General features: G+C 35.0%; 1 protein-coding gene across 1 annotated transcript; it reads right to left on the bottom strand.

Moving 5' to 3' along the window:
- Positions 1-9073: 9073 nt before the first annotated feature.
- Positions 9074-48347, bottom strand: LOC142355523 (uncharacterized; the record flags this gene model as incomplete). The annotated part of the gene is made up of 5 exons (XM_075407654.1): positions 48166-48347; positions 44792-44962; positions 29479-29677; positions 15905-15956; positions 9074-9246 (listed from the first exon to the last, which is right to left on the bottom strand). Coding segments are annotated over exons 1-5 (777 nt in total), but the record flags the coding sequence as incomplete, so codon positions are not given.
- Positions 48348-57296: the final 8949 nt, after the last annotated feature.

Here is a 57296-nt window from a genome sequence, read left to right as displayed (position 1 = left end):
AATATCGACTTTTTCGCTTATTCTATTTTCAAAAATATAGAAATTTCGTCGGGTCAAGGAGTTGTCCAAATTGAACCAAACTTGGTATGGAGTATCCCATGGGTACCTAGAGTGTAAAACAGAAAGAATTTTTGGTATAGCTTGCCTAGAAAAAAAGTTCGTATTTCAATCGGAAATGTCGACTTTTTCGCTTATTATTCGCTTATTCTATTTTGAAAAATATAGAAATTTCGTCGGGTCAAGGAGTTGTCCAAAGTGAACCAAACTCGGTATGGAGTATTCCATGGGTGCCTAAAGTCTAAAACAGAAAGAATTTTTGGTATAGCTTGCCTAGAAAAAAAGTTCGTATTTCAATCGGAAATATCGACTTTTTCGCTTATTCTATTTTGAAAAATATAGAAATTTCGTCGGGTCAAGGAGTTGTCCAAAGTGAACCAAACTCGGTATGGAGTATCCCATGGGTGCCTAAAGTCTAAAACAGAAAGAATTTTTGGTATAGCTTGCCTAGAAAAAAAGTTCGTATTTCAATCGGAAATGTCGACTTTTTCGCTTATTATTCGCTTATTCTATTTTGAAAAATATAGAAATTTCGTCGGGTCAAGGAGTTGTCCAAATTGAAGCAAACTTGGTATGGAGTATCCCATGGGTACCTAGAGTGTAAAACAGAAAGAAATTTTGGTATAGCTTGCCTAGAAAAAAAGTTCGTATTTCAATCGGAAATGTCGACTTTCTCGCTTATTATTCGCTTATTCTATTTTGAAAAATATAGAAATTTCGTCGGGTCAAGGAGTTGTCCAAAGTGAACCAAACTCGGTATGGAGTATCCCATGGGTGCCTAAAGTCTAAAACAGAAAGAATTTTTGGTATAGCTTGCCTAGAAAAAAAGTTCGTATTTCAATCGGAAATGTCGACTTTTTCGCTTATTCTATTTTGAAAAATATAGAAATTTCGTCGGGTCAAGGAGTTGTTCAAAGTGAACCAAACTTGGTATGGAGTATCCCATGGGTGCCTAAAGTCTAAAACAGAAAGAATTTTTGGTATAGTTTGCCTAGGAAAAAAGTTAGTTTTTCATACGGAAATTTGCTATTATTTCAAATAAGTAATTTTCAAAATAGGTCTTTTTTATCGGGTCAAGAAGTTATTCAAATCGAACCAGACTCGGTATGGAGTATCCCATGGGTACCTAGAGTGTAAAACAAAAAGAATTTTTGGTATAGCTTGCCTAGAAAAAAAGTTCGTATTTCAATCGGAAATTTCGACTTATTCGCCTATTATTCGCTTATCTATTTTCAAAAATATAGAAATTTCGTCGGGTCAAGGAGTTGTCCAAATTAAACCAAATTTGGTATGGAGTATTCCATGTATAGTTAGAGAGTAGGAGAAAAAGAATTTTTGGTATAGCTTGCCTAGCAAAAAGTTAGTTTTTCATACGGAAATTTGCTATTATTTCAAATAAGTAATTTTCAAAATAGGTCTTTTTTATCGGGTCAAGAAGTTATTCAAATCGAACCAGACTCGGTATGGAGTATCCCATGGGTATCTAGAGTGTAAAACAAAAAGAATTTTTGGTATAGCTTGCCTAGAAAAAAAGTTCGTTTTTCAATCGGAAATTTCGAATTATTCGCCTATTATTCGCTTATCTATTTTCAAAAATATAGAAATTTCGTCGGGTCAAGGAGTTGTCCAAATTAAACCAAATTTGGTATGGAGTATTCCATGTATAGTTAGAGAGTAGGAGAAAAAGAATTTTTGGTATAGCTTGCCTAGGAAAAAAGTTAGTTGTTCATACGGAAATTTGCTATTATTTCAAATAAGTAATTTTCAAAATAGGTCTTTTTTATCGGGTCAAGAAGTTATTCAAATCAAACCAGACTCGGTATGGAGTATCCCATGGGTACCTAGAGTGTAAAACAAAAAGAATTTTTGGTATAGCTTGCCTAGAAAAAAAGTTCGTACTTCAATCGGAAATGTCGACTTATTCGCCTATTATTCGCTTATTCTATTTTCAAAAATATAGAAATTTCGTCGGGTCAAGGAGCTGTCCAAATTAAACCACATTTGGTATGGAGTATTCCATGTATAGTTAGAGAGTAGGAGAAAAAGACTTTTTGGTATAGCTTGCCTAGGAAAAAAGTTAGTTTTTCAAACGGAAATTTGCTAATTTCGTTTTTAGCAAATTTTAACTATAGTTGTTTTTGATTGGGTCAAGATGTTGTCCAAATTGAACGAAACTTGGTATGAAGTATCCCATGTATAATTAGAGAGTAGAAGAAAAAGAATTTTTGCTATAGCTTGCCTAGGAAAAAAGTTAGTTTTTCATACGGAAATTTGCGAATTTCGTTTTTAGCGAATTTTAACTATAGTTGTTTTTGATTGGGTTAAGATGTTGTCCAAATTGAACCAAACTTGGTATTAAGTATACCATGGGTACCTAAACTATAAAACAAAAAGAATTTTTGGTATAGCTTGCCTAGAAAAAAAGTTCGTATTTCAATCGGAAATATCGACTTTTTCGCTTATTATTCGCTTATTTTATTTTCAAAAATATAGAAGTTTCGTCGGGTCAAGGAGTTGTCCAAATTAAACCAAATTTGGTATGGAGTATTCCATGTATAGTTAGAGAGTAGGAGAAAACGAATTTTTGCTATAGCTTGCCTAGGAAAAAAGTTGGTATTTCATACGGAAATTTGCGAGTATTTCAAATAAATAATTTTAAAAATTGGTCTTTTTCATCGGGTCAAGGAGTTGTCCAAAGTGAACTAAACTGGGTATGGAGTATACCATGGGTGCCTAGAGTGTAAAACAAAAAGAATTTTTGGTATAGTTTGCCTAGGAAAAAAGTTAGTTTTTCATACGGAAATTTGCTATTATTTCAAATAAGTGATTTCAAAAATAGGTCTTTTTCATCGGGTCAAGGAGTTGTCCAAATCAAACCAAACTTGGTATCGAGTATCCCATGGGTAACTAGATTGTAAAACAAAAAGAATTTTTGGTATAGCTTGCCTAGGAAAAAAGTTAGTTTTTCATACGGAAATTTGCGAATTTCGTTTTTAGCGAATTTTAACTATAGTTGTTTTTGATTGGGTTAAGATGTTGTCCAAAGTAAACTAAACTGGGTATGGAGTATTCCATGGATGCCTAGAGTCTAAAACAGAAAGAATTTTTGGTATAGCTTGCCTAGAAAAAAAGTTCGTATTTCAATCGGAAATATCGACTTTTTCGCTTATTATTCGCTTATTTTATTTTCAAAAATATAGAAGTTTCGTCGGGTCAAGGAGTTGTCCAAATTAAACCAAATTTGGTATGGAGTATTCCATGTATAGTTAGAGAGTAGGAGAAAACGAATTTTTGGTATAGCTTGCCTAGGAAAAAAGTTAGTTTTTCATACGGAAATTTGCGAATTTCGTTTTTAGCAAATTTTAACTATAGTTGTTTTTGATTGGGTCAAGATGTTGTCCAAATTGAACAAAACTTGGTATGAAGTATCCCATGTATAGTTAGAGAGTAGAAGAAAAAGAATTTTTGCTATAGCTTGCCTAGGAAAAAAAGTTAGTTTTTCATACGGAAATTTGCGAATTTCGTTTTTAGCAAATTTTAACTATAGTTGTTTTTGATTGGGTCAAGATGTTGTCCAAATTGAACAAAACTTGGTATGAAGTATTCCATGTATAGTTAGAGAGTAGAAGAAAAAGAATTTTTGCTATAGCTTGCCTAGGAAAAAATTGAGTTTTTCATACGGAAATTTGTGAATTTCGTTTTTAGCGAATTTTAACTATAGTTGTTTTTGATTGGGTCAAAAAGTTGTTCAATTCGAACGAAACTTTGCATGGAGTATTGCCTGTGTAGGTAGAGTGTTCAAATTGAGTGCCACTATTAGATTGTTGGATTTTACCTTGTGTGCTTGTATTTTGGATTTTATCTTGTATAAAATAGCAGTCATTTTGGTTTTTATTTCATATTTTCAGGTTTTTGTTTATGGAAGTGACCTCGCCTGAAAGGACCAAATTATTGGCCATGATAAGAGAAAAAGATGATTTCAAGAAAAGGTTGAACGCAACGAAGCTGAAATGTCAACAATCTAAGTGCAAAGTTCAAAAGAAAAAGTCGACATTTCGTCACAGATTTGCGTTGCGATTCAAAAGTCTTCTTGCTCGGGATATGAAAACGGCCAAGTCGCACATCTGGAAAGTGTTCAAGGGAGTTGTGGCAGTGACATTTCTAACAGCCCGCAAAAACCAAAACCATTTCAACGGTTGGATCTTCTTTGATTGGAAAATCAACTTGATGTTGGCACAGTCAAAAATACAACGCAAAAAGTCGAGAAAATTGTGCTATATGGAATTTATTAAAATTGAAATCAATGGGTTTGAACGGCAGCCACTATTCGAGATGAAGAAGGTTTATGTAAAAAAGCAATGGAACAGAAGCCAAGTCCGTCTTGTAATGGAGAAGTTCAAAAAAGAAGAAAAAAGCGCAAAAAATTACAAACACTGGACACTGAACTGCAGAAATTCCAAGGTTGTTTGAAACATTCTAATTCTTTTCCGCGTTATATTTTCGCATTTTCATTTGTTGTTTGCCTTTTAGCTGTACATTGTCTCTTTTTGATTTTCTCATTTTGAAGTTTGTTTTACGAACGAATTGTACTTATTTATATTGCCGACTTTGAATTTTGTTCGAATTGATAATTGATTGATTGATTGATTCTTTCGGTTTTTGAAAAGAAGAAAACAGCGCTAGCGTTGTTGCGTAGAGGCTCAAATGGGAAATTAATCAAAACTAGCGGTTTTGTTTGAAACTCTTGAATAATTTTAAAAAAATGAGTAAAAGTTGCTGAACAGTAAAAAATTGTTGCTGATGGAGATTGTCTGCAGTGAGCTGTCTGATGATGCCTGGTTTGACAAAAAATCAGCTGAAGCGCTGATTCAGGTAAGAAAAGTGAACAGGGTGAATTCATAGAAGACACGGTGAATTTTCGTAAGAAATGCGGTGAAATGTGGTGAAAAAAAATAATTTTCACCGCGTATTTCGTACATCTTTTTGCGGTGAATGCGGTGAATCGCGGTGAATTATTATTTTTCACCGCGTTCTCGGTGGCGGTTAATTTTTTTTTCACCGCTTAATGCGATGAATTATTTTTTTTCACCGCTAGATAGCGGTGAAAAAAAATAATTCATCGCATTAAGCGGTGAAAAAAAAATTAACCGCCACCGAGAACGCGGTGAAAAAAAATAATTCACCGCGATTCACCGCATTCACCGCAAAAAGATGTACGAAATACGCGGTGAAAATTATTTTTTTTCACCACATTTCACCGCATTTCTTACGAAAATTCACCACCAAACCTCGACCCGGGTTGGCGTGCACTGGGGGGATTGATGGGGGCAACGGCTAGGGAGAAGCCATCTCTGTTTATTAAAAGAATATGTTTTCAGTAAACATTCAACTGAGGAACTGCCAATTGTTTTCAATATGACGCTAATTCAATTTATTGACTCAATAGATGAATTAAGAGAGCTGCGCATAAAAAATTTCTTGATCTCAAGTTATTCAAAATCCTGCCGTGGACCGGAAATTGCTATCAGCTGGACCGCTTTGTTCTAATCAGCGCCAACAGATTATGGATAAGTCTCTGATCATAACGCTGCTGTTTTTTTTTGCCTCATTGACAGAGACAACATCTGTCATTAAAAAAATTAAAGGAAAACGAGAGCTTCAATTTTTTTCTGATCAGACCCTGTTAGGCTCGAAATCTTTTCTGATCAGACTAGTGTGTACTTAAATCCGCCCCTAGACGAGCATGGATGGTTATCTTACAAGATCTTGCAAGTTTCTTGCAAATAACGTTTATCTTGCAAGATCTTGCAAGATTCTTGCAAATAACGCTAATCTTGCAAGATGCAAGATCCGGACGCTTACCTTGCAAGAATCTTACAACAATCTTGCAAGATGGACGTCCCAAAATTTTAAAGATAAAAGAAGAATTCTAAACCCCAATTAACTCAAAGGCCATGTTCTCTTATAATTTCAGTCCATTGAAGGGAGCTCTCGGTTCAACGGAAAGTTTTATATCAATGGTCATATTTCTCTTCCTCCGAATCCGTTGTAAACTCTTCCTATAACCAAACAACACTCCCACTGAAGTTTCCACACAGTTTAAAGACAAAAAATTCGGTCCCAATTTTTTTGCCTGAAAATAATTTTTTTCTGGGGCCTCAACGGAAAGCTTCATATCAACTTTGCTGTCGATAACGTATTTGAAATCCTCGTTTCCACAAAAAAATTTCAATGATCAATTTAATGGTTTGTTCTGTTCACACCAAGCGTGAATGATGTTTTAAGCACTAAAAATGGTCATAAAAGCATCCAGAACGTCTCAGCTTATGATAAATAATGATTTAATCGACTTTTTTTATCTGTAAACGATAATTTTCTGTGAGTGCATTCGCTTTGGATCATTATTACGTTGGAATTACCACCAAAAACAATTGTCAGTGTTGAGTGGATACTGATAAAAGAAATATTTCTTGTTAAAAAGTCAATCAAACGTTTTGACTGGGGATAATATAACATTTTTCACTGGTTCAATGTTTCCCTGGCGAAAATCGTAAATGGTCGCATTTCTCATCCTTCTAATCCTTCCTAAGTTCTTCCTATAGCCAAAAGGCACTCCCACTGAGGTTTGCACACAGTCTAAAGACAAAAAATTTTTTTGCCCTAAATTAATTTTCTCTCGGGCCTCAACGGAAAGTTTCATGTAAACTTTGCCGACGATAACGTATTTGACATCCTCGTTTCCACAAAAATAATTCAATGATAAATTTAAGGGTATGTTCTGTTCACAACAAGTACGTTTCAGCTTATGATATATAATGATTTATTCGACTTTTTTTTCTGTAAACGATAATTTTCTTTGAGTGCATTCGCTTTCGATCTTTATTTTGTTGAAAACACCACCAAAAACAATCGTCAGTGTTAATTTGAGACTGATAGAAAACATATTTCCTGTTGAAAAGTCCAGCAAACGTTTTGACTGCGGATAACATAGCATTTTTCACTTGTTCAAGGTGTACATAACGAAAATCGTAAATGGTCACATTTCTCATCCTTCTAATCCTTTCTGAGTTCTTCTTATAGCAAACGGCACTCCCACTGAAGTTTGCACACAGTTTAAAGACTAAAAATGGGGTGCAAAGTTTTTTTTGGCCTTAAATTAATTTTTCTCTCGGGCCTCAACGGAAAGTTTCAAATAAACTTTGCCGTCGATAACGTATTTGACATACTCGTTTCCACAAAAATAATTCAATGATCACTTTAATGGTTTTTTCTCTTCACACCAAGCGTGAATGATGTCGTAAACACTAAAAATGGTCATAAAAAAGCATATCCAGTACGTTTCAGCTTATGATATATATATAATGATTTATTCGAGTTTTTTTTTTTTGTAAACGATAATTTTTCTTTGAGTGAATTCGCTTTCGATCTTTATTATGTTGAAAACACTACCAAAAACAATCGTCAGTGTTAATTTGAGACTGATAGAAAACATATTTCCTGTTGAAAAGTCATTCAAACGTTTTGACTGCGGATAACATAGCATTTTTCACTTGTTCAAGGTGTACATAACGAAAATCGTAAATGGTCACATTTCTCATCCTTCTAATCTTTTCTAAGTTCTTCCTATAGACGAACGACACTCCCACTGAGATTTGCCCACAAATTAAAGACAAAAAATGGGTTGCAAAATTTTTGCCTTAAATTAATTTTTCTCTCGGGCCTCAACGGAAAGTTTCATATAAACTTTGCCGTCGATAACGTATTTGACATACTCGTTTCCACAAAAATAATTAAATGATCATTTCAATGTTTTTTTCTGTTCACACCAAGCGTGAATGATGTCGTAAACACTCCTGTCATCTCTCTAGTTTCATTCAGTTTGTCTAGGTATGCCCTCCGGGCAATTTTTTTCAGCTTTTCTGTTTTTTTGTTGTTTTCGTGCCTGTTCTTTGTCGCCGACGCTCCTGCTCGTCCGTTCTCTCGGTCGTTTGCACTCGCTCTTTCTCCCTCCTGCGCTTGCTCCGTCTCCCTCGTGCGCTCGCTCGTTCTCGCTTGTGCTCTCGCTCGTGCGCTCGCTCGTTTTTTCGCTTTGTTTCTTTTTCCCCTTTGCTTTTTTTCTTCCCATCCCCTTTTGCCTACGGCGATCTGCTTTTCTTTGTGCCTTTGTGTTCAGTGCATTTTAACCCCACCCTTCTCTCTCGCTCCTTTTCTTTTGCGCTTCAACCCCAACCCTTTTCTGGGCCCCCACTCATGTGCTTGTGTTTTGCTGATGTTCTTATTTATATTTGTTTGCTTTCTTTTGCAGCACACAATACCCTACCCTTTCTGTGACCCCTGCTGCAGCGCATAAACCCCCTGCCCTTTCTGTGACCCCTTCTGCGCATTTTGATGATGTTTCTATTTATATTTGTTAGCCTTAGCCATTTTAGGGTCTCTCTCTTTGGACGTTAGGGAATAGGTCGAATCCTATTCTCTAATCTTCAAAGAAGCTAAAGAGGCCCATGCAGCAGCTAAAGGCATGTTTCCGGTGGTTCATGCAAGACGGTTATCTTGCAAGAGTCTTGTAAGATGGTCGGTTATCTTACAAGACTCTTGCATTTCGGACGATTATCTTGCAAGATCTTGCAAGATAACCGTCCTCAATCGACTAGGGGCCATGAACCAAGGCGACCTCTGATCAGACAAGTTCCAGACCATTGTCCAGACTAAAATGCGCTCGATGCCTTTTCCAGACCATGTAATTCGACCGCACCGTGAGCATGTGTGCGCTCGAGGGTGGTCTAATCAAATGTCACTTTGGTCTATACACCTCCAACTGGGAAAATAATCTCTAGCCAAGACAATTTGCACGATTACTCTATTTAAAATTAACATCAGGTTTAAGTCTGATAAAATTTTGGGATCGAGGTTCGAGTTAATGGCACCTTAAAAGATACAAACTACACTAATTTTCTCAAAGGGAAACGGTTTAAGAAAGGCTATACGGGCCAAAATGACACGAAAAAGAAAAAGATACAATCTTTATGAATCGGTAAACCTGTAGTGTGTTTCGACACTCATATGTTAAATAGCCAGTTGTCATGAGTTTCTTGAGGGATTCCATGTTCTTCCGTTTGTCAATGAAGTGCTTCAGAAGACACTGTGGGATTATGGAGTCACTCCTCACAAACATCAGGTACTCGCGAATCGCTGAAGAACAACACAAGTAGTGTAAAATTTCTTGAGAAACTGAATATTTCAAATATTTATCCCTCAATAATAACTACGTATTTTCCAAAAAAAATAATGCAAAAAACTGTCATCTGAGGCTCAAATTTCAGATAACTGTAGAATAAGCAATTTCCGAAACCTCTCGCAATTTGTGATCTCTAAATTTTAGGTTGGCAAAAATTTTTTGTAAGAAGCGCTATGACCGCAACTTATCGATAAATACGATATCACTGAAAAGTAATATTTTCCGATATTTGACTGATTTTTTGAGACACACTATTTGCGCTTGCTTTGGCCCTTTTCTTAATTTCTCTAAAAATTGTTAATTTACAATTTTCCCTATATAAAAAATCTAGGATTGCAAATTTTCATAGACGACATAATAGGATGTTGTCATTTTATAAACTTTTCAATTATGAGGTCAATCCGGGAGTTGCTTAACATATACTACGGTGTATCAAAAAGCTACGGACATGATGAAAATTATCATAAACATGAATAAAAATTTTTGGGTCAAATAAGCTTTCAAAATTTCTAGTAGGTTTTCATAATTTTCATACAAGTACCTAATGACATCTGCATGCATTTCGTTCAATATTTCGAGACCTTTTTAATCTAAAATTTTAGAAAAAATCTGTTTTCACAGTGGCTGCTTCAAAATTGCCAGCAACTTTTCATGTGGATTGAGATCTGGACTATATGCTGGCCATTCCAGTACTTTCCACCTCTTTTCACGGAAAAAAATAAAAGAGAAATATCAAAAATACTCTTCCAAAATTTTCAATGACTTCATACAGTTCAGTTTGCTTCGACATCTAACTAGCAAATACCGTTGATCTGGTTGTATCGCACCCCAAAACGAATTTAATCGCTTGTTCAAACTCAATTTTGTATACTTTCAAAAAATCTCAAATCTCTTCATTTTTTTAAAAGCCGAGCCATTCCGTCGCTGGTGATACGAACTCTAGTTTCTTTTACAACAAAAAACGATCGGCGTCGGAATAATTCCTCGCAAATGACTAGTGGGAGCCGTAATCTATGGCAGTTTTTTCAGTCGGGTGGAAGTAGCCTGGAGGGGGAAGAAGAAGGGGAATAAGTAGCTCACTAAGAGGCTTCAAAAGAAGTCATTATAGGTTATTAAACTTGGCGCATTTTAATATGCTGTTCGGTGATAATTACTTGAAACTGCCGCCTGTTTTAAATAAAGATGTTTAAACTGCCGCCAGTTGCCTAACTTGGAAATGAAACAGGAAATTAGATCACACAAAACAGAAAAAATCAAGGGCGTAGACGTCAATCCAAAAATCAAAACGACCTAGGATAAAGGAGATCTCATGATAAGGAATTTTGTATTAACAGAAAGCATCTTGCGTTTTACAAACACGTTTTTCTTGCACGCCTCTAAAAGCAACTTTATTAGAGAATTTTGAAATGTTTTCTGAGCAGCATTGAAATTTGGTACAGTTGTGTGGGTAAAACTTGAATAAAGAAGACCTGGGTTGATTTTTAGATCTATTTTAAGTCTGTACCGCATGTATCTGTTATTGAAATTGTAGGTAAAATGTCAAATAGAAAAAAATTTTCATACATAGGCCGTTTGGTCGTTATAGTTTCTTTCAATCGCAAATACTTAAACATTCCCGGAAGATTGCCGGAAAATAGCCGCCGTTGATTCCAATAAGCATGATTGGGATTGAAAGCATAGAAGATATTGAAAAAAAAAAAGATTTTTGTACAAAAACAATTTTTAAGTCCGATTTATTTTGATGGCATTTCGTAGTTGAAGATAACGTACTTCTGTTTCTTAGAGAGAGGCTACAGGGGCTACTATCAATACCAATAAGCATTAGAAATGGTAACTAAGACTTATAGTAACGAGGTTCAAATAGCGGGCATCTAAAATTGGGCTTTATGGGTTTATCCCGTTTCTATTTGTGACTTCATTTTTTAATACTGACTCTGTTCATTTTGAATTGCTTTGTTGAGCAAATGATGTTCAAAATCACTTTTAGCAGAATGAGAGAAGAGAGAAACTAGCCTAGAGAAGTCAAAAAGATATCACGCAAAATGTTGAAAAAGCGGCATAATGAGGTAAAGCGAAACATTTTTTATTCGACGAAGTAAAAAACATAGCAGGACTAGTCCTGAAATACAATCCAAGTAATTGAATGAAAGGCAGACCTAATAAACCTGACCAGCGGATCAACTGAACAATCCCAGCCAACAAGACAGACAAAATCTCAAGAGTTGAGAAACTAAAAGAATCAAACAAACTAACAAAAAAAACGATAACGGCTAAATACCCTTGAAGCCTTAAACTTGAAGGCCAAATATGACTCATTTCTAAATACTCATTATCTCACGCAAAAACCTTGAAAGAGATGAATCTGCCACAAAAAGTAGATAAACTGGACAAATATGACAAATGCATCAAGAAACTGAGAAGAGAAAATTTAAAGAAATTTTCCAAAAAAAGGGCTATTAAAAAGGTCAAAACTTTTTTTTGACTCTGGAGTTCTGTTTTGTAAACCCTCTACAACCTTTAAAACGTTTCGTTGGCCAGTAAAGATAGTTAAACTCACAGAATGACGAAAAAGACGAAAAATTTGAAAACAATCGAAAATTTTAAATTGCAAGCTTTATTTAAAAAATTCCCTACAATTGCAAAATTAAAAAAATGGGAACTTTATTATTGCCTCTTGAAACTATGTAGTAACATACTAGCAAACCCTATAGGAGGTTCCCTGGCCACTGAATGAAAATTTCAAAAATTTAAAGAAAAAAATTGCAATTTTTTCAAAAATTTGGTAAAACATATTAAAATGTTGAATACCATTCCATGGCCAAAAAATATTTTTAGTAAACTACTAGCAAAATCTAGATGAGGTTTCTTGCCCCCTGAAAACTTCATTAATGACAACAAATGTCAGAAAATTAGAAAAAAAAAACCAAGTCTGATTTAAAAAAAATTGGTAAAATTCAAGAAGTTAAAATGTTTAAAACCACTTCATTACCACTAGAAACTATGCAATAACCTATTATTAAACCCTAGAGGAGTTTTCTTGACATCATAAGTCTGAAGCAACTCAAAAAATGACAAAAATTTTCAAACAATTTGAAAAAATTAGTATAAATTACCGTGTTTATTTTTGGACTAGCAATGGATATAGCGCTTTAAGTGGCCGTAAAAAGAAATTACGTCTTGCAAAGGACCTTTATCAACTTTAATAAACCTCTTTCAGAAATAAACTTATTTCAGACTGGCCTAACAAAAAATCCAAAAAATGACAAAGAAGTGCTAAAAATTTCGTTATTTTTGGCTCAGAAACTCCCAAAAATGACCTTTTAACCTTGAATTACGGCCTTCCCAGTAGCTTCGCCACTCTGAGTACTTGAGGGACTACTAAATGCGGGCCTCTAATGAAACTCGGTTCCCGCTGAGCTCTACCTGTTTATCCCGTTTTGAAAGCTCAAAGTCAATAAAACAGATGTGAAAACATCTTACAAAAAAAAGACAGAGCACCAATACAATCCAATTCTTGGATTGTAAGAAAAATAGGAGCGCTATAATAGCTGGCTGAGAAGATGAGGGCGGCTATTAATAACTTTTCTAAAGTCTAATTTGATTTTGGTTTGTCCTAGTAATAATTACAATCTGTCAAACTTATTTCAAACCGCAGATATTTTTTTGCGCAGAAATGCAAAAATAGTATGATTCAGAAGCTCTTTAAAATTGAATCGATTAAGAAGAACTCTTTCGTTTATTTCTTCTGTCGAAAAAAAAGAGGTTTTACAATTTTAAAAAATTTTTATATTCTGGACTTTTTCACGCTCCCATTCTGAAACAGATCATGCGTTTATGATTTTCCAATACTTGAAAAAGAAAAACATAGCTGGCGGATTGCCATAAAACAGCCGCAATAGCTTCGTAGATCTGCAGTCTCAAAAAACAGTGAGAAAGACAGACCAAAGGTTCGTCTTTCCATTCAACGCTGGTATGTTATATTTTGATTAAACATCTGTATAAGTTTTTGCTGCCTCTATTAGCTGCTCTCAAACAGCCTTCATTTAGAGTGACACACTCCCATTTGACCGACCTTATCTCTTTGAATTAAAGTAAATAAAAGTCAATTTCCAGGTAAGCAAGTCATTTTTGGGCGTGAGGTAAGTCAACTGTGACCAAAATTTTAATCACGCGAATGAACAAAAAAGCTCGCTCAACTAAGAGCGAGAAATGACAACACGCACGCAATTCAGTTGAAATTGCCTGAACAAATGAACAAAAAGCAGATGTGAAGTGTTTGCGATGTCATATGTTTGTAACCAAAATCTTGACGACGAAATAAAAAAACATAGCAGGACAAGTCCTGACGTACAATTCAAGGAATTTTCATTGACTTAACAGAAAACTAGACGAAAAATGGCCTATGAATGGATTGGGAAAACCAATTAGATAAAAATCTAAATCAAAACATCGAAAAACAGTAAAAATCAAAGTGAAATTGTCGCATGTGAACAAAAAACCACTAGCGAGAAAGCGAATTTTTGTTCAAACACCGTTTTCTCACTCTACTTTAAATTTAGAGCGAAAAAAAATTTTACTCCGCAAAAACCACTCGCTTTTTCACTCCACTTCTTCTTTCGGCGTGACTAAAGTCACTACTCCAATTTGACTTCAAAAATCATGAAAATGTGTGAACAGATCTTAAAAAAATAGACAGCGCCCCAATACAATTCAAATTCTTTGAATTGTAAAAACGCAGGATGTTCAGCTATTTAAAAAATGACATTAATTTGCTATCTACAGATTTCCTTAAACGGAATTTCAGTGGGTACTTAACATGTTTTTCGTTGAAGAGAAAAATTGAATGCAGAAAAAACATTTTCATACTATCGTATCTATTAATGTCCTTAAAAAAAACAAAAAAGTTAATACATTTTTCACCTTTTTGTCTTCTGGATCGCAAATGAACAAAAAAATTGCTTCAATAAGATTGAAAAATGACGTCATGCACGCAATGCAGCTGAAATTGCATGAACGAATGAAAAAAAAGCAGATTTGCTCATAAAAAGATCAGTCTGAAATGTGGGGAATAATAGAGTAGCTCAGAACAGGCTACTGTAGGCCTAATGCTGTTCCGCTGCGATTACGCAGGAACCATAATAATAATAATAATTTCAGGTGGTTGTGACGCTATATGGTCGTAAAAAAACTTAACAACGAAATAAAAAACATAGCAGAACAAGTCCTGACGAACAATTCAAAGAGTTGTCATTGACTAAACAAAAGACTAGACCTAGAACGGACTATGAGTGAATTGAAAAACATACCCGGCAGATTGCCGGAAAATAGCCACCGTTGATTCCAATAAGCGTGATTGGGATTGAAAGAATAGATTTTGAAAAAAAAAGATTTTTGTACAAAAACATTTTTTAATCCCGATTTATTTTGAGGGCATTTCGTAGTTGAGTTTACTTCTGTTTCTTAGAGAGAGGCTACAGGGGCTACTATCAATACCAATAAGCATTAATAGACCAATAAGCATTAAGCATCAATACCAATAGGCTACTATCAATACCTCTCATTAATAGTCATTAATGAGAGGTAACTAATTCTTATAGGAACGACGTTCAAATAGCGGGCATCTGAAATTGGACTTTATGGGTTTATCCCGTTTCTATTTCTGACTTCAATTTTTATACTGACTCTGTTCATTTTGAATTGCTTTGCTGAGCAACTGATGTTCAAGCAGAATGAGAGAAGAGAGAAACTATCCTAGAGAAGTCAAAAAGATTTCAAGCAAATTGTTGAAAAAGCGACAAAATGAGGTAAAGCGAAACATTTTTTTGTTCAACGAAGTAAAAAAAAGGAGCGCTATAATAGCCGGCTGAGAAGATGAGGGCGGCTATTGAAAAAAACGAGTTTAAAAAAGTCAAATCAAAACAAACCGACTGTTGTCGGAAGTATTGCTCTCGAACGACAGGCGGTTGGTAAAACATTTGAACCGATCGGGATTCGAACCACTGACCTCCCGATCGATAACCAGAATCACTGCCCAATCTCCTACCAAGCCCTTGTCTTTGATTTGCTACAACCTATTTTATATTAGAAACAGCTTTAATTCGGAGTGAGAGCAGAGATCACTCAAAAATGAAAAACGAAAGCTTGAAGAGGTCACTTGAGGAAAATGTTTTACAAGAAGAGCGCAAAATGTTCAAGCAAAAAATTTGCCTTAAAAAATACCAACACGTTTACATTAATTGCTATGAACTTCATTCAAGAGCAATTAAAAAATTTTTAAAAACTGAAAATTAATGTCAAAATGCACGAAGAAATGAAAAAACATAGCAGGACAAGTCCTGACGTACAATTCAAGCAATTTTCATTGACCTAAAATGGACCATGAATGGATTGGGAAAACTAATTAGAAAAAAAATCTAAATCAAAACATCGAAAAAACAGTAAAAATCAAAGTGAAATTGTCGCATGTGAACAAAAAACAACTAGCGAAAAGGCGGATTTTTGTTCAAACACCGTTTTCTCACTCTTGTTTTGGGACCCACCTCTAAGATAGCCGACTGAGAAGCTGAGCGGCTATTAAAAAGAGAAGCAGTTAGACAGAAACAAAGCTCTTACCATGCATCACATCAGATGTCTCCAAGTCAGGAATGTCATCCAAAGAGCGGATCTGTAACAGGTCTTTGAGGGGTCAATAAATTGACATTAAATCGTATTGGAGAATAGCTCGACCTTTTACAAAACATGACTTTTACGCGTCAAAGCCATTTTTGCATAATCTATTTTAGATAGCAGCCCTTTTTGCTTAATTCTTCAAGTTTCTAAAATTTACAAGTTCTTTGTTTGAGTCCAGTTAATCTTTGCGGTAGCTTTGGTTATCGTTTAGTTTGATTGGTATCAGTATAGATTGTTTTTGTCAATTGAAACTCATTAAACAAAGTCAAATTGTCGCTTGCTCTGTCTAAGTTTGATAGTTCCTTACTATTTCACATGTCTTTTGAATGGTTGTTATGGAAAAACTTTAATCAATTGCCTACTTGAAAGTGAACTTTTAGTGCTAGGAGGTTGTGATACATGTGTTATGCATCTGCCTTATAAAATATTTAGTACACTAAAATTTAATACGATGTCTTAATTATTTCATTTTAAGTTGCCCTACATTTCTTGATAATCCCAATTTTACTTATTTCACGTTTCCTGTTCAAAGTTATCTTTTGTTCAGTCATCTTATGTTTCCCGCCTCGTGATCAGACATGTCTGATCACTTGATAACGTTTCGTTTATAAAAACTTAAGATATACTTTTGAATTTCCATTTCAAATCCAGTTGCTTCGCTTTTTTCTTGATCTCGCGTCGCAAGTTCATTAATAAATTGAAGTTGCAAATTCGCTCCGCGAAATCCAATCCGCAAGTAATACGCTCTTGCACAGCAAACGCGTATACAAAACAAGTAATGTACGACATGGCAAAGTCAGCAAACAAACGTACACCACTCGGAATTATTCTGGGACAAACCAACACCCGACCCACCTCTAAGAAGGGAGAAGTGGAGAGTCCAGTACAAACTAGCATTACTTGCAAAGGAAAACATCACACTCGATACTCTTCTTGGCCGGAAAACCGAGATGGTCCACCTCCTTTGGGAACCAATCTACGAGGAGACAACTGTCGGTCTTCTGCACAAACTGAGAGAGAACGAAACGCTCGTAATGCACAAGAAAAACTGAACTAGCAGAATAAATGCTGCAGAATATGCTAAAGGTTGATCGTAGTCGGAGTCATGTGTGAGGACAAACCTTGACCACTCACGGACCAAAAAACAGTTTCTCTACTCTAATTGAGCATTGGTGTGGAAGGACGAAGAATTCTGAGTAGCAAAATTCCACACATAATGATTGACGCGCTTTCCACAGCTGAATTCTGGAAAATAGTAGAAGGTGTGTTTATAGGACCACAAAATATTACTTTCGATTGTCACGTCTCTTCTATTACGAAGCAACTTTGAGACGAAACTGTTGAACAATTCTACGAGAAACTCAAATTTGGTGATTTTGAGAACAAGGAAGAAACCCTGATACGTGACGTGTTCACAACAAACTTAATTGATCCAGAAATTCCAGAGGAACTTCTTAAACAGACAGTGGAGCCGAGACAAGCATTGGATTTGGCAAAAAACATGAAACGTGAAATGCGAAATCAACATTTGATTCAAGAACACAATATGACTCTCATCCAGGCTAGCGTAAACGAGATTCGGCAAACCCCTAGCTATCGATCATCAAATAGGTGGCTCTCCAACATTTTCCACAAATAGGCCCACCTCTCTTTTGTTCAAACGTCGGCGGAAACTGACTTCCAAATCATCGAGGTAAATGCACAGCAAAAGGCAAAACAAGCGACAACTCCATTGAAAAAGTTTGCCATTGAAAAAGAATCAAAAGCTGCAAAACCCAAAGAATAGATCAGTGAACACAATGGATGGAGGTCCACAACCTGAAGATTCGGTAAACTTCCTACAGTCATCAAAACTATGAATCTGACTATATTAGAGGAGAGGATAATATGGTAGCAATAAATCAAAATGATCTTGCAAAAACAGAACCCTTTAACAATCCGATCAAAATCGGTAGCATTTCGACTACACTTTTCGTCGACTCCGGGAGTGCATGCAGCATTCTTAATCGATCACTCGCATCGCGGGTATTCAATCGTAGTTCACATGCGATCTGGGTCCGCAAAAATGCAAAACCGCAACTCAAAACTTTCTTCAAAGAGCCAGTTAGAATCGAAGGCAAAATACAAATTCCCGTATTGAGCAACGGTTGGAATACGGGATCCGCTACATTTACGGTTAGTACTGAATTCTGTAATACGGTAATCTGAAATCATTAATCGGTAATGATCTGCTCGACCAGTTAAGACTAGGAGTAACTCAGTCATCCGCGTATACAGGTAATCAAGTCAATTCAATTTTACCAAACTCTGAATTCAAAGAACAAGCAGCGTCAAAATTTCCTAATCTAATATCCCGCATTAGACGTTCAGAAAATTATGTTGCAAAATCTAAATTTCACAAAATTTTCCAACCTAGAAATAAAAAAGAGAGACGCATACTCATTAATTGACAAGATAAAGTTAATGACAAACTCAAAAAATTGCTGGAAGAGAAACCCATAAAAAAACTCACAAAATGGCCTGATAAATTTTTTATCTCCCCAGTGGTAGTCACTGATAGAAACGATCAGTCAATGAAACTTGCACTTGATTCAAAAATATTAAATAAAGCAATCCACAAAATCAAAAATCAGATGCGCAAAATTGATACGCTCATCAAATTCATATCTCATTAAATTAGTGATCTCGCGTCGCAAAACACTACTCTATTTTTAATTTGGAATACGCATACAATCAATTAAATTTAGACCTAAAAACCGTTAATCATTGTATTTTTAATTTTCTAGTTGGCGGCATGACATGCACATACAGATATCAAACTGGACTGTACGGTTTAACAGATATGCCAGCGGAATTTCAGAAAGCTATGGACTACACTTTAATCGGTTTGAAAAACACTTACTGTGTCTCTGATGACCTTTTAGTTGTTATCAAAGGATAAGAGCAAGGTCAAAAACAAAAATAATAAGCTGTATACTGTCTTCAACTATTGGATGAGGAAAACTTCAGGATTAACCTTCTAAAATGCCCCTCTTAAAAGTTACAAATTGATCGGCTTGACTATCATAATTCACAATCAGATATTTCAACCATTGAAAGCCATTGAAACTATTTCGACCCTATAAGCAACAAAGAAATTAAAGAAGCTTCGATCTTTCCTTGGTTCGATACATTACATCAGTATGTTTATTCCAATTTTGCACAAATTAGTTATCCATTACTACTTTTGTTGAAAAAACATTTAAATTCATCTGAACCGAAGTAAATGAAAACTGTTTTTATGAAATAAAGAACCGCATCTTGAATACCATAGATAAGTGTCTCTAAAACCCGCAACTTGAAACACAAGTCAAGTGTGACGCATCTAGTTCCGGTCCTGGGGCAGCTCTAGAACAATTAACGGTAAATGGGCGGATACCGATTGCTTTTACAAGTAGATTTTTAAATTCTTGGGAAAAAAAGATTAATTGTTAATGAATTTGAACTTAAGGGTGTAGTTTCTTCCATTGAATATTTCAAAAACTACTTATACGGAAAACTTCTCACTGTCATTCACAATCATAGAGCACCACTCCTTTTAATATGGAAAGAGAATTGTTTTAGCAAATCATATAATAGTCGTTTAACTCGTTGGGTAGAAAGAATTTTGCCTTCTCAATTCAATATTGAGCATATGCCAGGGGCGAAAATAGGATTACTGGACTACATCTCACGCCAACCTAATTAAAATGTCTCCGCTTATAATGTGGAATTTTAATTGCTATACTTCAGCTTATTTCCGCATCTGCTAATTCCCCAAAATTAAATTACCAGTCAATCTGCACTTCAATTACCTATTTTATTAAAATTACATGATCCCCTACCGCAAATCACACCTAAGAGTGAACCTGCCCTTAAGTCAATAAATACAATTCGCACATTTGCCACTCGCTCTATACACGTGAATTTTATCTATCTGCCGTACCGCAAAATCAGTTCACAAATACAATTTATAACCTAAAGAATTCTAAATATGCATACCCCGCGTCGCAAAAACCAATTAACGCTACACTTAGAACTACTCTAGAATTCAGCCGCAAACAATTAAGTCTCAATTTCACTCTAAATCACCCGAAATATCTGATATTAACTCCATAAAAAAAGAAAACCACAAGGCCTTCTAAGAAGCAAATCACCCGAGTCCAATTTAATGACTCCTTCCGCCCAGCGAATCCACCCTCGACCCCCCACTTCTTCTCGCACAGGAAACCCCCCTAAAGAACCAACTGTCCCAATTTCCCCTGCAACACCATCGGGTGTTAGCACTCCTCTGACCCCTAGCCCTCAAGTACCAAAATTTGACAACATCGTGGAAAAATGTTCAGTAAATCTCTCATAGCCTCCTTAACTAGCAGAGAGGCGGTCCTTTAAGAGGTACGCGATTGCATTTCAAACCATAATGAAAAGCAACTCAAAACAATAAATCCATATATCCATTCATACTGGTTGGATTTGCACGTCCGTTGTGGCTGCGTCTGTATAGACGAAAAATAGGAATCCCTAATGTCCTCCGCGAGGAACCCATTAAAGACATTAACGCGAGCCATCCCAGTTCGTGTGAACGATATTAATGGCCACGCACTGTTGATGATCATACGAGTACCACGCGCTCGTAGTAAAATCCACAGAATGTAAACCTTGCACAGCAATGGGTAAGTACCTTAAATCTGGAATTCTTGCTAAGCAAATTCAGCCTCATTTACCTTGTTTTGAACCGAATCAGGACATACAAATTGATTTTGGAGGATCAATTTTTGATGAAAAAGGGAATGAAATATATTTCGTAGCTGCAATAGATCGATTCTCCAGATTTCCTGCCGCATGTATTTATGAAACAGCCAATGGTCCTATAGTATTAAAAAATTTGGTCATGTGTATTGAAAATCACGGAATATCTCGCTCTATCCGTTTGGATCAAAGAAAATGCTCTGTAGGACATCAAGTAAAGACCCTTTTCAATAGAAATAACATTGAAATTATTGAAGATCCTGTTAATGATCATCGAGAATTTGGGTTGGTAGAAACACGAATTCGATTAGGAATAGATTTAATTGTATCAAACCGGCAAATAATTCGTTCAACATAAATCATGCAAAAAAGATAGTTGTTCATCAATTGCAAATATGTAAACGGAAAACAACAAAGATTTCGCGCTTTGAAGCACATTTTGCTAGAAAGATTATTTTATCGCTCAGCCTAATCTCTACAAAATCTAAACTATCTAATCTTTCCTACGAGAGCATTATAAACTGTTTTTAAGACACAGTTTTCCCTGAAGACGTTCTCCCAGACAACAAATGGATCAACGGGTACAGAAGTGACATTGAATTGGAAAAAGGGATGACTCGGGCAACGAAAGATTCCAATGAAAGAGAGGCAACGAACAGATGGGGAGTCAAGTTTTCTTTGATCTGGACCGCGCAGGCTAATCCCACTAACCGACAGAGCGGTCCAAGTGAAATTGGCTGGCCAGATCTACGGAAAACGGCGATCCAAGAAAAACCTTGAGGGATCAAAGCCGATCAAAGCCGTTGTGACGGTCAGAAATAGCGATATTGCCAAGTTTGAAACCCTACAGGACTGGCAAACCCGTCAAATGTATATGCTGATCAAGGCGGGACTTGAAATAGTGAAAAACTCATACAGTAACCCATTCAGAGCTACATTGAAAAAATCACAAGGAAGATCACAAGGGCGACAAAAAGATGAAACATCGAACAGGAGCGCCCGAGCCCGGTAGCGGAGTTTCATCTTCTCTTTTCAAATATTGCACGCGCGATTAGAGAACGGAACCCAAAATTACCCCATTTTTATTGCACTGCGAAATCAACTAAACAACAAAAAAGCCGACTCGTAGAGCGAATTGATTATACCACAATCCTCGGCATCAACATCCGCCTTACAGCACTACAACACTACAACACCTGCGGCCAACACTAAAACACCGAATATCCTCCGATAGGAATAGTCATAGTCCTTTGTTCTAGGGCTTTGAAAATTCTTCATTTGACTCTGCAATAACAGCACCCCCTAAGAGACCGCGCGGGGCAGTTGATATTGGAAGTTATCGGCCCACAGACATCTCTGCGTTCCAAATGGTACAGACCGCTGCCGATCAGCTTCCAGAGAAAGATAAAACTTCTCCAGTAATTAGAGATATGTCGCCAACGGAGCCGCGAATTCGCCCTATTGTAGATCAAAGAACCCGACACTCAAGGAGTATGTCAGATATATGACTAAATTCGAAGTTGAGAATCAGTGATTGAATTTAGACTTAACTTCGAGAGCTATGATTGATCTTAGATTTAACAATTGCATTGGAACTCATGAACTCATAGTTTCTCATATCGTATTTTATTATTAGTTATGATAGCCAGTACATATATTGTTATTATCTCTTTAACCGGGGACCAAGTATTAATTTGTAAAATTGGTTAAAACTATTATACACAAAAAACTATCTTATTCGTACACCTTTTTCACATCAAGGGGTATGTCATGCCTGTGTTATGTATGTACCTTTAAATTCATTTAGTGCAGTAAAATTTATAACGATGTCTTTTTTAGTTCATTTTATTTTGCCCTTTGTTTCTTGCTAATCCCAGTTTTGCTTTGTTCACGTTTCTTGTTTCAAGTTATCTTCTATTCATTCATCCTATGTCTCAAGCCTCGTGATCAAACATGTCTGATAAGTTGATAACGTTTTGTTTATAAAAACTTAAGTTATACTTTTGATTTTCCATTTCATGCGATTTCGCTCCGCTAAGTCCAATCAGCAAGCAAAACGCTCTCGCATAGCAAAAGCATATACATAAAAATTAGAGTACGACAGATGTAACGAGCGAATGACCGATAGTTCTGAAAAAATGACTAATCTTTGTGGTTTTGGAACAAAATTTCGTTTATTTAGCTCTATTGTTATTTGCTGTCAGTTAGTATGCGGTATGTAGTATGGGAAAGTCACTGAACAATCGGGCATGGAATTTTATGGGCTTCGAGGAACCATTGTTTGAACTTCGCAAAATTTTTAGATAATGAGAACTTTTTATTTTCTTTTCTTTTTCAATTTTTTCTGCGATTCATTCTCACTTTTCGTTTAACATCGCAAGTATTATTCTCATTATTGTTCTATATAACTTTTGTTCGTTGGTCCAAGATGAATAATTTCCTCATAGTAAGTTGAGAATAATTTCTGGAATCCAGAAATTAGATAGATTTTTAATTTCTCCCCGAAAAATTTATCAGATTTTGCTTTTTCCATTTTTTATCTCAGTTTCTCCGAACTGAAAAGTTTAATGATGAAAACCTTTCTTACTTTGAAACATTTTTATTTTTTCAAAGTACGATCTTCTATCCTATATCCAACTATTCGATGAACTAAAATTTTTTGCACCTGTAAATATTTGTTTTTTTTCTAATCTAAGCGTTGCTATGTTGAAAATTGGTTCTGAGCAACAAGCTTGTTTTCGCGAATTCAGTGTTCTGAAGTAGGTATTAAATTGATAATTTTGAAAGAATTTTCAACAACATAGCTAGCAGATTGCCAGAATATAACCAGAGTAGCTTAGTCGATCTGCGTTTTAAAAAAAAAACAAAAAAAAGACAGACCAAAAAATCGTCTTTTCATTGAAGGCTGATATGTTATATTTTGATTAAAAATCTGTATAATTTTTTGCTGCCTCTTTTAGCTGCTCTCAAATAACCTTCATTTAGAATGACACACACCCATTTGACCTGATCTCTTTGAATTAAGTTTAAAACATACCAAGCAGATTGCCTGAAAACAGCCGCCGTTGATTCCCATAACTCAATTGTGATTGAAAGAAAAAAAATCAACAAAAATTGATTTTTGTGAAAAAACATTTTTAAGTGCAATTTATTTTGATGTTATTTCGTAATTGAACATACTCTAGTCTCTCACTGAGAGTCTACAGGGTCTAGTATCAATACCAAGAAGCATTAAAGATAGCAATTAAAAAAACATATGATAACAAAGTTCAAGTATCGGCCATTTAAAAATGGGCTTTATGGGTTTATTCCGTTTCTATTTCTGACTTTGATTTTTTATACTGACTCTCTTCATTTTGATTTGCTTTGCTGATCTAGAGTCTACAGGGTCGAGTTTGAATACCATTAAGCATTATAGATAGTAAATAAAACTTATGATAACAAAGTTCAAGTACATGGCATCTAAAAATGGGCTTTATGGGTTTATCCCGTTTCTATTTCTGTCATGGAATTTTTTATACTGACTCTCTTCATTTTGAACTGCTTGGCAGAGCAGCTGTTGTTTAAAATGACTTCGAGCAGAAAGACCAAAGAGTGAAACTAGCCTAGAGAACACAAAAAATTTCACGCAAAATTTTGAAAAAGCGACAAAATGAGGTAAAGCTAAATATTTTTTGTTCGACGTAGTAAAAAAAGGAGCGCTATAAGAGCTGGCTGAGAAAATGAGGGCGGCTTTTAAAAAAGTCGATTTCAAAGTGAGAAAGTCATTTTTGAGAGTGAGGTAAATCAAGTGTGACCAAAAATTTAATCACGCGAATGAACAAAAACCTCGCTCCACTAAGAGCGAAAAATGACGTCACAAACGCACTTCTTTTGAAATTGCATGAACGAATGAACAAAAAGCATATTTGAAGCGGTTGCAACGTCATATGGTCAGAAAAAAAGTCGCGACGACGAAATAAAAAAAATCAAGAGAAGGCCAATAATAGCCCAGCTGTTGCTCTGCGGCTATTAATAAAGAATTTTTCACATTTCCTCAGTGTTATAGCTGTGCGGACACTTTTTGAATCAACTTACCTTTCATCATCAAATACAGTTAAATAGAAGCATTTCTTAATATTATTCTAACAAAAATTAAAAAAAAACATTGAAATTTTTGTTTAAAAAATGATTGTTGCCAAATTTTCTCAACGGCTAGTTCTTTAAGTTGGAATCCTAATGATGCATTTTATTTCCAGTCCAGAGATCGGAGGTTCAAACAGACCAGGCAGATGGCTGGAAAATAGCCGCCGTTGATTCCAATAAGTATCATTGGGATTGAAAGAATAGAAGATATTGAAAAAAAATGATTTTTGTACAAAAACATTTTGTAAGTCCGATTTATTTTGATGGCAATTCGTAGTTGAATATAACGTACTTCTGTTTCTTAGAGAGAGGCTACAGGGGCTACTATCAATACCAATAAGCATTAGAGATGGTAACTAAGACTTATAGGAACGACGTTCAAATAGCGGGCATCTAAAATTGGGCTTTATGGGTTTATCCGGTTTCAAGTTCTGACTTCAATTTTTTATACTGACTCTGTTCAATTTGAATTGCTTTGCTGAGCAACTGATGTTCAAAATCACTATTAGCAGAAAGAGAGAAGAGAGAAACTAGCCTAGAGAAGTCTAAATGATTTCACGCAAAATGTTGAAAAAGCGGCAAAATGAGGTAAAGCGAAACATTTTTTTATTCGACGAAGTAAAAAAAAATAGGAGCGCTATAATAGCTGGCTGAGAAGACCAGGATGGCTATTAATAATTAGTGTAATTATCGCTCAAGATAACTGAGGATATCTGAAGAAGCATCATTAACTGCAAATTTTCAATTTGATGTAACTTAATGTAATTTCACATTTTATTTATAATTTGAAACATACCCGGCAGATTGCTGGAAGAAAGCCGCGGTTGATTCCAATAAGCATGGTTTGGGTTGACAAAATAGAAGATATTGCAAAATAAACTCAATATCAATACCAATAGGCAAAAGAGATGGCAACTAAGACTTATGGGAACGATGTTCAAATAGCGGGCATCTAAAATTGGGCTTTATGGGTTTATCTCGTTTCTTTTTCTGACTTCATTTTTTTATAATGACTCTGTTCATTTTGAATTGTTTTGCTGAGCAACTGATGCTCAAAATCATTTTAAGCAGAATGAGAGAAGAGGGAAACTAGGCTAGAGAAGTCAAAAAGACTTCAAGCAAAATTTTGAAAAAGCCGCAAAATGAGGTAAAGCGAAACTTTTTTTGTTTTGTGCGACGAAGTAAAAAAACATAGCAGGACAAGTCCTGACCTACAATTCAAAGAAATTTTATTGACTTAACAGAAAACTAGACCTAAAATGGCCTATGAATGGATTGGGAAAACCAATTAGAAAAAAATCTAAATCAAAACATCAAAAAAAACAGTAAAAATCAAAGTGAAATTGCCAAATGTGAACAAAAAACCGCAAGCGAGAAAAGGAAGTTTTGTCCAAACACCGTTTGATCACTATATTTTAAAATTAGAGCAAAAAAATTTCGCGCCGCAAAACCACTCGCTTTTCCGCTCCACTTTCTGTTACTGCATGCCAAAATTAATTTGACTTCAAAAATCATGAAAATGTGTGAACAGATCTTAAAAGAAAAGACAGCGCCCCAATACTTTTCAAATTCTTTGAATTGTAAAAAAAGGAGCGCTATACTAGCCGGCTGAGAAGTTGTGGGCGGCTACTAACAAAACATTACCGACTAACGTCGGGCGAATTGCTCTCAAACCACCCGCGAGCAGTTGGCTTCGTCAGCAGCTTGCCACGGTTTAGTGACCTCCGGGTTTGGGTGAACAGTGAGCTCAATGGCTCTAAGAGCACTTATTGCAAACTGGGCGCTACCTCTTTATCCAGTTTCTGAAGACGAAAGACGAAATACAAATAGGTCAGACGAAGAATTGGCCAAGCAAAAAATTGCGTAAAAGAGAAGAAGATTCATATATTTGCTACAATTTACTTTTGAGAACAATTAACACTGATTTCCTAAAAAGTGCCGGTGAAGTCATTTATGATAAAAAAATATATCTACTAAAACTCATTGTTAAAGATAATCAAAGAGTACGCCACATAACAGCAGCTGAAGAGTGGCAGCAACAAAAAAGAGCACGAGTGAGAGTGACAACACTTGAACGAGAAAGAGAATGAAAGTACCCTAACCGACAGAGAGAGAAAGAGAGAAAGGAGTTTTTTCCATGATGATATTCGACTCTGCAACTTCTGGTGTTCTAGCTTTGTAATTAAATCACAAAAAAAAACTGAAAAACGCAAAAACAAAAAATTCAACTTCGCATTAAAAAAGTTCAAAACCATTTTTTGTCTAGAAAGTTCTGTCAAGTAACCAAATATCGAGACTTGAAAAATTGCGTTGGCCAGAAATGGTCGATAGACTCAGAAAAATGTTGACAAGTTTGAACAACATCTTGCTACAGTTCAAGATATTAATATCTTAAGAACCATTTCATTGTCTCACGAGACTATCCGGCATCCCTGATTCAAGCCCTGAAATAGTCTCACAGGCTCATGAAGATCCATACACTTGGAAAATAACAAAAACTTACTAAAACTGATGTCATAAAAAATGTTGATCATTGCCCCATTAGCTCTAGAAACTAATCAGCAGCTTATTAACAAACCTTGAAGGAGGTCCAACGGCCTCTGGTGCCTGAAAAATTTCAAAACAAAATAAAACTGCAAAAATTTTGAAAAATTGGTTATTTTCGTGATATTAAAATCTTGGTGAGCCTTGCATTACATCTATAAATTATGCACTAATATATTATCAAACCCTAGAGAAAGTTCCATTGCTCTTGAGGCTAAAAAACTTAAAAAAAGACAAATAATTTCAAAAAACTTAAAAAAGTTGTAAGTTTTATTAAAAAAACTTGTGATATTAAAAGATTAAAAATTATTCAGAGATCAACAAAATTTTTCTACTAACTTATTATCAAACCTCAACGGAGGTTTTCTGACCCTTTTGGCTCAAAAACCTGAAAAATGCCTATAAATTTCAAAAAATTGAAAAAAGTGGCAAAATTGTCAAAAATTGGCAGTGCACCGGGGGATGAATGGGGCGGATAATGAGGCAATACTGGAGTGGGGGGCAACAGCGCGCTGGGGGTGGGGGCAATAGTGTGGGGGGGAGGTCAACAGTGGCGGTGTCTTCAACCTCTAAGAACCGCCCTTCACATCATAAGTATAAGGATAAGTCTCCAAAACAGTTTGAGGTAAAACATGCTGAAAGGCTCTAAGTGCACTTAATTCCGCTGGGCGCTACCTGTTTATTCCGTTTTTGAGGACAAAAAGTCAAAAGCGTCAGACGGAAAATAGGTCAAGCGCAAAATCGCATTAAAAAAGACCGACAGGACTAATATAATTGCTACAAACTTCGTTTGAGAGCAATTGAAGGTGTTTAACACAATTCTTTTTGACCATTTATAAAATACAGATCACCTTGAATATCATTGATAAAAACGGATTTTAATGTATTTTAGTGGATTTGGAGGAAATAATTTAAAGGATGTTATTGGATTTTAATAGATTTTATTGGTAGCCAAAGAATCGATTTTAGTAGATTAAAATACATAAAATTGTCTAAAAGTGCATTCTTTATTCGATTTCATTGACTACCTTTTAAGTTAAAAAATTTCAAAAAGTTTTAACATAATTGATTTAAATCTTCAAATCTGTGCACGGGTAAGCACTTTATTTTGGGCAAATTGCTCTAAGACAACTGGGTTCGTTAGTAGTAGTTCATTTGCAAGTTCATTTGCAAATTCATCTGAAGTTCATTTGCATTGTTCGAGTAATTTTTTCAGATCGGCAAAAAATTTGATCAGTCTCGTTGATGAACGTTTGCACAATAATTGAGATGTTATCCCGGGTCGAGGATTGGCGGTGAATTTTCGTAAGAAATGCGGTGAAAAAAATAATATTCACCGCTTATTTCTTACATCTTTTTGCGGTGAATGCGGTGAATCGCGGTGAATTATTTATTTTCACCGCGTTCTAAGTATTCTTAGAAAACAGAACCGTCCCCACACGGTTTCGAACCTCTGACCTCCTGCATGCCTTCAACTGCTTTGTCCACTGCGCCAACTGTCAATTACTTCCTTGAAATTTATTGTGAATTTAAATCAGATTGAGTTAACTTCGGAAATCATATGCGGTGAATTTTTGTAAGAAATGCGGTGAAATGTGGTGAATTATTTTTTTTCACCACATTCACCGCTTTCATCGCATTTCTTACATTGATTTGCCACAAATGTCGATGCGGTGAATTTTTGTAAGAAATGCGGTGAAATGCGGTGAAATATTTAATTTCACCGCATTCACCGCAATCACCGCATTTCTTACAAAGATTTACCGCATTCACCGCATTTCTTACAAAAATTTACTCAAAAACCTCGACCCGGGATTAGTTGCACAAAGTCTTATTTTTGGTATTGAGAGTGTAAGATTTACCTGTGAGGCTCAACAAATACTACAATACAGAGCAATTAAACATCGCAACAGGCTATTTAGTAGTTTAAGCGTTGCTAAAACGAGCAATTACGATGAACATATCTTACTTTACGACCATCTTCGTATCTTTTTTCCTTGGGAACACAAAAACTCTTGAGGCCTTAGATTATTTTTGTTTTACGAGGAATAAAAGAAGAGAGAACTTCAGATGAAACGTACCTGTACATCGCCCTCTCCATAACCAGTGAAACTCTTAATTATCTGAAGTACTATTCGTGGTCTATGAGGTCTCTGAATACAAGCAATGGTCGTGTATCCTCCCACCTGTTCCAACCAACGGACACACGCGTGCATTAATATGCTACCGAAAGGGTACATTGACCACTTCTCATCTTCAGGGTCATCTGCGTTGTCAGGTCTATAAAGAGCAACATATAAAATGCTTCAACCCAAAAATTACGCTTCTGTTGTAAAGAATTTTATCAACAAGTTGTACCCTTGTAGCAAATCACTGATCCCAAAGTCCTGTTTTTCGTTAATAATAATAAATTGTTTCCTGTTCATAGAGGCAACAATATACAGTTTATTTACTAACAAAGTCAAACATAAATTATAGAGTCACTGTTCTGTAAGAACACCAAAACCCGGGCCGAGGTGTCAACGCTAAAAACCGCAAAAATATGTAAGATTGGCGTTGAATGCGTTGAATTTATGTAAGATCTACGCCTGAGCGTAGATCTTACATAAAATCAACGCATTCAACGCTAATCTTACATAATTTTGCGTTGAATTTTGGCGTAGATCTTACATATTTAGCGTTGAATTTTAGCGTAGATCTTACATATTTAGCGTTGAATTTAGCGTTGATCTTACACAAATTCAACGCATTCAACGCTAATCTTAGGTAATTTTGCGTTGAATTTTGGCGTAGTTCTTACATATTTAGCGCTGAATTTTAGCGTAGATCTTACATATTTAGCGTTGAATTTAGCGTTGATCTTACATAAATTCAACGCATTCAACGCTAATCTTACATAACTTTGCGTTGAATTTTGGCGTAGATCTTACATATTTAGCGTTGAATTTTAGCGTTGATCTTACATAAATTCCACAATTTCAACGCTAATCTTACATAATTTTGCGTTGAATTTTGGCGTAGATCTTACATATTTAGCGTTGAATTTTAGCGTAGATCTTACATATTTAGCGTTGAATTTAGCGTTGATCTTACATAAATTCAACGCATTCAACGCTAATCTTACGTAATTTTGCGTTGAATTTTGGCGTAGTTCTTACATATTTAGCGCTGAATTTCAGCGTAGATCTTACATATTTAGCGTTGAATTTAGCGTTGATCTTACATAAATTCAACGCATTCAACGCTAATCTTACATAATTTTGCGTTGAATTTTGGCGTAGATCTTACATATTTAGCGTTGAATTTAGCGTTGATCTTACATAAATTCAACGCATTCAACGCTAATCTTACGTAATTTTGCGTTGTATTTTGGCGTAGATCTTACATATTTAGCGCTGAATTTTAGCGTAGATCTTACATATTTAGCGTTGAATTTAGCGTTGATCTTACATAAATTCAACGCATTCAACGCTAATCTTACATAATTTTGCGTTGAATTTTGGCGTAGATCTTACATATTTAGCGTTAAATTTTAGCGTTGATCTTACATAAATTCAACGCATTCAACGCTAATCTTACATAATTTTGCGTTGAATTTTGGCGTAGATCTTACATATTTAGCGTTGAATTTTAGCGTAGATCTTACATATTTAGCGTTGAATTTAGCGTTGATCTTACATAAATTCAACGCATTCAACGCTAATCTTACATAATTTTGCGTTGAATTTTGGCGTAGATCTTACATATTTAGCGTTGAATTTAGCGTTGATCTTACAAAAATTCAACGCATTCAACGCTAATCTTACGTAATTTTGCGTTGTATTTTGGCGAGATCTTACATATTTAGCGCTGAATTTTAGCGTAGATCTTACATATTTAGCGTTGAATTTAGCGTTGATCTTACATAAATTCAACGCATTCAACGCTAATCTTACGTAATTTTGCGTTGAATTTTGGCGTAGTTCTTACATATTTAGCGCTGAATTTTAGCGTAGATCTTACATATTTAGCGTTGAATTTAGCGTTGATCTTTTATAAATTCAAAAATTTCAACGCTAATCTTACATAATTTTGCGTTGAATTTTGGCGTAGATCTTACATATTTAGCGTTGAATTTTAGCGTAGATCTTACATATTTAGCGTTGAATTCAGCGTTGATCTTACATAAATTCAACGCATTCAACGCTAATCTTTCCATTCCATTTCAGACCACTTTACGATTTCAAAAGTTTTTCGAGTTTTTTTTCAAAAAGTCATTTTTTTCACTGTTTCGAACCCTATACTTCACAGGTGAGAAACATGAGGTCACAAAAAAATCACTTCTTAGTGCTCTTTTCTAGTGCGAAATCCAATTCAAATCAAATTTTTCAAGTTTTTTTCAAAAAATTAATTTTTTTAATGCTTCGATCCTCTATACTGCACAGGTGAGAAAAGTGAAGTCAGCGAAAAATTACCTTTAGTGCTCTTTTATAGTGCAAAATCCATTTCAGACCATTTTACGATTTCAGAATTTCAGAATTTTTTCGTTTTTTTTCTTCAAAAAATCAATTTTTTTCACTGTTTCGAACCCTATATTGCAAAGGTGACAAACATTAGGTCAGAAAAAAATCATGTTTAGTGCTCTTTTATAGTGCAAAATCCAATGCAGACAATTTTACGATTTCAAATTTTTCAAGTTTTTTTTCCAAAAATTAATTTTTTTTTACTGTTTTGACCCCCTATACTGCACAGGTGAGAAAAGTGATGTCAGCAAAAAATCACTTTTTAGCGCTCTTTTATAGAGCAAAATCCATTTCAGACCATTTTACGATTTCAGAACTTTTTCAAGTTTTTTTTCAAAAAATCAATTTTTTTTCACTGTTTCGAACCCTATACTGCAAAGGTGAGAAAAATGAAGTCAGCAAAAAATAACCTTTGAGTGCTGCCTTACGGTGCAAAAACCATTTCAGACCATTTTAAGAATTCAAAATTTTTTCAAAACTTTTAAAAAATTTAATTTTTTCCCAGTACGCCTCACATGATAAATGCGTTGAATATGCTAAGTTAAATACTACGCAAAATCAACGCAAAATATGTAAGATCTACGCTAAATTCAACGCAAAATATGTAAGATCTACGCTTTATAAGAATTGCGGCTCTTAAGAAAACCAAGGTACTGTGGCACAATGGTAGAAGAGGCGACAAGCAAACAGGAGGTCAGCAGTTCGAGTCCCATACGCAACTGGAGGTTAATAGTTCAAGTGGACGCTTTGATGTTTTGTAAGATCAACGCTAAAGTCAACGCAAGAATATGTAGGATCTACGCTAAATTCAACGCTAATTATGTAAGATCTACGCTAAATTCAACGCTAAATATGTAAGATCTACGCTAAATTCAACGCTAAATATGTAAGATCAGCGGCAACTAGCGTTGACAAGTCGGAAAATTCACCGCAATTTTCGTACATAATTTTGCGTTGAATGCGTTGAATTTTTGTCTTCAAATTCAACGCATTCAACGCAAAATTATGTAAGAAAATTGCGGTGAATTTTCCGACTTGTCAACGCTAGTTGCCGCTGATCTTACATAATTTTGGCCAATTTCCTCGGCCCGGGAAGGCAGTTTTGCCTCGTCGAGTGGTCTCTTCAAGCAAGAATTTTTTGCCTTCTTTAATTTATGAAAAGTATGATATAAAAATGAAAAGGAAATGAAAAGTTTCGTTCGCTGAGTTAATGTTTGATTTACCAGAAAGTCAAGGTTGATATTCTTACATGAAGATTAATCTATAAATCGAAAGAAAGAAGAACAAAAGATGAGACTTCAAAAACACACCGATTCTTTTTGAATGAAAACACTTCAAGGACATTAACACCAATAGCTATCAACTGAAGGCATCATAGGTTAATTCACGTTTCCTTAGGAAGATAATTAGACTTCAAATTAATCGGATTTTTTACGACAGCAAAAACATGCTAAATTACGGACAGGATCAGTAACAAAAAGTCCCAACTGTTTGTATCTCTAAAAATAATCTGTTTTAAAGAAAGATGAGAAAAAGATTGAAGTATTTTTGTTTTTTATTAGGTAAAATGAACTTTAAAAAGACGGATATGATTGCCTCGAGTTATTTCTATTTATTTGTCGGAAAGTTGTATTTGAATTCAAAATCTTGCAAAAATCTTGCAAGATTCTTGCAAGATTTCACATTCAAAAGGCTTTTACGAAAAAAGTCATTTGTTTTCAGTTTCGCTGATCAAGAATTCTGATATCAGTCATGACATTTGGTTTTTAGTTAGTTTTAGCTACCAAAAACACATAAATAATTTTTCCGGAATTCAAAATCTTGCAAGATTCTTGCAAGATTTTGAATCCTGGCTAATTTTTTTTTCATTGAATTAGGCTTCGTAACTTGTTCAATAAACTATAACTTGCTTCAAAGATGTTTCCTAAAACACTTGTACCCAGATTTATTTTTTGGCCTTGATTGATATCTTGCAAGATTCTTGCAAGAATCTTGCAATATTTGAATCATCTTGCAAGATTCTTGCAAGATTTGAATCCGCTCATCACTATGGAAACCACCTAGATGTAAGCCAGTGCATCGAACCCATAAACTCTCGAAACTTACAAATGAACTTGCTTTTGATGTTTTTGGAACCTGTGCTCTGACAAAAGTTTGCACCTGCTCTGAATGACTCTTCTTATATTAATCACACAGAGCTCATGCATAATGTTTTTGTATTAATACGCCATTTCTTTGTACGATCCGTGTATGATTACTAGCAAATTAAGTAAATTTTTGTTTAATTATTTGGAGATCTCATGTACAATGCATGCTTACCTTTGGAAATCATGCTTTATCAAAATATGTTTACCAAAAATATGCGTGGTCCTTATTTAACACTGAAAGAAGCATCTATTTTAATATTCAAAACCATATTAAGATCTGGGTTCCAAACAATTTCATGTTTTTTTCTTGTTAAACATCTGATAAATAGTGAACAGGTCAATTTTTTCCCATAGTCTGAGAAACATCGTTAGTAGCTAGGCACGGTTTAGTGAGGCTAGCTTTGGCTTAATTGAAGGGGTGTAAGTGAGCGCTGGGGGCTGATGGGGTGGCAACAACATGGGGGCAACAGTGGGGGGGGGGGTCAATCACAAAGAACCGCTCTTCGCACAATAAATATAAGTCTCCAAAACAGATTCTGTGAATCGCATACTTGAAGGCTAGTGAGCTCAAAGGCTCTAAGAGCACTTATTGCAAACTGGGCGCTACCTCTTTATCCCGTTTCTGAATATGAAAGTTAAATGGGTCAGACAAAAAATCGGCCAAGCAAAAAATTGCATAAAAGAGACCAACAGGAATAATGTATTTGCTACAAATTGCTTTTGAGAGCAATCAACAATGATTTGTCAAAACGTGCCTGTTAAGTCATTTTTGATAAAACATTCCTACTAAAACTCAATGTTAATGAGGATCAGAGATGATGGCATTACGCCACATAACAGCATTTGAAATGCAGCATCAACAAAGAGAGAGATAGAGAGAGATGAAACATGAACGAGAAAGAGAATGAAAGAGACCCTAACCAATCGATAGAGAAAGAGAGAGAGGAATATTTTCCATGATGGGATTCGACTTTGCAACTTCTAGTTTTCTAGACTTGCTATTAAATAAATTATAAAGAAAGAAAACTGATAATGGCAAAAATGAAAAGTTGCAAATTCGCAGTGATAAAAAGTTCAAAACTTTTTCTTGTCTCGAAATTTCTGTCAACTAACCCATCTCTGAGACTTTCAATTTTTAAATTTTAAACAAAAAATACAAACACTAGAGTAAAAAAATACTGATCACCATCCCATTAAATCTGGAAACTATGCAGTAGCATATTATCAAACCTTAGAGGAGGACCCAGGGCCCCTGGCGCCTGTAAATATACAAAAACATGAAAATTTTGCAACTATTTTTGAAAAAAGCTTATATTCGTCGGTTTAAAACCTTGAAAAAATTTCCATTAAGCCTATATCATATGAAGTAACAAATTATCAAACCCTTGAAGAAGTTCCGTGGCTCTTGAGGCTAGAGGAAACCTAAAGGACAAAAATTTTCAAAAAAGAATTTTATATATACCAAGTTTTTTTTTAAGAAAATTTCTAAAAAGTGTGATATTAAAAAGATGAAAATTCATCCATTACCGACAAAATGTTTCTAGTAACTTATTACCAAACCTTAATGGAAGTTTTTTGACCCTTGAGGCTCAAAAAACCTGAATAATGACCATAAATTTCAAAAAATTGAAAAAATGGCAAATATTGTCGAAAACAGACTAAAATTCGAGATGTTAAAATCCTTCAAAACATTCCACTCAATCTGGAAATTATACAATGAGTTATACTCAAACCCTAGGGGAGGTAGTTAGCGCTTGAGGCTGAAAAAACAGGAAAAAAACGACAAAAAGTATCAAAAAACTTGAAATATTAGAAAGTGGAAATACTATTTGAAACCATTCCTTTACCAACAGAAACTCTGTAGTAATCTGTTATTGAAACGTAGAGGATGTTCCTTGACACCTATGGCTGATAAAATTCAAAAAATGACAAATATTTTCAAATTGCTTCAGAAAATATGAACAAAAAGAAAATGCCAATTGTGCTAATTTTGGAGGATCACACGCTTCTGTGTACAAAGGATGTTCCTCTCATCAAAACGCAGTTGTTGAAGCAACAAAGAGAAAGCAAGATATCAAGAACTCAGCATTGGCGAAAAGAAACTTTACACCCAAACTCAGCTGTCTAATCGATAAACATAACTTTTCTGATTGCTGAAGTACTCAGCAAAATCATGTCAACCTTCAACACAATGTCTTACAGTGATATAATCAATGTTGTCAGTATTACTTCAACCAGAGTTGTCGGTGATAAAATAAAAGGTCAAAAAGTACTTGACAGCATCAATAAAGCTAATAACAATTTGACGAATGTTCCAACGCAACAGAATTCAACAACCAGCCACCAATTCAGCCAGAAAGGCCAAATGAAAATCATGCAATGGAGCTGCCGAGGCTTATCTAATAAAATACCAGAACTGCTATCATTTTTGAAAGGAAAAGATATTGACTTTTTATGCCTGAATGAAGTCAAGAGCTGGCATAAAGAAAATCTCTCCGATGATTAATTTGTAGTCACAGAAACGAGAGCAAGTAAGTCATATGGCTCAATGATTTCAACAAAGAAGGAAAAAACATTAATTGAAGTTAAACGAGAAAAAAAAATTGATAGAAAATGAACAAGAAAGCTTCTCGAAACACTAAAAGCGTGCTTTGAATTACCTGTTTTAGGTCATCTCTGGATTATAGCTGTTTACTTCTCACCAGGTTGCGATTTGATTCTGTCAGAAATTTTTGATACTAGGTTGCAAAATGTTTATATCTGCGCAGTTTTTAACGCTCCACATCAAGAGCTGAACTTCAAATTAGGACTGAAAACGGTGAAAAAATACTTGAAACTATTAAAAACGCAACTCTTAGGCTTTTAAATAATGGTTTTCACACAGATCATTTACATTAGGGAGATCTTACAAGTAAGCTTGACCTAGAATTCACCGATCAACCAGCCCTCAAAATTTTTGACCCAGTTTACGTTTCTAGTGACTTTGGTAGTGACCACAGCTCAACCATTTAAACCCCCATTATAGTAATTCAGAACAGATTTGATTTAAAGGCAAAAATTAACTTAAGAAATTTGAAACAGATTTTAAAACAAACTTATGAAAACTCTGTGCTCTATCCCCCAATCTATCCAAAAGCAGACGAACTCAAACAATTTAATCAAAAAATTGTACAGATAACTCAACTTATGCTACAGAAGTCGTCTAACCTACAAAAAAATTCCCTTTGGTCATGGAACTAATAATCTTATCCGCAAAAAAGGGAAAAAAGAAGAGAGCTGAAAAGAAAAAACGGAGAACAGTACTGAAATCTTGAAACAGGAAATAAATTTTCTCCAAAGAGAAATAGTGATGTCCATGAAACGATCGGAAAAAAATAAACAATCAAAATTGATTGTCAGTGCTCAAAATAATGGGAGCAAAAGCTTTTGGAGAGCCGTTAAAGAATTACGTGGTGATTCAACAAAACCAAATAAAACCATATGATAAACAAGTCAGAGCTGAATGAGCACTTCGAGAAAGTGGAAAATTAGACAAAATTGCTTCTCCAAAACAAAAATTTTGGATCAACTAAACTACTGTGTTATAAAATTAGACAAATATAATGAAAGTCCACGACAGACAAAACCAGCTATAACATCCTGCAAAAAATACCTAAATGCCTCAGAGCAAATATCTGTGGCCTTAAAACTAGCTCTATTAACAGTTCTTATGTTTCAACTACATGGAAAGAGTCATAAGTCAAAATGTTACCAAAGCAGAAGAAAAACATAAAAGATAAAGAAAATTACCGACCAATCAACCAAAACTAATTCCATTGCAAAAATTGGGAACTGCAGTTAAGAAGATTGTCCTAACTCACTGTGAAAACAATGCTGTCTTCGGTGAAATTCAAAGTGCGTTTAGAAGGAATCGATGCACAACTGTTATCTTGTCCAAACTTACTCAGCACGTTACAGAAGCGTATCAATGGTCCAAAATGGTGGGATTTATGTGTCTAGATGTTGAAAAAGCGCTTGATCCAAGGAGGAGACTAGGAACTCAAAATAAACTGCCAAAAAAAATTGGTGTGCATAAACCCGTGATAAAATGGGTTAACTCTTTTCTCCCTCAGAGAAGTATCATCGTAAAAATTTATAACTCGCAGCACTTTTTAAACTCCAGTTGTAGTACCTCAGGGCAGCGGCATTGAACCAATATTTTTCTTGGTTTATTTCAGCGGCATTCCTGATTTACCTGCTCAAATTTCTCATTTTGTTGATGATTTTGCCCTTTACTACAGGCCACGCGCATGTAGAATAATTAAGAAGAAATTTCAGTGTTCACCAGACAAGTTGATCAAATGGTGCTTAAAACTGACTATAAGAATAAATCCTGGCAAAACAGATTTTATGCTGTTTAAAAACCCGTCAAAGAAAGGTTCCAATGTAGATCTCATCATCAATGGTACGCAAATTTCAGAGGCAAGTTCCATCAAATTTCTTTGCGTAAATATTACCCCGCTTTTAAAGTTTAACGAACACTGTAAAAATTTGGTGGCAAGAGCAATAAAAGAACCTGCCATCTGTGGCGACTCAGTCAGATCAACAATGACGACGAGTGCTTGCTGACTTTGTATAAATTATGAATTCGACCTCTATTTCTCTATTGATCAATCTTATTCAATTATCAATAACCTACAACTAACCCAAAATTAGGGTATCAAATTTTTGTATGAGAAAACCCCGCTGGTTATGTGCCAGAAAATTTTATGTCCAATATAGAGACCAATATACCTGCTGTAAGGGATATTCAACTCACATTAGCAAATGAATAACTGAAACGGGCAAAAGAAAACGAGATCGGATCAATACTTGAACTCATTCAGAAAACAAGAAAACGTCCAAAAAACAGTTATCAAAGCACACTGGACCATCTGTCCTGCTAATATTCTCTTTTAACTTCGACATTTTATTTCGAGAAGATTGCCATATGAAGTAATTGCGATAAAATACTGCCGTCATCAACAATAATCAGAGTACATTGGTCAAGTGGTTAACGATTTTGGAACGAAACGTATGAAGCAGTGGAATGAAACGAATCGACTTATTGCTAGCCGCCTGCTTAGTTAATTCTGGGCAAAAGTCAAACAAACCACGTGTCCTGTCCCATTATTGCAGCTAAGCCAGCCACTCCTCTAGTAATTCCCGAGCTTAAGTGATAAACATGCGGAAGAACACAAGCAGATTACACAGCTTTTATCTATTGGAAAGTCTTAATCGATTATCTTTAATTTAAACCAAGAGAACTTTTTTATTATTCACATTGATACTGCACTCATATCTTTATCACAGCTAAGTTCAACTAACGGCATAATTTAGTGCTATGTGCGGTTTGGCTCAGTGGTTTTAAGGTTTAGTTTAGCATGGCAACTTTTACTGCTTTTTATTCTTCTTTTTTTTTACTTTATTTTTTTAAATTGCTACAAATTTGTTTTTGAAGTTCAGTTATTAACTGTTGCAACTGCACTTTTTCTTATCTTCCCTAAATTTATTTAATGCGTCTTAACGCTTACTTCCATGAACATAATTACATTTTTTTACAACTAACACAGCTAGTTGTAGAGCAGTTCTCTAACTCCATGATCAAACGGGGCGCAGTAGTTCTATCCCCACCACGCCCTATTTCTAGTTATTTAAACTTCCTTCACTCTCTATTTATATCTCTCTGTCACGCCTTCCTTCTTGAATTGTTAATCTCAATTAACGACTTTTTTTCTTTTATGAATAAAAAAATTGATATCTTACCACGCATGAAAAACGACAAACTAATCAACAAATACGAGGCTATCCAAGAACACCAGGAATAAAAATAAATGCAAACAGAGCCAGCAGAAGCCCTTCCCGGCAAGAGCAATCAATACTCTGTAAAAACAGGAGCATAAACTAATCATTCCGAAATCAAACTTTCTATTTTTCTTTTTGACGTCTTTTAAATTCATTGAACTTGAGTATACATACATTAAAAATAAAATTAACGGGTCAATAATGGGATCTTACATCTGAACTACCTTGCTAATCCGGCTCTTCTACGTCTCCACTTACATTGGCCTTTAAGTTGGCAACAAAGTTAAAATCAGAACGGGAGCAATTTAGATCACACAAAAATGAAGATGTCAAGAGTGAAAAGGCCACTTGAGAGCAAAAAATGCAAACCCACACAAACGCAATAGTGGTAACGCAACAATTATTGCTTCAAAAGACGTACACGTTTAGACTAATTGCTTCAAACTTCGTTTGAGAGCAATTATTTAAGTTTTTTCTTTGTCGTTAAATTGCATCAAGATGTAAAATAACATAACCGACTAACGTCGGGCGAATTGCTCTCAAACGACCGGCGAGCGGTTGGCTTGGTCAGTAGCTAGCCACGGGGGGGTGCACCGGGGGCTGATGGGGGCAGCGCAGCACTGGGTGGGGGGGGGGGGCAAAAGCGCGGTGGGGGGGGGGGTGGAGCCAATAGTGGGGGTGGGGGGTCAACAAAGGGGGGGTGTCAACCTCTAAGAACCGCCCCTCACACCATAAGTATAAGTATAAGTTTCCAAGACAGTTTGAGCTGAAACAGACCTGAAAGGCTCTAAGAGCACATAATGCCCGCTGGGCGCTACCTGTTTATCCCGTTTTTGAGGACGAAAAGTCAAAAGCGTCAGACGAAAAATTGGTCAAGCGAAAAATCGCATAAAAAAAAGACCAACAGGACTAATATAATTGCTACAAACTTCGTTTGAGAGCAATTAATAACCAATTGCAGCAGCGTGAATTCCTCTCAGATGACTTGGGTGCGGATGACGTTGAAGACAGCTAGCAGTGGCTCAGGAAGGTTAGACTAATCTAAATGGGAGTGGAGAGGATCGGGATGGGGCAGCAGATTGAAGAAGTTAAGTTGACGGTTGGAGGGGGTTAAGTTACGAGTGAAATGAAGTGGAGGGTCAAAATTAAGTAGAGTGGACAAAATCCAAGAACCGCCGTTCACCCTGAATTTATGTATCCTCAACAGCTGTGATGAATTGCATTTTTAAAGGCAGGTATTGCGTAGGTCTCAACAAAAGCTGCTCATCGACTTAATGTCCTCCGGATTTTGCTTGTTCATTCCATTTTTGAGGACAAACAAAGCAACTAGCGTCAAAAAAATTTCTCTGGAACGACGACAGGCGGGGCAATTGAATTTAGAGGTGGCTGTAGCCTATATAATTGCTATGAGCGCAAAAACTTTTGTGTACGAGCTGTTGTTTACATATTAACGAGCTTTGTAACTACGCATAAAGTGTAATTGGGGCAAAAAAGTCTTTTGGGAGAAGCATAATAAATCTAAAACTCCATGGATTACTGCAAACTCAGTAGGCTGAAGCATTAACCACTCGGCTTTCACGCCCTTTATTTTAGTTTATCTTACAATGGGCATTGTTTTAGCAACAGTTAATTTCTGAATACGCGCATTTTAAGTCAAGCAACGAATAGCATAATTGCAGCATAATAAATCTAAAACTCCATGGATTACTGCAAACTCAGTAGGCTGAAGCATTAACCACTCGGCTTTCACGCCCTTTATTTTAGTTTATCTTACAATGGGCATTGTGTTAGCAACAGTTAATTTCTGAATACGCGCATTTTAAGTCAAGCAACGAATAGAGAGGCCAATCGTGAAAAATTCACTCGAAAAATGAAAGCGAAAGAAAAGAGAATGAAAATAGAAATGAAAAGCGAACGAGTAAAAAGGTTCATCAAAAACTTGCATAAAAGAAACGCAGATACAAACATAGCCGGCAGATTGCCGGAAAACACCCGCCGTTGACGCGCTTGATGCATATCTGGATTGAAAAAGACTTAATTCAGCTTCTAAACTGAAAGCTACTAAGCTTAGTACCAATGTCAGCTAGCAAGCACTCCAATGACCTTTGATAACCTAACTCTCAATGACTTAATGACCGGACTTTATCGGTTTATCCCGTCTTTTTTGATTTTGCCCTTTTGACCTTGACTGTATTCACTATCTTGCGTAATTCATTGAGTGAATGGATTTAAAAACCATTCAGTTGAAACAATGAGTAAGGTATGTCGGAAGTCAAACATGAAAGTCGTGATTTATGTAAAACGATAAACGTGATCAAAAGGTAAAACGAATTAAAAAACATAGCAGGACAAGTCCTGACGTACAATTCAAAGAATTTTCTTTGACTAAACAGAAAACTAGACCGAGAACAGACTATAAATGGATTGGGAAAACCATTTACAAAAAAATCCGATCCAAAAAATCGAAAAAACAGTAAAAATCAGAGTGAAATTGCCGCATGTGAACAAAAAACCACTACCGAGAAACCGAATTTTTGTTCAAACACCGTTTTCGCACTCTACTTTAACATTAGAGCGAAAAAAATTCATGCCGCAAAACCACTTGCTTTTTCGCTCCATTTCCTGTTTCGGCGTGACCAAAATCACCACTCCAATTTGACTTCAAAAATCATCAAATTGTGTGAACAGATCTTAAAAAAAAGACAGCGCCCCAATACAATTCAAATTCTTTGAATTGTAAAAACATAGCAGGACAAGTCCTGACGTACAATCCAATCAATTTTCATTGACTAAACAAAAGCATGATTTAGAACGGACTATGAGTGAATCGGGGAAAACCATTTTCAAAACATAGCTGCCAAATTGCCTGAAAATAGCCGAAATAGCTTTGTAGATCTGCAGTCTAAAAAAAACAGTAAAAAAAGACAGACCAAGAAAATCGTCTTTTCTTTGGAGGCTGATATGTTACATTTTGATTAAAAATCTGTACAAGTTTTTGCTTCCTCTATTAACTGCTCTCAAATAACCTTCACTTAGATTGACACACGCCCATTTGACCGTATTTCTTTGAATTAAAGTAAATAAAAGTCAACTTTAAAGTGAGGAAGTCTATTTTGAGAGTGAGGTAAGTCACTTGTGACCAAACCTTTAATCACGTGAATGAACGAAAAAACTCTTAGTGGAGCGAAAAAAACGTCACGCACGCACTTCAATTGAAATTGCATGAAAGAATGAACAAAAAGCAGATTTGAAGGGGTTGTGACGTCATATGGTTGTAACAAAATCGCGACTACGAAATAAAGAAGCATAGCAGGACAACTGTTGACGTAAAATTCAATTTTTATTGACTTAACAGAAAACTAGACGTAGAATGGACTATTAATTGATTGGGAAAACCATTTAGAAGAACATGCGATCCAAAAAATCGAAAAAAAAAAACAGTAAAAATCAAAGTGAAATTGCCGCATGTGAATGGAAAAACCATTAGCGAGAAAGAATTTGGTTCAAACAGAAAATTAAGCCAAGAATGAACTATGAGTGGATTGGGAAAGCCATTTAGATAAAAATTCGATCCAACAAAAATGAAAATACAGTAAAAGCCAAAGTGAAAGTGCCGCAAGTAAACAAAAAACCACTAGCGAGAAACCATTTTTTTTGTTCAAACACTGTTTTCTCACTCTACTTTAAAAATAGAACGAAATAATTTCACGCCTCAAAACCACTCGTTTTTTTGCTCCACTTCCTGTTTCAGCGTGACCAAAATCACTACTCCAACTAGATTTCAAAAATCATGAAAATTTGTGAACAGATCTTAAAAAACGACAGCGCCCAAATACAATTCAATTTCTTGAATTGAAAAAAAGGAGAGCGCCTAAATAACAGCCGTTTGAAAGGCTGACGGCAGCTATTAAACATAAACCGACAGATGTCGGAAGAATTGCTCTTGAACGACAGGCAAGGCAATTTAATTCAGTGGGCGCAGCTTAGATTAATTTTTCTGTATGGGTGCACAAAAAGTTGACACCGACGGAATTCGATCCATTGACCTCTTGATCCTTAACCTCATGCACATCCAACTTCGCCATTATGACCTTATAGTTTTTTGCTGCAACCAATTTATATTAGCAACAAGTTGTACTTCGGCGTGAGAGCAATAGAGATCACTCAAAAATGAAAAACGAAAGCGTGAAAAAGTCGCTCGAGAAGTCAAAGAATGTTGTAGAAAAAAGCGCAAAATGGTCCAGCAAAAAATTTGCATAAAGATGACCATCACGTTTACAATAATTTTTATGAGCTTCATTCAAGAGCAATTAATAATTTCTCCAAATTTTGTTTGGGGCAAATTAAAAAATTGTGAAATGAAAAAGTCGGACAAAAAATTATCAGACAACAAGTTTGTAGTACGAAAAATCGCATTAAAAACATAGCCGAAAGACTCCGGATTAGAGTCGAAGTAATTTTATTTATCTTTTTTAGGTTTTCACCTTTCCAATGAATGATCCCCGTGCGATTACCAGGAAATCCTACGTTCATATAAGATCTCGTTTTGATATTTAGGCCACGTACCCCTTAAAAACGTATTTCAGAGCACAGCATTTTTGGTTGTTTAATCAAATCTGCAAAATTATGATTACCATTTCATGATTAACTAGAAATCAATGCCATTCAAATTACCAGGACAGATACATGAAATCTTGAATGATTATCTGGATTTTTGCTTGATCCTCAAACAGGATAAATTAATTTTCCGCAACTAGTTGTATCGACTTTTTTTGTTATGCTAACCATCATCAATCTAGAAAAAGTAGAAAAAACTATGTACCAATTATAACACCATTACAAATCGAAACGTGATTTGTCTACCAAAATTGATGAAAAGAATAAAACTTAAGTATCATTAGGTCTATAGAAATTTGTTTAACCTAGCTACCGCAATATGGAAGGCTTCCTTCGTCCTGTACTCCCGACTAAATGCCCTTGCCTTCTCTGGCTTTTCTTTTGCGCATCCAGCTGCAAATTGTGCCAGCAAATGATCCACGTCCACTTGGGGCTTGTCTGTATCTACAGTTTTCTTGTCCTTCTTATCGTCATCTCTGTGTAGATAAATCAGACACTTGTCAAATTATCTTATAACAAAAAAGTGTAGAAATCGATATAACATCACGCAGGCATAAAAACTGAGCTAGAAATTTTAATTTGAAGCTGAAGAGCCAAAATTTGTGAACTAAAGCCTTCCCCAGGTTGAAGTGGGCTTTAATCGAGCAATCTAGATAATATTCAGCCATGATCATTTTTTGCTCATTTTTTCATGCTTACTTGTTATAAGATCATCTTCTTCAGTCGCTCGTCCGAAATTTCCATGACCAGATGTAAACTTTGAACACGAAGATTACAAAAAGCGAAGTTTTGAAAAACATTTTGAAATCCAATAAATTTAATGGAAGATTAACTTTTACGATCTAAACCTATTAATGTATTGGTTGATTGTACTTTTTTCCACACGGTTTTAATTCTTTATACCCTAAAATCTATCTCCTGTATACCCTATTTCATAACTATAGGCACCAGATTAACGTATGTTTTTTATACATTCTCTTTTGAGAGGGACCCTCGTGGCCAGATCCCGGTAATACTCCCTAGACGAACTCCAAATGATACTGGCAAATGACGCTTATCTTGCAAGATCTTGCAAGATTCTTGCAAAGACGCTTATCTTGCAAGATGCACGGTCCAGATACCTATCATGCAAAGAACCAAACAAGTTCTTGCAAGATAGACATCGAAAAATACTAGAGAAAAAAGTGCAATGTTAAGGACCGGTTAACTTAAAGACCATATTCTCCTATGAGTTCAGTCCATCGAAGGGAGCTCTCGGTTCAAAACAGAAACACTCATATCATTTCTGCCTTCAATAAAGTATTTGAAAAATACTCATTTCATAAAAATTTTTAGTGACCGTTGAAATGATTTGTTCTATCCACGCAAAGTTTGAATTGTTTAGTAGGCAAGCTAATAAAAAGGCTTCCAGTGCCTTGCAGCTTATGATATAAAACGTTTTGTTAGACATTTTGTTCATTAAGGGAGACGTTTCTATTACTCTAATCATTTTGAATCATTATTAGGTGTTCAACGCTTGTCTTGCAAGACCCTTCCAAGAATCAGACGCTTATCTTGCAAGTTTCTTACAAGATCAAAGCTTATCTTGCAAGACTTCGACGCTTATCTTGCAAGAATCTTACAAATCCGACGGCTCTCTTGCAAGAATCTTGCAAGAGCTTGCAAGTTGGTGCCTAATCTTAAATGGCACTTGAAAGATTCTTGCAAGATCTTGCAAGATAGCCGTTGGTAATAGACTAGGGCTGCTCTCATAAGTTTTGAGAAAAAGATCTGATTATTCAAAAATATATATAGCGCAACAAGGCAAAGTCTCTTTGCTCTGCTAAAATTGCTCGAGTTTGTCTTTAGTTCCTACGACAAGTTAGGTTTGAGGGTAGGCTTGTGAGCATGAGTGAACATTTATGACAGTAAGTGTGTATAGTTTAAGGTTGGTTCGTCTGTCAATATGACTATCGCAATTTTACTCGATGCCTGTTTTTTTGGAAAGCGTGGACAGCAAGATTTTGTCACTCTAGTCCACACTTTTGCCACACTAGTCCATACGGTCACTGTTACCCACCGTTAATAACTGTATTATAACAACTTGAAAATTAAACAGATATGAAAGGAAACCCAATTGGTGATTAATCTCAGAATTGTTGCTCGTAATGCTAATTGTTTATTAAGAAGACATTTAGCAGTTTCGTAAGTAACTTTATCACTACTCACAATTAAATGTCTGAATTTGTTGTCAGATAATTACTAATTTAATTTGAGAAATATTGATTTAAGCTCATAATATAGCAGATGTGTTACGCGTATCCGTTAAAACAAGTGACGAAATTCATGCCTATTCCCTCAATTATGTCCATGATTGTGAAAACAGTTTTGATCGTCAATACAATCGAAAAAAAGAGAATTGTATTGCCAATGTTGTCCACGAAATACCATAACAAATAAAATCAGAAATAACCTATCAAAAAAATTTAGAAACAGTCTTCGGATGTTATGCAATGAACAATTCTCTAATACCAATCTCTATCTTTCACTGGGATTAATTTTCCTGTAGGATCTTGCAGTTCAGAAGATTTTCCATACCCTATTTTATTTCCAGCATCGGGGCACTAAATGTTATATTATTCAGTTCCTTCAAATTGATGGTTCAATTGATTGCTGTTTGATATACAATAAAATATTGAAGACCCGTTACAATGCTGCTAATTGTACTGCTTATTGCAGTCACTATCAATCCCATTTTTGTGACCTCTTTTTTCAACAGCAATCAATAAAGCGCAAGTCATAAGTGCTATTCTTGACAGAGTTGACAAATCAAAAAGAGCATAATAAAGTTATCAGTAAAATGCCATTAGCCATCAGATCAATTTATTTGGTGTAAAAAAATTAGAATAAATCTTTTTAGATCACTTGATTTATTGCGTTTAGAATTTAAGGTCATTTTTTCAAAGTTTGTTTGCCATATTTTGACGGACGGTAAAGTTTGCTTTTCTTCAAAAAATTGACTTTGTTCAACCTACTCCTGGAAAACAAAGTTTTCCCTGCCCGTACCTTGGTCTACGACTAATTCAGCGCTGTAACATTAAATTTTTCATTCTGATTTTTTGCCTGGCACTTGTTCTGTTCATGTCAGTTTTGGGAATTTATAGTCTGTTTTAAAACATGACTCATTAGGGCATGATTTTGTTTATATGAATTTTATCTGAGCAGCAAAAAAGCGCGGCTAAATTTTATCGGGGCATTATTATAAGGTGGCTGAAATTTAGCGGAGCATGAACAAAAGCCGGCTGACTTTCATCTAGGCATGAACCGAAAGCGACGGATTTGCATCTGTGCAGCATAATTATAATTGCTCGCCCGTTTTATTTACTTAAGTGTTCTCTCAAGTGGCAATTAAAACGCGCTCTACTCTACTCTATACTCATGACTACAGTTTGCTACTCAAAACTGCGTTTACATGCGCTCTAGTAAAAAGCATCAACGGAAAATATCTAGTTAAGAATAATATAAAATGAATAAAATGTGGAAAAAGTGAAAAATATGAATTAAATTGAATTGAAAGTGAATTAAATGAATTGAATGAATGCTTTGAAGTGAATGAATACAGTTCACTTTGAGTTCACTTTGAATGAATGGAAGAGTTTCACTTTGAAGTGAATGAATTGATCACTCTAACACAGTTCACTTTGAGTTCACTTTCACTTTAAAACTCTCCTCGCCATTAAACTCTCCTGTATTCTCTGTATTCTCCCCGGTGCACGTACGTGACCTTGTCATCAATGAGTCTTCAGTTGCAGTCGGGAAAAGTTGCTGCAGAGGCTTCACTGAAGTCTGAATAAGTGAAGAGGGTGACTCGTAAATCTCCATCTTCATCAGCAGAGGCCCTCAGAGTTACGAAAGGTTGCGAAAGGACCTGAAACAAAGGAAAGCGAGCCGGCCGATACTGAAAACAAACAAAATACATGACAACTTCTAGGAAAGACAAAGACCGAACGAATGACATCAATTAAAGCGGATAGAAGCAATAAGAGTCAAATAACAATGTACAAAACTATTTAGGAACTATCAAATTCTCGGATCACTGAGAGGATTAGGGCTGCCATATGGCGATACCCTTCTCCATACTTATCGAAGTGGTATCTACAGTTATCATCGAAATCTTCCCTTCTGACTATTCTAGTACTTTTAAGTTGACTTCCTAATTGGTTCCTCAGGAACATATTGTTTTTAGACACCATTTCTGGGGGCAAGTCTTTCCTTCGCATGTTCCCTGCAAAAATGACTTTCGTGGGCCAAATTGCATCTCGAAACTCCATGAATTTCAAACAAATATATTGCACAGATTTGGTTTTTGCATCATTATCTCCGACAATCACAAATACCCCTTTGTATTGCCTTGCGTCTGTTACAAGGCTCATTAAATGTTGACATCGTCGACCTCCTTCTCCATCGTATTTTACACTATAAAAACACTTTTTTTGAGCCAGTTTAAGCAAGCAATATTCAGATATGCAGCAACAGAGTTTTCTCACCCGAATTCTTGCAAGAGCAGATCTTGCTCAAGATACTCCTTGGCGTCCCGAAGATTCGAGTCGCCAATGATCAAGTACTCATTCTGATAAAAAAATTTTAATTTTAAATGATTTTTTCTATATGATGGAGCAAAAAATCGACGCCCCCAACCTAGGTTTTTAAACTCTTACTTTCACCTTCTTCCATATTTTACTTGCGACGTTTCAAAAAAAATAGTTGCGTGCAAATGAAACTGGAAAGTGCAAAGAAAGCAAAAAATAGTGACAATATTGAAATTTTTTAATTTTAAATCATTTTTTCTTTATGATGGAGCAAAAAATCGACCCCCCCCAACCTAGGTTTTTGAACTCTTACTTTCACATTCTTTCAAATTAGACTGGTGATGTTTCAAAAAAATTAGTTGCGTGGAAGTGAAACTGGAAAGTTCGAAGGCAAAAAATAGTGAAAATATTGAAATTTTTTTAAATTCAAATGATTTTTTCTATGTGATGGAGCAAATCGACCCCCCCCCCCTAGGTTTTTAAACTCTTACTTTCACCTTCTTTCAAATTAGACTTGTGATGTATCCAAAAAATTAGTTGCGTGGAAGTGAAACTGGAAAGTTCAAAGAAGGCAAAAAATAGTGAAAATATTGAAATTTTTTAATTTTAAATCATTTTTTCTTTATGATGGAGCAAAAAATCGACCCCCCCAACCTAGGTTTTTGAACTCTTACTTTCACCTTCTTTCAAATTAGACTTGCGATGTTTCCAAAAAATTAGTTGCGTGGAAGTGAAACTGGAAAGTTCAAAGAAGGCAAAAAATAGTGAAAATATTGAAATTTTTTAAATTCAAATGATTTTTTCTATGTGATGGAGCAAAAAATCGACCCCCCCAACCTAGGTTTTTGAACTCTTACTTTCACCTTCTTTCAAATTAGACTTGTGATGTTTCCAAAAAATTAGTTGCGTGGAAGTGAAACTGGAAAGTTCAAAGAAGGCAAAAAATAGTGAAAATATTGAAATTTTTTAAATTCAAATGATTTTTTCTATGTGATGGAGCAAAAAATCGACCCCCCCAACCTAGGTTTTTAAACTCTTACTTTCACCTTCTTTCAAAATAGACTTGTGATGTATCCAAAAAATTAGGTGCGTGGAAGTGAAACTGGAAAGTTCAAAGAAGGCAAAAAATAGTGAAAATATTGAAATTTTTTAATTTTAAATCATTTTTTCTTTATGATGGAGCAAAAAATCGACCCCCCCCAACCTAGGTTTTTGAACTCTTACTTTCACCTTCTTTCAAATTAGACTTGTGATGTTTCCAAAAAATTAGTTGCGTGGAAGTGAAACTGAAAAGTTCAAAGAAGGCAAAAAATAGTGAAAATATTGAAATTTTTTAAATTCAAATGATTTTTTCTATGTGATGGAGCAAAAAATCGACCCCCCCCAACCTAGGTTTTTAAACTCTTACCTTCACCTTCTTTCAAATTAGACTTGTGATGTATCCAAAAAATTAGTTGCGTGGAAGTGAAACTGGAAAGTTCAAAGAAGGCAAAAAAAAGTGAAAATATTGAAATTTTTTAATTTTAAATCATTTTTTCTTTATGATGGAGCAAAAAATCGACCCCCCCAACCTAGGTTTTTAAACTCTTACTTTCACCTTCTTTCAAATTAGACTTGTGATGTATCCAAAAAATTAGTTGCGTGGAAGTGAAACTGGAAAGTTCAAAGAAGGCAAAAAATAGTGAAAATATTGAAATTTTTTAATTTTAAATCATTTTTTCTTTATGATGGAGCAAAAAATCGACCCCCCCAACCTAGGTTTTTGAACTCTTACTTTCACCTTCTTTCAAATTAGACTTGCGATGTTTCCAAAAAATTAGTTGCGTGGAAGTGAAACTGGAAAGTTCAAAGAAGGCAAAAAATAGTGAAAATATTGAAATTTTTTAAATTCAAATGATTTTTTCTATGTGATGGAGCAAAAAATCGACCCCCCCAACCTAGGTTTTTGAACTCTTACTTTCACCTTCTTTCAAATTAGACTTGTGATGTTTCCAAAAAATTAGTTGCGTGGAAGTGAAACTGGAAAGTTCAAAGAAGGCAAAAAATAGTGAAAATATTGAAATTTTTTAAATTCAAATGATTTTTTCTATGTGATGGAGCAAAAAATCGACCCCCCAACCTAGGTATTTAAACTCTTACTTTCACCTTCTTTCAAATTAGACTTGTGATGTATCCAAAAAATTAGTTGCGTGGAAGTGAAACTGGAAAGTTCAAAGAAGGCAAAAAATAGTGAAAATATTGAAATTTTTTAATTTTAAATCATTTTTTCTTTATGATGGAGCAAAAAATCGAACCCCCCAACCTAGGTTTTTGAACTCTTACTTTCACCTTCTTTCAAATTAGACTTGCGATGTTTCCAAAAAATTAGTTGCGTGGAAGTGAAACTGGAAAGTTCAAAGAAGGCAAAAAATAGTGAAAATATTGAAATTTTTTAATTTTAAATCATTTTTTCTTTATGATGGAGCAAAAAATCGACCCCCCCCAACCTAGGTTTTTGAACTCTTACTTTCACCTTCTTTCAAATTAGACTTGCGATGTTTCCAAAAAATTAGTTGCGTGGAAGTGAAACTGGAAAGTTCAAAGAAGGCAAAAAATAGTGAAAATATTGAAATTTTTTAAATTCAAATGATTTTTTCTATGTGATGGAGCAAAAAATCGACCCCCCCAACCTAGGTTTTTGAACTCTTACTTTCACCTTCTTTCAAATTAGACTTGTGATGTTTCCAAAAAATTAGTTGCGTGGAAGTGAAACTGGAAAGTTCAAAGAAGGCAAAAAATAGTGAAAATATTGAAATTTTTTAAATTCAAATGATTTTTTCTATGTGATGGAGCAAAAAATCGACCCCCCAACCTAGGTATTTAAACTCTTACTTTCACCTTCTTTCAAATTAGACTTGTGATGTATCCAAAAAATTAGTTGCGTGGAAGTGAAACTGGAAAGTTCAAAGAAGGCAAAAAATAGTGAAAATATTGAAATTTTTTAATTTTAAATCATTTTTTCTTTATGATGGAGCAAAAAATCGAACCCCCCAACCTAGGTTTTTGAACTCTTACTTTCACCTTCTTTCAAATTAGACTTGTGATGTTTCCAAAAAATTAGTTGCGTGGAAGTGAAACTGGAAAGTTCAAAGAAGGCAAAAAATAGTGAAAATATTGAAATTTTTTAAATTCAAATGATTTTTTCTATGTGATGGAGCAAAAAATCGACCCCCCCAACCTAGGTTTTTGAACTCTTACTTTCACCTTCTTTCAAATTAGACTTGTGATGTTTCCAAAAAATTAGTTGCGTGGAAGTGAAACTGGAAAGTTCAAAGAAGGCAAAAAATAGTGAAAATATTGAAATTTTTTAATTTTAAATCATTTTTTCTTTATGATGGAGCAAAAAATCGACCCCCCCAACCTAGGTTTTTGAACTCTTACTTTCACCTTCTTTCAAATTAGACTTGCGATGTTTCCAAAAAATTAGTTGCGTGGAAGTGAAACTGGAAAGTTCAAAGAAGGCAAAAAATAGTGAAAATATTGAAATTTTTTAAATTCAAATGATTTTTTCTATGTGATGGAGCAAAAAATCGACCCCCCCCAACCTAGGTTTTTGAACTCTTACTTTCACCTTCTTTCAAATTAGACTTGTGATGTATCCAAAAAATTAGTTGCGTGGAAGTGAAACTGGAAAGTTCAAAGAAGGCAAAAAATAGTGAAAATATTGAAATTTTTTAATTTTAAATCATTTTTTCTTTATGATGGAGCAAAAAATCGAACCCCCCAACCTAGGTTTTTGAACTCTTACTTTCACCTTCTTTCAAATTAGACTTGTGATGTTTGCAGAAAATTAGTTGCGTGGAAGTGAAACTGGAAAGTTCAAAGAAGGCAAAAAAAGTGAAAATATTGAAATTTTTTAATTTTAAATCATTTTTTCTTTATGATGGAGCAAAAAATCGACCCCCCCAACCTAGGTTTTTAAACTCTTACTTTCACCTTCTTTCAAATTAGACTTGTGATGTATCCAAAAAATTAGTTGCGTGGAAGTGAAACTGGAAAGTTCAAAGAAGGCAAAAAATAGTGAAAATATTGAAATTTTTTAATTTTAAATCATTTTTTCTTTATGATGGAGCGAAAAATCGACCCCCCCCAACCTAGGTTTTTGAACTCTTACTTTCACCTTCTTTCAAATTAGACTTGCGATGTTTCCAAAAAATTAGTTGCGTGGAAGTGAAACTGGAAAGTTCAAAGAAGGCAAAAAATAGTGAAAATATTGAAATTTTTTAAATTCAAATGATTTTTTCTATGTGATGGAGCAAAAAATCGACCCCCCCAACCTAGGTTTTTGAACTCTTACTTTCACCTTCTTTCAAATTAGACTTGTGATGTTTCCAAAAAATTAGTTGCGTGGAAGTGAAACTGGAAAGTTCAAAGAAGGCAAAAAATAGTGAAAATATTGAAATTTTTTAAATTCAAATGATTTTTTCTATGTGATGGAGCAAAAAATCGACCCCCCAACCTAGGTTTTTAAACTCTTACTTTCACCTTCTTTCAAATTAGACTTGTGATGTATCCAAAAAATTAGTTGCGTGGAAGTGAAACTGGAAAGTTCAAAGAAGGCAAAAAATAGTGAAAATATTGAAATTTTTTAATTTTAAATCATTTTTTCTTTATGATGGAGCAAAAAATCGAACCCCCCAACCTAGGTTTTTGAACTCTTACTTTCACCTTCTTTCAAATTAGACTTGTGATGTTTCCAAAAAATTAGTTGCGTGGAAGTGAAACTGGAAAGTTCAAAGAAGGCAAAAAATAGTGAAAATATTGAAATTTTTTAAATTCAAATGATTTTTTCTATGTGATGGAGCAAAAAATCGACCCCCCCAACCTAGGTTTTTAAACTCTTACTTTCACCTTCTTTCAAATTAGACTTGTGATGTTTCCAAAAAATTAGTTGCGTGGAAGTGAAACTGGAAAGTTCAAAGAAGGCAAAAAATAGTGAAAATATTGAAATTTTTTAAATTCAAATGATTTTTTCTATGTGATGGAGCAAAAAATCGACCCCCCAACCTAGGTTTTTAAACTCTTACTTTCACCTTCTTTCAAATTAGACTTGTGATGTATCCAAAAAATTAGTTGCGTGGAAGTGAAACTGGAAAGTTCAAAGAAGGCAAAAAATAGTGAAAATATTGAAATTTTTTAATTTTAAATCATTTTTTCTTTATGATGGAGCAAAAAATCGACCCCCCCCAACCTAGGTTTTTGAACTCTTACTTTCACCTTCTTTCAAATTAGACTTGCGATGTTTCCAAAAAATTAGTTGCGTGGAAGTGAAACTGGAAAGTTCAAAGAAGGCAAAAAATAGTGAAAATATTGAAATTTTTTAAATTCAAATGATTTTTTCTATGTGATGGAGCAAAAAATCGACCCCCCCAACCTAGGTTTTTGAACTCTTACTTTCACCTTCTTTCAAATTAGACTTGTGATGTTTCCAAAAAATTAGTTGCGTGGAAGTGAAACTGGAAAGTTCAAAGAAGGCAAAAAATAGTGAAAATATTGAAATTTTTTAAATTCAAATGATTTTTTCTATGTGATGGAGCAAAAAATCGACCCCCCAACCTAGGTTTTTAAACTCTTACTTTCACCTTCTTTCAAATTAGACTTGTGATGTATCCAAAAAATTAGTTGCGTGGAAGTGAAACTGGAAAGTTCAAAGAAGGCAAAAAATAGTGAAAATATTGAAATTTTTTAATTTTAAATCATTTTTTCTTTATGATGGAGCAAAAAATCGAACCCCCCAACCTAGGTTTTTGAACTCTTACTTTCACCTTCTTTCAAATTAGACTTGTGATGTTTCCAAAAAATTAGTTGCGTGGAAGTGAAACTGGAAAGTTCAAAGAAGGCAAAAAATAGTGAAAATATTGAAATTTTTTAAATTCAAATGATTTTTTCTATGTGATGGAGCAAAAAATCGACCCCCCCAACCTAGGTTTTTAAACTCTTACCTTCACCTTCTTTCAAATTAGACTTGTGATGTATCCAAAAAATTAGTTGCGTGGAAGTGAAACTGGAAAGTTCAAAGAAGGCAAAAAAAAGTGAAAATATTGAAATTTTTTAATTTTAAATCATTTTTTCTTTATGATGGAGCAAAAAATCGACCCCCCCAACCTAGGTTTTTGAACTCTTACTTTCACATTCTTTCAAATTAGACTTGTGATGTTTCAAAAAAATTAGTTGCGTGGAAGTGAAACTGGAAAGTTCGAAGTCAAAAAATAGTGAAAATATTGAAATTTTTTAAATTCAAATGATTTTTTCTATGTGATGGAGAAAAAAATCGACCCCCCCAACCTAGGTTTTTAAACTCTTACTTTCACCTTCTTTCAAATTAGACTTGTGATGGATCCAAAAAATTAGTTGCGTGGAAGTGAAACTGGAAAGTTCAAAGAAGGCAAAAAATAGTGAAAATATTGAAATTTTTTAATTATAAATCATTTTTTCTTTATGATGGAGCAAAAAATCGACCCCCCCAACCTAGGTTTTTGAACTCTTACTTTCACCTTCTTTCAAATTAGACTTGACCCGATGAAAAAGGCCTATTATAGGCCTATATGAAAAACTAACTTTTTTCCTAGGCAAGCTATACCAAAAATTCTTTCTGTTTTAGACTCTAGGCATCCATGGTATACTCCATACCCAGTTTAGTTCACTTTGGACAACTCCTTGACCCGACGAAAAAGACCTATTTTTAAAATTATTTATTTGAAATAATCGCAAATTTCCGTACAAAAAACTAACTTTTTTCCTAGGCAAGCTATAGCAAAAACTCCTTTTGTTTTAGACTCTACATACACTGCGGATACTCCATGCCGAGTTTGATTCGATTTGAACAACTCCTTGATCCGACAAAATAGACCAATTTGTAAAATTCAATAATCTCAAGTTATTCGAAATAATTGCAACTTTCCGTATGAAAAACTAACTTTTTTCCTAGGCAAGCTATACCAAAAATTCTTTCTGTTTTAGACTCTAGACATCCATGGTATACTCCACACCCAGTTTAGTTCACTTTGGACAACTCCTTGACCCGACGAAAAAGACCTATTTTTAAAATTATTTATTCGAAATAATAGCAAATTTCCGTATGAAAATCTAACTTTTTTCCTAGGCAAGCTATAGCAAAAATTCTTTTTATTTTAGACTCTACATACACTGGGGATACTCTATGCCGAGTTTGATTCGATTTGAACAACTCCTTGATCCGACAAAAAATACCTTTTAAAATTATTTATTCGAAAAAATAGCAAATTTCCGTATGAAGAACTAACTTTTTTCCTAGGCAAGCTATACCAAAAATTCTTTCTGTTTTAGACTCTAGGCACCCATGGTATGCTCAATACCGAGTTTGGTCCACTTTGGACAACTTCTTGACCCGACGAAAAAGACCTATTTTTGAAATTATTTATTTGAAATAATCGCAAATTTCCGTATGAAAAGCTAACTTTTTTCCTAGGCAAGCTGTACAAAAAATTCTTTCTGTTTTAGACTCTAGGCACCCATGGTATACTCCATACCCAGTTTAGTTCACTTTGGACAACTCCTTGACCCGACGAAAAAGACCTATTTTAAAAATTATTTATTCGAAATAATAGCAAATTTCCGTATGAAAAACTAACTTTTTTCCTAGGCAAGCTATAGCAAAAATTCTTTTTGTTTTAGACTCTACATACACTGGGGATACTCCATGCCGAGTTTGATTCGATTTGAACAACTCCTTGATCCGACAAAAAATACCTTTTAAAATTATTTATTCGAAAAAATAGCAAATTTCCGTATGAAGAACTAACTTTTTTCCTAGGCAAGCTATACCAAAAATTCTTTCTGTTTTAGACTCTAGGCACCCATGGTATGCTCAATACCGAGTTTGGTCCACTTTGGACAACTTCTTGACCCGACGAAAAAGACCTATTTTTGAAATTATTTATTTGAAATAATCGCAAATTTCCGTATGAAAAGCTAACTTTTTCCTAGGCAAGCTGTACAAAAAATTCTTTCTGTTTTAGACTCTAGGCACCCATGGTATACTCCATACCCAGTTTAGCTCACTTTGGACAACTCCTTGACCCGACGAAAAAGACCTATTTTTGAAATTATTTATTTGAAATAATCGCAAATTTCCGTATGAAAAGCTAACTTTTTTCCTAGGCAAGCTGTATAAAAAATTCTTTCTGTTTTAGACTCTAGGCACCCATGGTATGCTCAATACCGA

Source organism: Convolutriloba macropyga, unplaced genomic scaffold, assembly GCF_964194025.1.
Source record: "Convolutriloba macropyga unplaced genomic scaffold, txConMacr16.3 SCAFFOLD_920, whole genome shotgun sequence".
Classification (NCBI taxonomy): Eukaryota; Metazoa; Xenacoelomorpha; order Acoela; family Convolutidae; genus Convolutriloba; species Convolutriloba macropyga.
Note: the sequence above shows the minus strand (reverse complement) of the source record. Positions and strands in the feature narration are given on the sequence as shown.